At 35.1% G+C, this 72,089-nt stretch overlaps 1 long non-coding RNA gene across 1 annotated transcript; it reads right to left on the bottom strand.

The window, feature by feature from the left end:
• Positions 1 to 41,538: 41,538 nt before the first annotated feature.
• On the bottom strand, positions 41,539 to 59,545 carry LOC127873403 (uncharacterized). Its single transcript, XR_008046133.1, has 3 exons — positions 59,205 to 59,545; positions 45,426 to 45,533; positions 41,539 to 44,263 (listed from the first exon to the last, which is right to left on the bottom strand). It is a non-coding gene; the product is annotated as an uncharacterized LOC127873403 (long non-coding RNA).
• Between the last annotated feature and the right edge of the window lie 12,544 nt (positions 59,546 to 72,089).

Genomic DNA, 72,089 nt, shown 5'->3' with positions numbered 1-72,089 from the left:
GTATGCTATGGGATTGTATATCAAGACTCGTATGTTCAGATGAAAAAATTGCAATAATTTGTCTCTTTATATTTTATTCCTGCTAAATGTTTGATGCAATAAAGTTAAGTCTTTAATGACTAGTGTTTCTTGTAATATTATTTGTAAGAAAATTTAGCTGTAGTATTAGATGCATGCTGCACAAGATACTGTAAATCAACATTATATTGTTTGAGTATGAATAGATAATTTAAGTTGCACAGCCATTAATTTTGCATTCCACCATCTCCCATTTCGGGTAGAGAGTTGCAAGTTACTTGCATTAGTATGAACATCGGTCCATTAAAGCCAGGCTGTATTGATAAAAGAAAAAGATTATTGGTGTCATGGGGATTCAAACCAGGGTCTTCTAGAGTAAACTTCTTTACCACTGTGTCATTCTTTTAAATGAAATAATTACATACCAAATTTAAAGGTGCTATGGCAGTTTTTTTGGAACCGAAGTCTTAAAATAACTTAAAATAAGTATAATTGCTGTTGTGTTATTATTAACCTTTTCAGACAGCGCATTCAAATAATAAAATTTAAATCTGAATCTTTTATTTAGTTGCAATACCATTAAGCTTACTATGTTTGCAGTTTTAGTGAAAACACAAATTTGAATCAAAGTAGCCTATGCATGTGTATTACACATTAAATCAACTTCCACTTCATTCCATACACTTTCTTTCGACTCTGTGACATTATGTTGGAAAATTCTGTCAAAGCTTTTTTATATTGCAAATTCATCAAACATAAATTGATAACCTTGGATAACTCAAAGGAATCCAAATTTTACTAGCCATTTACTTTCCCAAATGCAATTGTTCCTGAGAAGAATTTTTTTCTAGAAGGTGGCAAAACTCCTAAGCAATACCTGCTTGGGCTAATGGTAGGGCTAACGCGTGTAAAATCCAGTGACAAATTATCAAATATACATAGAAATGTGATTGTTCACAAAACGGATTGATAGAACATGATACAGCATTTTGTACTATATCAAATAAAATGTTGCTGAAAGCAGTAGAATGTTCAAATTATGAACATTTTATTCTGTTAATATTGCTATCTTTGAAACAATACAAGTCAATAAAGCATGCTTAACAATAACAGAACTCTTCGACTTTTAATCATATTTTCCACTCTTTTTACCTTCACAAAATTCATAGTCCCACCAACACCACCAGGTTATGACTTCCAATTATTTATCAGCTATTAAGCATGGACACAGGCACAAATATCGCAGTAGGGAATTCATATCACTTGTTAACCCATCACAGTTCCAGGGCAATAGCACGCATCTTCTCCTCTGCTGCTCGGTGGGCCTGACCATTTCCAACTGCCTCGGAGGATATATGTCTATCTTATCAAATGTGTCAACTTCAGGTTCTGTGTCTGACTCTTGCAGCAGAACGAAGTTGTGAAGGACACAACAAGCAAAGATCACTAGCAACATCTCCAGCTCCACGAGCATGGTCAAGTATTTTAGCCGCCTGAATTTGCATTTCAAGAGACCAAATGCCCGTCACACATCAACTCTTAGATGAATGGCACTTGCTGATTTTCTCTCGCAAATGGTACAAATGTTCATGGCCTCGATACAGAACAAGAGATTTCTTGTCAGGTGGATTGCTAAATCCTCGAGAACTTGGTACTCATTCCGAAGATTTTCAATTTAATGCGCTACTGGGCTGTTCATATATACAAGGGCATCATGCACAGAATTTGGCCATCCAGGGCATATGTCCAAACATTTCAAGTTACTGTCACAGACTGCTTAAAGAACAGAACTAAACTGTTGATAAACAAAGACCTATGCTCGAATGTTGGAGCAGGACATACACTGTGGGATCCATCAACAGCCCCTACAACGCCAGGCATTCCACATAGTTGATGAAATTCATCGGCAATGATCTTCAGCTCATGACGAGATTCTGGAAATCTGATGTACTGATCCATCATTGTCGACAAGACTCTACATGCTGAAATGACTGTGAGATGTAAAGTCCCTGAAATAAAAACAATATATGTGTAATTTATGCTAGAATTTAGCAATTTTATTTAAGCTTGATTGAATTGAAATCCTTAGGCTAATTAAGACATGCTAGAGTCCGTTTTTTTGGGATAATCAGTACTTAGAATATATGAAGATAGAGCGTTGAGGGTTTCTCATAAACAGGGTTGAAACAAAAACGTTCCCATCACTAGGTGGACACCATATCCACCACGCCAGCCAGACAAAGTATTGAGTAAATGAAGTGAAGCTTCTAAGTTTTGTTTCATTTGATTGTTTATAATGTAACAGATTGCACACTTAATTACAGTTTTTTCATAAATACTCCTTCAGATTTTTATGACCCCGGTAGGGTGGCATACAGCAGTTGAACTGTCCGTCAGTTAGTATGTCAGTCAGTCTGTCCGTCCGTCCGAAAACAACTTAAACATTGGTCATAACTTTTTCACTATTGAAGATATCAACTTGACATTTGGCATGCATGTGTATCTCATAGAGTTGAACATTTTGAGTGGTAAAAGGTGAAGATCAAGGCCATCCTTCAAGGTCAAATGTCTAATATATGGCGTCTGTCCGTCCGTCCAAAAACTTTAACATTGGCCATAACTTTTTCACTATTGAAGATAGCAACTTGATATTTGGCATGTATGTGTATCTCATGGAGCTGAACATTTTAAATGGTGAAAGATGAAGGTCATCCTTCAAAGTCAAATGTCAAATATATGGCGTCTGTCCATCCGATAACTTCAACATTGGCCATAACTTTTTCAATATTGAAGATAGCAACTTGATATTTGTCATGCATGTGTATCTCATTGAGCTGCACATTCTGAGTGGTGGAAGTTCAAGGTGAAGGTCATCCTTCAAGGTAAAAAAAATCAAAGCGGCATTCTCATGAAGCTGCACATTTTAAGTGGTGGAAGTTCAAGGTCAAGGTCTGCCTTCAAGGTCAAAGGCGGCGCAATAGGGGGCATTGTGTTTCTGACGAACACATCTCTTGTTGTTTATATATGAAGGTTAGAGCCACTTCCTGCGAGCCTAACAAAAAACTAACCATATTCGCAATAGTCATGACTTTTTCACATAAAAGTTACCTTTGTGTATTACAAGTTATGTTTAATAAAAGAATGTGCAGGTACCTCAATTCCCTATACATAACTTTTATATTATAATATAAATAACAAAATATTTAACAGATATTTAACAAAAATAAACTTGCGGACGGCGGACGACGAGCAGGCTATCCCAATAGCTCGGGTTTTCTCCGAAAACAGCTTCGCTAAAAATTGAATACAAACAAGTATTTTAATCAAGAAAATGTATTTCATATATTGGCACTTTAAATGGAAAATATCTATTAAGTAATTAACGGCTATTCCTGACAAAGTCAACTTGTGTTGGCAATATCATTAAGTCGCCGAATGATCAAAAGCAGAGCGATATTGCGATGCACTATTAGAAATCTCTATAAGTTAAGCCTCATTCTGGAATTCTGCGAGTCATTTGACTACGCACTATTGGCTTATTGTGAAAAGGGTCTATTCACTTATAAATACTTTAAAGAAGTAGACTTTCCATTACTCTACAGCGGCTGCGCTTTCTTAAAGGAAGTTTGGGAGTAAAATAGATCTACTCCAAGTGTTTGTCACAAAAATCTTCCAACATACAACACTGTCAAGTGGAGAATTAGCCGCATTCAGTAAATGATTTAGACACATGATTAATTTAAATCACATGTAATAGCTATTGAAAAGTAAAGTTATCCAGTTATTCTTGCTGCAGTGTGGATAAGAATAATACAAACCAATAGCTGACAAACCTGATATCAGTGATATGTTGACCTTTGAAGTCGAAATTGAGACCTGAAATCTTTCTGTATAGAGTGGCACAATTTGTTTGGCATATCTTCAACCATTATTATTATACCTCACTTTTATTCACAATGCTAAACTCCCATAGGCCATCGTGACATAGAAATTCTGTCAGACCCAGCGGGAAAAAATTTACTGTCCATAAGTACTGTCGCCCGCTGCCTTGGCAATCACGTGCCACCAGCGGGAAAAAAAATACTGTACAAAAATACTGTATCCGCTGCCTTTGTAACCACGTGCGGAATGTTCGAAAATTATACTGTCCCATTCGCGCATGCGCAATACGCAGTTTTGCCTTTCCGCTGTAAACAGACGACAAAATGGCAATTAAACGTTTTTCAACGATGAGCGAGGAGGATTTGAAGGCATTGGATCGTGACAAGGACTCTAAAAACACTAAACGTGTAGTTAAACATGGTATGAACTTGTACAACGCATTTCTTCGTTCCAAATACATGGATCTAGGTGATCTCGTGGAAAATCCAACTTACCAACCAGCTATTGAGTTACGCTTTTTGTTTTTCTATGGCTATGCATCTGTACGTAAGAAAAACGGCGATGGACTAAAAAAAGTCTTTGGACAGTCTGAAGTATGGAATTTCCAATCATCTCTTAAGCACGTATAACATTAATTTGAAATACCAGCAATTTTCATCAAGTAATGAAAGCTACAAGTCAAAAGTTAAGCAGCCTAAGCGAAGTGGACATGGGAGTGTCGACCACAAACCTGTAATATCCGACAGCGATCTTGAAAAATTAAGTGGCAACAGTGTACCGTTTAATATTAACATATTAACACTCCATGTGGTTTTCAAAACAGGGTGTGGTTTAACTTAATGTACTACAGTCTGAGGAGAGGTCAAGAGAATTAAGGGTCAATGACGAAGTCAACATAACAATAGCAACTGATTCAACCGGGAGAAAGTTCATTAGCCAGGCCATCGCAGAATCAACAACAAATCACGGGTAGGTTCAATTAAAAAATATTATAATGTCAACCTTTCAAATCGTAGTAATTGTACTAAAAGCTGGCAGTTGATTCAAAGAATTTAACTATACAAGGTGGCTGTTAATTTGTTTGACAGAGGAAAAAAAACATACATTACATGGAATTTTTTAGTGGTGAAACCGCATAATCTTTTAGCAAACATATTTATTTTTGGTTTCAGGCAATTTTAAATGTCAGACCAGTGTCTAATTAAATGAATTCATCTTTTTAGGATTGACGATACGCCTGATGATACCACAGAAGAAGGAAAGATCTACGAGCAGCCTGTCAGTACGTTTTGTCCAGTTCGATGCTTTGAGAAGTACCTATCTAAACTGAACCCTAAACTCGAAGCATTATGGCAAAGACCGTTAGAATCATTTCAAGAGACCAGTGACATTTGGTATTGTGCTGCACCATTAGGAAAGAATACTTTGACTGTGTTAACCAGTGTACTTTTATTTTCGTTATCAAAATATAAATGGTTATTCATTGCTGAATTTAACTTCAATTATTGAATCTTAAAATTATTCATGTTTCTTATAAATTGTTCACGTTTGAAAAGTTTGTTCGGTATTATAAAATAAATATTACATGTCTGACAGAGTGACCCCTGTCAGACATGTAATATTTATTTTATTATACCGAACAAGTGATAAGAAATTGACTGTGTTAACCTTCAAATCCTCCTCGCTTATCGTTGAAAAACGTTTGCTGGCAATATTGCTTGCCATTTTGTCGTCTGTTTACAACGTCATAAATTGCGTAATCAAGTGATAGGAAATTGACTGTGTTAACCAGTGTACTTTTATTTTTGTTATCAAATATAAATGGTTATTCATTGCTGTATTTAAATACAATTATTGAATATTAAAATTGTTCATGCTTCTTATTAATTGTTCATGTTTGAAAAGTTTGTTCGGTATAATAAAATAAATATTACATGTCTGACAGGGTGACAGTAAATTTGTCAACTTTCGGAAAAATACTGTCAACATCGGCTTCGCATTTGTTGACAGCATGCCCTCAAGTTGACAAATTTACTGTCACCCTGTCAGCCATATAATATTTATATACTGGCAACATACACCGACAAAATTTATATATAAAAGATTTAAAAAATAATAATTAATAATTTTATTTATAAACTTATGACGAAATGTTTTAATCTACGTCAGCAATAACAAAATTAAAAACGGAATCGAAACAATACCTTATTTGAATTAATAGGTTGAAAACAAAAATAAATTCATTAATATATTGACGTTCAATTGAACGAATACAAGACACAAGTACATAACATTACAATAAGTTATTATTTGAGTCGGGTTCTGAGAAAACTGGGCTTAATACATGTGCGTAAAGTGTCATCCCAAATTTAGGCGGAAAATGGCGTCCCTGATTAGCCTGTGCGGACTGCAAAGGCTAATCATGAACGACACTTTCCGCCTTAACTTGATTTTATGGTAATGAGGAACTTCCATAAAACTAAAAATACCATAAAAGCGATAATTGGCATCCCTGATTAGCCTGTGCAGACTGCACAGGCTAATCTGGGATGACACTTTAGTCCTTACGCACATGCATTAAGCCCAGTTTTCTCAGAACGCGGCTCATTTAATTAACAATTGTCAACATTATGCATATTATCGGATCGTTTTACACAATATTAAAAAAGTACAAATACAAACCTGGTAATACATGTAAATGATCGTATGCAATAAAGTTATTGGTCCCAATCTGATCTATTTCCGAATTATCTGCGAATTCATCGAGTAGAAACAATAACCACGCAATTCGCTCCGCCATCTTGAAGGTCACAATATACCAAAAGATTTCCTACACAAATTCAATGTGAAAGCAATAACTTCAACACAAAACAAACTTTTGCGCATAGACACCCTCATACCCATGCCTTTTCTTAAAGTGCACTCCAAGCCGAGTTGATTTAAACAATAAAAAAGATAGGTCATGTGTTTTGCAAGAGAGAACTGGACACGAATCAGCGGTCACTGTTTTACAGTCATCTATTTACCGGCTTCGTACCAGTGGATGAGGGTTTCCCGCCATCTGTCAAAGTCTCATGTAGTCTCCAACCTTCAAGCAAAAGAGTGAATTTCTGTTAAACATCAATGTTCTCCCCACCACATGCACAAAAAAACATTCTAAAATAAAGTCATGGCAAGTGCCCCTACAGAGCATTGTGTCTTCTTATAAATGATGTTCATGTTTTTAGAGAGTATGGCATTGCACTCCAAAATGATTTAGTATATTGTAACCTAAAGGAGAAATATGTTCTAATTAAAATGTGTTTTTCTTGCATATTATTATTTTCCTATTCATATTGCACCAATATCTTAAGTTTGGCTTGATTATCTGTCCATTTGGCCATTTTATATAATATTTTCACACGCGGGTGTTTTCGGTCCGAAGAAGGCGTTTTTAGGCCTGTTAAAGCTTAAATGTCCCTTTAAGATTTAAAGCTGTTGTGTTCAATATCTGCGACAAAATACCAAAACAAACCAAATGGACAGGCACGTGGGGCTTATGCGGGGTGGGGAAAGAATGAATTTGTTACATATTTTCTTTCTAAGCAATTTTGATAATGTCTTTTTTTTTCTTTTTTTTTAAATCACCCCAAAAATGTCAATTTCAAAGTAAAAAAACAAACAATTATTTCATCCAAGACAGTAAACAAATTAGCAAAAATGAGAGAGCAAAGATACTTTGAAGTGTAGAAATCAATAAGCTTCCAATAAGTTGTTGTTTTGCACCAATAAAAGTGTGAAATCTTGAAAGCGCCTTGTCGCTCGAAGCCTATGTATTTACCAGCAGCCAATGATATATTTTAGCATATAATGTCATTGGTGCCTTTAAACTGCAGCACACGGTCAATATGCACCGCCAGCTCTCATTTAGAGGTTCAAGAGAATACAAAATTTCATAATTTGGGCACAAAATAAGTCCTTTTGACTATTTTTATGGTGGCAATCTGGTCAAAATGGGGGTTCATAACCGAGCGAAAGAAAAAAAGCTCATTTTGGGGTTTTAGACTGGAAGGAAAGGTTAAAATTAATAAGAAACATATATGTGGGCAAGCTTTATAAGCTAAGAAATGAGGTTCCATGTAGTAACAGGGGCAGAAAGGCAGCTCAGATCAATGCAGGCTTCCTGCAAGGGGTTTCTAGTACTTCTTCTGTGGACACAGCTTCCCGCAGAATTCTCAACACAACAAATATCATTGCTCCATGGCACCTTTGTATGCAAAGACAAGCGAATAAGGTCAATACTTCCCTTACATCACTGAATAAGAGAAGTATGAACCAAATAAAAAACAAAACTGGTTGCTGAAAGTGCCAAATTTTGGCAAAATGATCCCTCTAAGGTTAATGATGAAGGGGACACTTGCTACAACAGTCCGATGTTTAAGTCGGACGCGACATCCTTTCAAGCCAGAACCAGGACTGTAAGCATATTGTGAGAAAACAATAACAAACACAAGCTAATTGTAGGGTTACAAGTAGCAAATCAATTCAGCTGTACTGCATACATGCTCAGGAACAAGGATAAACCTGTTAAGTGCCAACTTCCGCTGCCAACAAAGCATGAGCTTTACGCGTCAGGACGCGAACCTATCGATTCAAACTGCACGGGGAATTGCACGACGGCAAGGGTTTAAGTGACCACAAACCTGATTATGACAGTATTTCACATCTTAAGCATCTGAAATATGCTTATTTGCTTGTGTACATGATAATAATTTAGTATTATTACCTATTTTGCCATCAACAACCCATATCCAGTGGCCCTCGGCTTAGTCGCAGACATTCCTCTACCTGAAAAAGTCCAAATACCTAATATAAATAGATTTTAAATGAAAAAAAAACACATGCTTTTATGTTTTTTAAGTGTATTTCTATGAATAATATGAAGTTATAAAGCTTGTTATATTCATGATTGTACTAAATATGAAGGCTGGCTTAGTTAAGCGTCTCCTGCACTGTCCAAACTGTAAAAATGTACGCCATTTCATGTCGGTGAAATGGGGCTCTGTTTGAATGGTCATGCTTTACGCACAAGCTATTGTTGCGTTACTGGATCATGAAATCCCTGGCGTTGAATTCTGACTTCATGTAGCACATTAACGCTACACGGTCAACCAATATGACTTTGAATTTAAGTCGGAAAGCAATTTAGCCCTTATTCGGCTATATAAGGGTAGGGGGTCAACTTGAAAATCAACTATTCCAGGTCAAATGATCTGAATTCATGCACTTATTTTCTTCTCTTTTGCAAAGAAATGACCAAAAATCAGCTTTCCCAGTCATATTTTGCACTTGCAGATGATATTTCATTTTTACCTAAAGTAAGTTTAGGTCACAATATACCAAAAGATTTCCTACAAAAATTCAATGTGAAAGCAATAACTTTAACACGAAATAAAGTCAAACGTTTGCGCATAGACACCCTCATACCCATACCTTTTCTTAAAGAGCACTCCAAGCCGAGTTAATTTAAACAATAAAAAGATAGGTCATGTGTTTTGCAAGAGAGAACTCGACACGAATCAGCGGTCACTGTTTTACAGCCATCTATTTGCCGGCTTCGTACCAGTGGATGAGGGTTTCCCGCCATCTGTCAAAGTCTCGTGTAGTCTCCAACCTTCCAAAAGAGTGAATTTCTGTTAAACATCAATGTTTTTCCTACCACATGCACAAAGAAACATTCTAGAATAAAGTTATGGCAAGTGCCCCTACAGAGCATTGTGTCTTCTTATAAATGATGTTCATGTTTTTAGAGAGTATGGCATTGCACTCCAAAATGATTAAGTATATTGTAACCTGAAACGTTACACTTAATGAACGCACTGATTGTGTTGCATGTGTTATAAAGCTTCTGATCGGTTATTTCTAAGTATCGGATCCAATCAAATTACATCGGGTAACTAGGGATTCTAACACTTAGCAACCCGCCTTTTGTACAATCATTCAATGCTCAATTTTCGAGGACGATATTTGTGGTCCGCGCTTTTTGGATCCGGTATTTTACTGGATTTTCTCTCTTTAATAGATTTCTTCAAATAGCATTCTACAATCTCCGCGCGATTTTATACACTACTTTTTGTACAGAATATGTTCCGCGCGATTAATTGAGACCGCTTTTTCTACATGGTTGAAAGATAATTGTTCCGTCGGAAAATAAAGATCTATATGAAAGATCCGCGCGTTTTAGATTTCGATTTTTATCTAATGTTTGATGGCCATGCTGGCATTGTTTTTTCGCGGAAAGTGAAAGTTCCGCGAAAATTGACAATTCCGATAGTTACTATATAAGTACATGTATTTTAGCGGGGGTCCACTTTGGCTTTCAATACAAAGGTGCTCGTTGTGCAGTCGCCAGCATTTTTTGGCGCAGTGTCTATGCATAGAATGCCATGTTACCGTGACTTTTTCAACCTTATGTCAAATACATCGAATATGGCTCCTGCACGAGGCACTAAAAAGAGCGCGTTGGAAACGCCGTAGCAACACATCATTGGCATATCTTCATCTCTGCAAGCGCTGCTTAGACGCGTTATAAAAGCTACAGGGTAGGAGCCATCCGCGTGCGTGTTGTGTTGGCGTCATTCAAACCCACTTATACGCCATAAAGATGGCTGAAAGCAGCCACCAAATCAACACACACAATGAAATATTCAGTGCCTGTTAGTAGCTAGCTTATCAACTTCGCACATGTAAATGTATATTTCCAGTAAGGACATTTTAAATAGATATGTCGACCTTTCAAACGCTGTCTTCATTGACAGGTCACACTGTCCTCAGTGGTGGTTTACACTGTCCTTTGTATGTGTCACACTGTCCTCAGTGGACGGTTGCCAAAAAATAAAAACCTTTCCACAATTATTACGAGTCTGAATCCGAGACTTAACTACGAATTACTAAAATTCAAGACAACTTCAACTAAAAAAATGTTTTACTCTACTACGTCATGTTAGTGTTGTAAAACTTATGACGGACGTTATATTTTATGATAACACTTTAATGGCCTATACGCTATATTGTTCCTTTGAGTCTAAAATACAAACTCAGAATAAGTATGCACACAGTTCGTGATGTTAAATCATAATGCCTTCAGATAGTGCAATGTATGCGGAAAAGATACGGCGCCTGTGCAAGGCGGCCCAAAATGGTATTCGTCACTGCTGTTTGTTTAAAATAACTCCTAACAAGGGTATTACATGAAAGCTCTTGTTAATCTTTGTATGCAGTTAATAGCGGTGAAGAAATCATTAAGGGCATGTTACAGTATTCCGTTAGTGCCTCTTAGACAATTTGCATTGTCGACCGCTGCATGCAGGTTCGAACACGCGAAAACACGATTCAAAGGCGCAAACTAACGACGCGATTACGCGAGATCGCGATTCAAAAGAATAATATTTTAAGATCTCAATCTCCCATCATGTTCTCAAAGTTTTTACCTTTGTGTTTATAAGGTCTAAAACGCAAGATTATGCATTATTGCACCGTAATCTCGCGTAATCGCTCCGTCTTCTTATATCATCGAATCGTTCTTTCGCGATTCCGCCATCATAATACGTGGAGATAGTGAGGGCGGCGTTGGGGAGAGAGAAAGAGCGAGGTAGATATGTGGAGACTTTGGCAATTCTAAACAAATGGTCCAAGTTGTGCACTGAAGAATATTTATTTTTAGTTCGCGCGTGAGTATCTCAAAATATTGTTAAGTAGCCACATACAGTTCAATGTTATTAAGCTAAATGAAGCTACGGAGTCCGACTTAAATGAATGTAGTTAAGGGTGACAACATATCGATGTAGTTAAGTGTGCTATATTATTCGGACTATATACGAATGCAACGAATTATTTCTTTATATATTTCATTTGTAATAATTGATGGTGTTTTTTCGTCATCTGTTATCAAAAACACAATTTTCATCGAATGCGCACATTGAAGTAGACGAATAGTATTCTCTTTTTCGATGTAGATTCGATAGATGGCGATGTACGTAAACGTTTTTGCAAGAACAGAGTTATTTATGCATTTTTAGTTAGGGATGGACTGAGCGTTATTCGCGTTCACTTTAAACCATTTACAGCGAGGTGATTTGAATCGTAATGATACGAATGCAACTTATTTATTATTAAATAAAAACCTTATAAATCACACAATGAAAAAGTACACTTTTACGTTACGAGCATCATTTTTGTTGTTTGCGAGCGAACAATTAAGGTTAATACCACGCGTTTCAGACCAGTTTTCTTAGCTGCAATAAACCTGATAACTGCCGCATCTGCCGAATCCGCGCCGAAAAAGAGTTGTATATTTTATGCCAGAGGTTGAGTTATTCAACTATATTCATTCACAAATGGACACATTATTTGAATATCGCGTTGTAGTCCGTCAGAAAATGACATATACCCGACGTTGAGGTGTATAGTAAATGTTTAAGTCTGTTTTTGTAAGTGGGCATGCTACTGATGAAGAATCCAAATAATGCCGGGTTGGTATCTTTGGGGTTTTTGAGAAATCAAAGATGGCGTCAAAGATGGCCGCCGTTTTCAGTAGTCTAACGTTTTTGGTTATATAATAATGACTTTATCCATTATTTTGGATCTTTTCAGCCTAAAATAGAATAATGTTATGATGGTTAATGTTTTGGAAGTGAACTAATCGAAATCAAATTCCAGATTATACGCAAGATGGCTGCCAAAATGGACGCTTATGCAAATAATTGCAGTTAAAATTCCCATTCCACTACTGTAACATTTAATCGGAATTTCATGCTATACAAACTGAACAAACGGTATTTCTTAATTGCATTCTGTAAAGACTATTCAATATTATTCACTTCAATCCCTAAAATGTATTATTTTACCTATACATGAAAAGATAACAGACAAGGAAACTAAGAAATCTTAATTAACATACTAATGTACTTCAAAATACACTAGGTGCGCACATCAAGTACACATACTCGTTAAGCACAAATGACTTATACCCGTTTGATTTACATCGAGTTAGATTGGACTACACAAACAAAATTAATTATGATTCTTAATTATGTTCCTAATGCATTAAATAATAGTTTACACAAGTTACATCCCTTTGATAAGTGAAGCGTGTTTAAAGATTAGTTACTTCCGTTGTTGTTGCGTTCACCATTACTATTTCCGTCGAAATATGTTTCTGTCGAAAAAACATATGGAAGAATGTTTCTTCAGATCATTAAAAAAATGCAGTGTCAAAGGTAAGTAGGAATTGCGCGAATTCAAGGACGGAGAAAGCACAGATTCCGGTAGAAATGGCACAAAAAAGGTTTTGCCACTGAAACTTCTAGCCAAAATTGTTGGGTCCGCGAATCATGTAAAGCAAACTTGGTTTCTTTAAGATACACTAACCACATAGTCATGTCCTGAATACAATTGAAAACGCGGTTCTGCCAAGAGCAGGGGCATACAGTCAGACCAAAGACAAAGATAGAGTATTTGCCATTTATAGATATGAAACCTGCAGACCCAGACACGATAATGACATCTCTTAAAAATGCAAAAGTATTATCATCACAGTTTGGTCAGAACTTCAATGTCCTTACAGGTGGTCTACAACTATAAAGAGTTGCAGTCAATATTATCTGAGCTTTCCCATATTGGTTTAAGGATGTAATACGACGTCTCGGTGGTATTCACTTCCTGATGAGTTTTGTGGGGTCAGGGGGGGGGATTTTCATAGAAACGATTTTTATGAGATATGACAATGGCAAGAAGGGAATTATAGTTTCAACACTTACACCTTAAACTCTCAAGGTTTGGAATTTTAGCCTGCATATTTGCAGCGTTATGGAAGAAGATCTGAGAGAAACGAGCAGTGCCAATTTAGTGGACACTGATAAACAAAACAAAGAAGAAAAGCGGGGGAGGATTAATGCAGCTGCTAAGGATAAAGCAAGTATGCAGAGGAAATTGACATCTAAGCCAGTATCCATCCCAGTCTACTAAACATCATGACTGGAACGATAGTTCCAACGTTTGATATGGTTGATCAAGCAATGGATATAGGTTAAAGCCAAATTATTGAATTTTAAAACTCATTGCCGGGCATTTGTTTGGGTCACTATCTAAATAGGTTGAAACACAGTTTGTGTCCAGAAAGCACATTAGGGTTTTAGGCAACTTATACGTGTATGGCATCAATCTGATTTATTCAAGAGTGATTGATTAATTCAAGAGTGATTGGAATACACGGTAGTTCTATGGAAATTGACATTAACCATATATTAAACCATGAAAATGCTCCAGCGCATACTGCTATGCTTACTGAAACAGGGGAAATCAGAAATGGACAACCCAAATCGGTGATAAAGAATCAATTGAAAGTTGACATGTCTAACGGCACATTGAAAGCCAGATCACATGTTCAGTAACCGATGGGTGTGCTATCCTGTATGTCATTAACTGGCCCTAAGACGGAAAGATACATGACTATATTGACAACTCTAAGTCTTTCATAATACATCAGCAGATCTGAATAAATATGATGTTTACTTAGTGTTTGACCAATACAAGGAGTTCAGCACCAATAATATGGCAAGGTCAGGAAGACAATCCAATGTCTCAAGGGTGTACAAACTAACGGGTGACATGGCATCACCACCACATAATGTTATACTAGCTGTCACTGAGCACAAACAACAACTGATCGCTCTGATGTGTAATGCTTTATGCACGGACAAAGACTTTCACCTCATTTGCACGCAAACACACACGTTGGTGGTGTCAGGAGATCATGATACGCCCAATGAAATATATAAAGGTGTCAAAATCAAATCAAGCTGATTTAAAAACACGAACCAGCTGGCGTTATTCTGATAATGAAAATGGTTGCTGTCTGTGTCAGCTGATGATACAGACGTGTTTGTTTTGTTGATCTATTACTATGTTTTCCTGGAACTTTCATTAGTGGTCATCATGAAACCAACAGTGAGAGAAGGAGGAGTTATAGACAATCGCAAAACTGCCTAAAATCAACGAAATGTCGCGACCGGCTTGCTGTCTTCTTACGCTATCTCTGGATGCGACACTGTAGCTTGGTATTTTGGTATCCATAAGGGTACAGCTATTAAAAAGCTGTAACTCCATCAGACTGTTAGGCGGTATGACAGCTTGTATGAAAGAAGTTGTGAAGGAAGCGACCAGATTTGTCTCAGCATGCTATGGAAATACTGATACAGAGGAAATGTCTTTTACAAGACAAACCCTGTGGGAGGCCAGCGTAGGTATGTCGGGTAAGGCTATGCGATCGCTTAAAAGCTTGCCGCCAACCACGGAAAGCACTCTATGAAAATGTGAAACGTATTAACATGCAGGCGTGTATATGCAAACACGCATTAGGTGCAGACCCATCCCCAGATCTGAATCCATGTTATAATGGTTGGCGAAAGGACGAGGCGTCAAACATCCTTTTACCGATTACAGAAGCATCAAATGTTGCTTCAGCTACGCTCAATGTGCTTGAACTAATAAAATGTGGGTATACAAGCTATGTTCAACACTTTGGTGTTCATGTAATAAAGTGCGACTACCATGTACTATCTATTGCGCTTGTTAGGTTGACATAATGCAATATAACAATAATCAGACAAAACATACCCGATATATAACTTTCTTTGTCGATGAGAAAGGAAAGATAAAGAATTATAGCTTATTAAGTTATATAATTGTTGGTATCAAAGACAATCAAGGAAACTAAACTAATATATACATAAGAAATCTCTATATGCTAGACAACTACTCACAACATGAGCTAAACTAGTAAACATACTACTTTATACCATGATGTTTTAAAAAATGTGACCTGATCATGACCTTGATAAAAATGCATTTTTTTGAACACTTATTAAACACTTAATTGCTACGTAATATTTTTCCATATTCATTATTCTTATGAGAAAATTTGGATATGCCCTTTGTTTTAGGCGCAATCTTTGAGCAGCCATCTTGATTCTGGCATCCATTTTGGACGCCATCTTCATTTTATATACTTTACACGTTTGCGCTCCTTTATGTTTATTGAACATGTATAACAATCTGAAAATTACATTATAATACATATAATAATGCATATCTATATGGTTTAACAAATAAGACTGAACACGGCCGCCATCTTCAACGCCATCTTAAATTTCTGAAAAAAAATCCCAAAGATACCAGCCCAGCATCACTTGGATTCTTCATCGATAGCATGTCCCCTAACAAAAAACACTTCAACATTTACTATACACCCCCATGTAGGGTTTCGTGAAAAATTGCCACTTTAGAATATTTTTTTACGGAGCGTATATAGAAAAGAATCATTTAACAATGTTTGAATTATACATATCGTGGAAGAGAAAGTTTATAAATGATAATAATAGTACACTATCTGCTGCGTCTTATTAACGTGTTATTTTCGTTAAGAAAAGGTCATTCATACTGTGAGGCTAATAATAGATGCGGGATAATTTAGCTACTGCTGATCAACAAGTATAGTGGGATATCGAGAGTCCAATACACTATAAGCGTCTATTGCGTAACCTCGTTGATAGTGCTTGCTACTACAGCGGGGTTGAATTTGATATGTCTGGGAAACATTCTTTAATTCTCAACAGGTAACGGCAATATCTCATGTTTTCTCAATTGCACGTGTGATAACAACGCAATAGTATAAGATTAAGCTTGTTTATATTTACAGTCTCCATTTATAAAACGTTGAACACGAGTTGCGAAAATGCTGACTTTGACATAAAGTTTGATATTTACCTTTCTAGATAATTGAAAACAAAAGTTCAATTATTGTGTTAGTGTTTTCACTTGTTAATCGCATATTCACCACATGAAATGTGTCTCATTATAGCTAAACCACACATTACTGTTAGTAGATACAATTTATACTACGGGAGTCCACATCATATGTGTCCTCACATGGCTTATTATGAGTTTATTTCTCCACCATAAAAATATATCGTATGTTAATATTAGACACGCAGTTTTCTTTCAAAACATTCAAATCACACATTCATAGCCCCAACATGCGAAAATGGGTCTTATGGCGTTCCGGCAAGCATAGCTCAATCCTTGCATGTGCATTTGGTCAGAGGTGATGCTGTCCGCTATAAAATCACTCACGGTTTTATTGTCTCATCATGTATCTCCTGACCAGACTGAGGGATGCGCAGGCTGGGTTTGCTATAGCTATGATGAGCTAATATGGCATAAAACCCATTTCGCATGACCCGGGTCTTTTTAAATCACATTGCGAGTTGTAAATGGCATATTTAAGCACAATTTATTTCGATATAAAATTGATTAAAAAATAGCAGATATTGCAAACTGGCAAATAAGGGTAGCCTATTCAGGCGTTCAGGAACGATTTCCATACGTGTTAAGCGAGTACGGCAAACATTTGTGGTTAGATAATTAAACGATTTTCTCTTAACGTGACGCTATACTATTTTGGTAGTGTTTTTTCTCATCTTGAAAGCAAAACTAGGTGTATCGATAGTTAATTATGTCTTTCCCTGACGATTTAGTGGCCGAGTAGAGACCCTGACATTCTGCGAGATATATTTCAACGCGTAATTGTAACTGGGCCACAAATTGAGTCTATGTGTCGTTTGAACATGCAGAGAGTAGTCCGGAATTTAGTACAGTACATTAATCAGTGATATGTCCTTTACGCTGCGCGCAGATACAGTGATGCAGCCAATTTTCAGGGGATTTCTCTCGAATCAGCATATAACATATTCGGATGTATTCATTCGTGTTGGCGTTATGTAGATATCATATAAGGTGAAAAGCTGGGTAAAACAGCTACGCCAAAGCGCACAAGTGTTCTATACTGATGTTAAGGTAAGAGACTGGTTGACGAGGATAACAATTAATGCATCAACAACAAAGAACGGGTAAACAGCGCTGTCTGTATGACTACCTAAATCATGCGTAAAAAGTACTGCTCGCAGATTAATTGATTTTATTTATTTGCACCAATTATCTTATTGTATATTTTGAATTGTATATTGTGTCAAAAAACTTTTGTAAAGGGAATTTTCGTCATGAAATTATAATCTTAGTGCGATAGGTATCCGATATTCAAACAATATTCATATAATATGATGGTGTTTGCAAATTTTATTTTATATTAACTGTTTCTCGTTATAACATTTTCATCATATTTTTAATGCTTTCAAATGTCAAAAAAGGAAATATGGTGGTGCTATTTTGTCTTAGTTATCTCTATAACATAATATAAGGATAAACGGTGCACACATATCTCGACCTGTGCGTTAAGACAGACTCTTTATAGATTTGAATGGGCTGTGTGCATGTCAAAACTGGCGATTTAAAAAGCTATAACATTCATTTGAAAAATGAGTTGCGTCTTAGATTATGGAACAGCAAACAACTTCAGAGTCTTCAGCTATCCAATCTGCTTTGAATGCGAGCGTCGCCAGAAAAATATTTTTACAGGTTTCGTTGACCAGGGGCGTAGCAGGCGATAAGCACTTACGCACGTGCGTAACATCATTTAGAAAAAATATAATGTCAACATGACAAAAACAGGCTTAAAAGTGTAAGGCTATGGCCTTAGGAGGTTAACCTTAATGTCCGTGATAATTTAAGATCTCCCCAAGTCTGACAAATCAGAGCAATAATTTACGAGCCTTATTTGAGTCATTTGAATCTGAAGTTTGGTAAAATTACAGTAAGATTACACTATTTTAAATCAAGAAAGGTAAGTTGACATTAATAACTATTATCTAGTTCATAATGCGAGAGTTGTCCTTCCTGGAAAGTAATTTTTAGCGGCCATTCCGATTGACATATTAAATGGCGTCGACCGCGCTAACCTTCAACCCACCTTATCCGGATGTGTTTGCTAAGGGAACTGCACCACTAACTGACTCGTCAAAGAAAGTTATCTTAACTTCAAAGTGGGAGGATGTTCATAAATTTGAATGTCCAAGCAGTTTACTAAAGTATCTAGATTCTATAAATTTTGATTTAAATCGTTAAAATAATTCAACCTACTGGTTTAAAACTTTTATTAATCACAGTGAAATGGTTGAACTATAAACATTTCTTTAATAACATGTAATTTTGAACGTATGTCGTTATTAAATTCTGTCTAGCTATTCCTGGTAAATTGTAATGTTAAATTATTTCTAATGAGCAGTGATACATTTACAAAAAAACAACATATAATATAACACTAATAATTAATTAGATGTAACACAGAGGAAGAGTATATGTCTCACAATAAAGAGATTCCGGATTGGAGCCCTGGTAATGACATATCTTTTTTTCTTAATAAATCAAGCTTTTTTTTAATTTTTAGAAACGTTGGTGGAAAATTCAGAAAGATACAGAGTCAGTGGTTCGTTAACAATAGCTGGCTCCGCTATTCACAGACAAAGGAAGGGGTGTGCTGTGCTCCGTGTTATCTTTTTGGAGGAAAAGATTCCGTTTCTAAGAAAAAGCCATTGACAGCCATTGCTGTGTCCGATTCAAGTAACATCGGAAACTTATAAAAATCTGCACGGTTTACACTTCCCATTTGGAGTCATGTGAAGCAGCCCCTAACTTTCTGGCTGTGTTGGACGGAAAACAGAAGGCTATAGCAAGCTGCCTGTCTGCCGTAATGAGCAACAGGTTAAAAAAATTGACAAATACTTGTTGCTATAGTGGAGACAATCATTCTGTGTGGAAAACAGAATATCCCTATCCGTGGCCATGAGAAGGACAATGGTAACTTAACCGCATTATTGCAACTGCAGGCGAAGCACAATTGAGTCCTAAGTCCGTAGTAATAAAGCGTGCCGCAGATCGCGGGACTCGCTCTAATTTGTCTTTGTCGCCTTGCTGGTATGAGTTCCACACTACACTCCGGTACTCCGATTATGAACGAATGAGCGCCCTGTGATTGTTTTGACCAAAAGTACAAACTCTTACAGGCTGTTACCCAATTGCAAAAACAAAGTAGAAAAAAAAATGTTTCCCAATGGCAAAAATATTGTATTTTCCCCAAACATCTGACCATAATTTCCCCAAAAATATGCCAAGATTTTCCAATAAACTCATTAATCCGTGTGTTGAGTTTATTATACAGCAAGTTAATTCCCTAGCACTTTATAATATAATTTTTTTAAAGCATACATTTATATGCAATTGATTAACTGTTATTTATAATCATATTAATAATGTTTAATTTTTTCCAATTGCATGGCCTTTCACACCTTTTTTCCCAATCCAAAAGGCACAGGCTGTAAAATATAAAGCGAAAAAAACATCACTGGCGCTTAGTATGCGGTTTGTCCGCAACTTTGGGGGAAGTATCTGAGGTTACGTCTCAGGAAGTCTAGTGTAGAGTTGGTCCGTTTTGTTATGTTCGAGATGTGGGTTTTCCATTTCAAGTCCTCGGAGAAAGTTATACCTAAGTATGGATTCTCATGGAAGTTTTTTAAAAATTGTGTTGTAAATGGTGTAGAATTAGGAAGATTTCGATTTTGAACAGAGCAGATAGCATGTGTTGAAGTTAAATCACATTCCCCAATCATGGGTCCATTTTTGTAGATTTGCACGGTCTTCTTGTAGAAGTCGGTGGTCTCTAATTGAGTTGCAAAAAGCCGGATATGGGATTTCACCCTATCTGGTAGATCATTTATATGACAGAGGAACAGCAGGGGCCATTAACACTGATGGCCGCAATTGCTGATGTTGCATCTACAGCACAGACTTGCAGTATTCTGTTTGGGAGTTTATTAGGACCAGCTGCTTTACGGACTTTGATTTTATTCAGCAGCTTGAGTACACCATCCTCACTAATGTGTAGTAGAGGGATCGTGTTGTCATTTACCCTGCTTGTTAGTTGCGGATATTGCTGGTTTATGTTGTCCTTGGTGAAAACAGACTTGAACTTATTTACTAATATTTAGGCCTTGCCTTCACTGTCTGTTATGATGTGTCCTTGCTCTCGTGGGGGGGGGGGGGAGGTTGTGCCTTTGTTCTTCTTTTTCCTAGACTTTATGTAGTTCCTGAAGGGTTTTGAGTTGTTGTTGAGGCCCTCTTCTATTATTGTTAGTATGAGTCAATTCAGCCTTGTGCGCAGCTGTCTTGGTTTCTTTCTGGCGCTTTCGATAATTTACCAAATTGTTAGATTTCCGATTTCCTTCCCTTTTTGTAAAATCTGGCTGAAGTTTTATGTTTCTGGAGATCCATGGAGCCGAATAATTTGAGGATTTTATTTTATATTGTATATTTGCCTGAATAGCTGATGCGGGTTTGGATTTAAATGCATCCCAGATATGATGAACGCTATTGTTGTTATTGAAGAGCTGTTCTGGATATGTCTGTGACGTCGGCCTTCAGTTGGTCCCAGTTTGCCTTAGAAAAAATGAAGCACCGTTTCGGTTTTTTGCTTTATATAATAGGGTTTCGTGTCCGAGTGAGCTACTACAATATCATGATCAGATATCCCAGGAGTGTTGGCAGTGGACTTTTGATGATGGGTTGGTGGTGAAATTGAGGTCAAGGAGGCTGTTTTTTTTTCTGATGGGCTTATCGTGCACTCGAGTCATATTGAAGTCGGTTGATAGGTCAAGTAAAGCTTGTTAGGGTTGTTAGATCTCTATCCTAGGCGCCCCTACGTACCGATAGGTTACTCCTGTCAATGTCAGGGCAATTGAAGTCACCAGCTATGATGTTTAGCCGTTTCTTGTCACTCATGGCCATATCGATTGATTTTCTTAGTTCATTAGCATCTGACATGTTCTTGTGAGGCATGTAGAATGATGATGCTAAGAGTTTTTTTATCGTCTTTCAGCGTGATTTGTACCCATTCAATCTCACAATTGGTGAATTGGTCGCTTTCTCTTCAGCAACCAGCTCTTCAATGACAAGAAAAAATGATCCACCCCAAGAGTTCCTCTGTCATTTCTGTACGCCTTATAGTTGGTAGGGAATATCTCGCCGGATTATATAGTGTTTGTTGCAGTTGCTTTCCATGGTTTGAAACCTTTTAGCCATGACTCTGTGCCACAGACTATATCAAGTTTGATGTATTTGAGAGCTGCCTTAAGTTCTGAGCTTTTGCCTCCGCAGCAAACACTGCGACAGTTAATGTTCATGATGCCAATGTTTCGTTTCTGAGAGACAAGGAACAATGATGAGCTGTAGGTTATGGACTGGGTGGTGGAAGAGGAGCGTTGTTGTGGTGATAAGCAGGGTCTTACTGTTGGGCTGCTGGAGTGCAGGGGGCTGAACGCGGTGCTTGATGTGAATGAGTCTAAAATATATTCAATATTTGACAAATTTTCATAAATGTTGGAGCTAAATTCAAATCTTCGAAATGTTAAGCTGAAACTATTAACACTTTCGCATTTGAAGCTCAATTACCCTGTCTTAAGAAACTTTGAATCTTATAGTTCTGACCAGATATGTTTGTGGAAAACACCGCAAGGATAGAAATCGGTGTTTTTCTCCCTTCGGGGGAAAATAGTTGCAAAAATTCAGCTTCATTTTTATAACCCAAATGGTTGCTGAATTTGTAATGCGCTATCTATTATCCTTAGGTACACAAGTTGATTGCCACTTCCAGGGCTAAGGAACACTGATACTGCAAAAACTTATCAACTTTTACCTGTCTAAAGCACAAACTCGTGCAAATGGTACTATTTAGCAAGAAACGTTGCTTTTGATTTATTTTTTATCCTTTCGTACACTATGCACCATATTGGAGAACTGTCGTAATGTTGCGGGATTAAAGTGTCGCTATTGGTAAGGTCGCAATACACCATTCTTTTGCACATGGTGATGTTTGGTGTTGTTAACGATGTCAAACTGATTTCGAATATTTCCCCTATTTCAAATTTAAACATAAAAATGTCAGCAAGAATAGTGTGTTAAAACACAACGATGAATGCAAAGGATAATGTCCGCAGATTGCCATTCAGGTAAATTTAATGTGTTTTTGAAGTGTATTCATCGCTATCCTTAATTGTTAATGAACAACGTCTGTTTAGTGATGCACACTGAATCACATTACTGCCGTTGTGTCTATGAAGGGGTGCATGGACTCCTAGAGCCGTCAAAGAAAAAATTAGCAAAGACAGTTTATATGGAATAGGGAAAAGGTGGTAAGGCCCTTTAATGATTATATTTTTATTATAAGCATGATAATAAAGTGATAAAATGTCAGCTCCCAATGTGGATAAAATTTGAACCAAGATCCCCCTAAACAGACACAAACCGCATCGCTTAAGAGCTAGCCCAACACTAAGGCTATTGGAAGTCATCTTAAGTGACACTTTCATGTAGAAATGTTATTTTGTCATAAATCATTAAACAAATGCTCTGCTTTAAATGAGTAATCAGATTATCTTCATACTTGGTTTGATGAAGATAGCTGGGAAAGGGACACAGATGCATCTTACTTTTTTCAATTTTTGTCTGTTTTAAATGATTTATTAGATTATCTTCAAACTTAGTTCGATGAAAATAGCTAGGAATAGTACACGAATGCCTCTTACTTGTTCAATTTTTGTCCAAATTTAGTCTTTTTCTCCAAAAAAAGCTTATCTATAGAGGGGAATAAAATGTCATTTAAGGGGAATAAATTTTAATAAAATAGTAATTTCAGGCAAATTTATAATGCCTTATGAGCAAGGTATGGACTGAATTTCGACAACAAATAAGCTCTAAACAAAACACTGGAAATAATTGGTTGCCCATTAGCCTGTTTCAATTAGATTAAGATCCGGACATGTACATATCCAAAGTTGGTAGTCCTGCTTGGCAACTATCTTTGACGAAATGTTTAAAAGAGATTCTTATATTGTTTAGCAGTAAATTTCTCAATTCCTCCTCTGGAATCGCAGTTCACAAATTGACGCGCCACCATCACTGCGGGGAATCACGTGATCACAAAAGTACATCGTACGCACAAAATGGCGGAAAAAGCTCTCGCTTTATGACGAAAATCAAGGTATTCTCATATTTTATAATATCAAAATAAATGATAACTATGCGCAAAGTACCCGCTTAGTCGCCTTATGTACTCTGATTATTGTCGTTGTTCTTAGATTTCTGTAGTTTTCTCAAAAATTCAGGAACATTCAGTTTTATTTGTGTCATGTTAAAACTGTGCTCTGATCGGTCAGATAAATTGAAACGACAGATTCCATTTGTTCCTTTTTTTGGCTTCCAATCTCAATTTGCTAAATAGCTGCAAAGACAGCAACACTGAAAAAAAAATAAAGTAACATTACGACTCAAAATCAACGAAAATGTACAATATTTCGTAAAATAAACCTAAACAATTAAAATTCATTGTTCCTTATGGCAATTGCCGAAATTTCAACACCAGATGTGGTCTGGTAAAATAGATGTTTGTGGATAAAAAATGCTCGTTTTTATTACGGTTTTAATATGGTGCCATTTTAGTGTTCGTGTGTCGTATCAATAGATATATTCGCAGGAAATTAGCATGGAATTTATTGTGGTCACAAATAAATTAAAACGAGCATTTTGTATCTACAAAAATCTATGTGATCATACCACATCTAGCGTTGAAATTGTGGCTATTGCTATAAGGAACACTGATTGTTTAGGTGTAAACATTATTTTACGAAATACTTTACGAAATTTTCGTTGATTTTGAACGTTATAGAGACTTTAAAAAGAACCTTCAATGAGATTTTATAAAGTATTACTACTTAATGGGCGGGGGGGGGGGGGGGGCATGTGTATACGTGAGCTGGCTGCATTTAAGACAGGTTAATTGGAACTGAATGAACAAAGACATTCATGTTTTTCGTAAAGGAGTAGGGTATTTTTTCACCTGTAAAGCCGCTTTGTATTTATATTTCTTTCAAAGTATTATGATCTAAGGTGCTTGTGCTTCCCAAGGTTTTTTGTTTCACGATAAAAGAGGTCGGAATAAAAAAGATATTGAAGAAAAACTGTCCACAAACCTTTTGTTTACTTTAAAGTATTATTTTCTCTTATAATACAAAATAAATTGGCATGTCCACAGTAAGCTATACAGACACTCATTGTTATTATATTTTCCATACGTTTTATCTCACTTTATTTAAATCTAAATATTTTTATCTCCTCAGGTAATGGGTATTTGGAGTCACTCTGGCCATTTTCTGTTGTTAGTGGTGCAAACGTCTTTCACATTTCTCATGCGATTAAATTTTAAAATGAAATATTTAATCACCATAAAGTTTGGATGTGAAAGAAATTGTAAAGTATTCGCCAGGGATTTGCACTTTGCTGAATTATTCGCTCTTCAAATGTCAGAGAAAATGGTAAGGGGTATTAGTCATGTTGGTGAGTTCAGTATATTGATGTGAAAAAATGTAAAAGGGATACTTAGTAAAATTAGTATTTTTAATCATTTGCTGGTGCAGCTGAAGTTTCACTGTGTTTGTATTTTTATGGTAAATATTATAATTTTAAGAAAATGCTTAGCTTATATATCAAATATCCAGACATGACATATAAATTAGTGGTTGCAATAATACATGTGATGACTACATTGCTTTATACCCTTATAGTAATTTTTGTTATTACCAATTAATGAATACCCCAATAGTAATATATATTATGCCCCAATTAATGAATACCCCAATCGTAATTGATGTTATATACCTAGTAAGTAGTCGAATGGGTATACTGCCATCACCACGGACGTATGTCCGTCTGTCTTACGTGGACTCAAATTAGTCCAGAGCAGTTCTCTTCACCTTACAACTTACAACATTCTAATGTGCATGCATCAGTTGTGCATATGTGATTTATAGCAGCCAATAGTTAAAAATTTACATAAGCCATACCGCTTTTTCTGTAATGTTCGTAACATTATGTTTATCATATGATTACAAAGACGCTGTTAGCAATAAGATTACATCTCTGAAACAACACATTATGATTATATATTGTTTTGTAAAGGCCATATACTACAGAACAGGGCTTCGATAAATCATGACCCTAAGGTCAAATCTGGCCACACCCAGGGATTCCTACAGTTAATATACTAAACTTATATCGCAAAATAACTTTGATCAGATCCTGCTTCTTGGGTCAAAACTGGCCATGTTCACGGGTCAAATGTGTAACTGTAAAAATCCAGTTGTAATTCGAGATTTTTACCAACAAAAATTGATTAAATTAGGGTCTCGACTTATAAGTTTGTTCATGAAAAAAAGAAGAAATTTGAGAAAGATCGATTCCCGCGGCATCACAGTTATTGATGTAGTTCTTGTAGAAAAACTTGTTGAGTTACTTCACACAACGTTGTCTTTAAACTGAGGCTAAATTATATAATAACAGCTTTTAACACACGCTATATAATATAATCAAAGCTTGCAACTTCCCTCTTATAATTTATTTTGAAAATTTAATCCAAAATTTCATGTAAGCGCTTTTTAAAATTGAAATTGTTAGCCAACAGTTTATAGTATTAATACATGTTGCACTCAGTGTCAAGTGCCAGCTTGACGACACATAAGGAAAGCCCCTTCCTGTCAAGAAGACATAAAGAATTACCTTTGGCTACCTTTGTAAAGCAATCAACAAGCTTAACCAGCTTTGCGTTTGTTACTTAATGGCAATGGTTCAATTATGTAACATGATGTGCATAGCTCGGCGTTTCGAATCTTTTACAGAGAACGAAGGCGGAGTATAACGATTTATTTAACACGTGATTTACACATTATGAGTCCCTATTGACTGTTGTTATTACTTGGCCTAAGCTTAGAAACGACTAATAAATTTATCTCGTTTTTTTTTTTTTGTAGTTCCGATTACCAACGTCCTGTAGGGTTTTTAACAATGGGGTACATTTGTGTTTATGATTTTTTTAACACATTTATCGTGCATAATGTAAACATAGTTATGTTGGATTAATATTTGTTATCAGCGTGCAAAATAATGAGGTTTTTAACTACCGGTACTAAAATTTCTGGATTATTTAATATTATTAAAATATTGAACAAGTTACATCATAGAATCGGCCATGAATCGAAGCGGTTGCAATTTTACTGACGCTGATTTACATTTGCTCACTGTCATTTCCACCCGACTTATGAAGTGCACATTCACACAATGGCAATTTGCGAACCTTTTGTTATACCCCCGACGATGAGTGGGTAGACGTATGACTGAGGTTTTCCTTATTAATTATACTTGTAACGAATTTCAACTTGCAGCGTTGGAAATTTCTTCATTTTTGCTCTAGTTACATTTTCATATACGTGTCATGGATTTGGGAGACTTGTTAGTATATTCTGATTCAAGCAGCATATACAGTTTATTCATTGTATATTTTATTGAATGCATTATCACAACATTAAATGCCAATTTACAAGCTGTTATAGCGCTCTGTTTCTGATTAAAAACAGGTAAAATTGACAAAAAAGTATATTTTACTCTAACAAAAACATGTGGCAGTAAAGCCCCAGTTTTACACACACATGAAATGCTCTGATGATCAAGCAAACCTTTAATGATTCAATCCAGACCTGCTTATGCTGTTCTACCCTGCAGGGTAACATTTATAATTATACTATAAAAAAGGATTTCGCAATCAATAACCATTTGGTTTTGCTTTTGTTACTCTAGAGTATTGTTTGTATGCTATTTTAAGACTCATATATAGTTTGTGTTTGAGCTGACAAGACAAAAATGTGCTAATAGTGAGCTTTTGTGATCACATTCGAGCACCACTTATTGTAAGTCATACATTGTGACCCCTCCACATTAAACGTGTGATTACTCTTTATGCTACATTTATTGCCAAATCTTTATGAAACATGTTCCGAACATTTGTCCCAATAACATATTGGGACATTAAATTTATGAACACGCTAAAGGCCACATGTGTTGCCCAATCCTCATGGGTCGCCAGACAACTCGCCCCGTTGCCAACTCGCCCCAAGTCAACTTGCTTCAAAAAAGAGACAAGTCGCCCAAAATGTATTGGACAACTCGCCCCAACCGAAAGACAACTCGTCCCAAATGTATTAACAACTCGCCATGAATTATCTTGACATGTAAACAATACATTTTTATAGAAGATGCTATTATATAACAATTTTAGTACAAAACGAAAGTCGATTTTACGGTGTTCCCGATAATTTTACATCTTTGGACCATTTATTCAAAATAGACCCAAACGACCAATACAGTAAAGACAAACGTTCAAAGTTCAAATTCATAATTTATAACATTGTTTACAGCAAATACAAATAATTATTTGTGAAGACATACAAAGCATCAACGATTGCATTTTAATTTTCTTGCCATATAAAGAAGAGATTATATTTATAATACGGAGAAAAACAAAACAATAATAGGTCCAAACATTCAAAGTTCATATTCATATTTTAAAACATTTGTATAAATATTTACCTTTCTTTAGAAATCATATTAAAACATCAATCATTTGCGAACACTATGCAAATAATCAGCAATAATTATGACAGACAATTGCATGACCTTACTTATTTTTACATTTGATTATATAAATCGCTGCAAGGCTTATAATGAAAGAAGATAACAAATAGCTTATGTAATAATGTCTTCCCTTTTTAATCAACAAATTATGTGATATGTTAATTCTATGCTTTTGTATTGTCAAAAACAAATACAGGTTTAAGTTCTTTGTAAAGTAGTAATGAAGTTGATGAAGCAACATTAAACTTTTACTAATAACTGACTCAGAAAACAACCATATAACTGAAAATCCGGATTGATTTGGCGACTTTTGGAGTACCAATTAACAGCGTGATGTTACGTTATCTTATCTTGACAATCTTATCTACACAGGTTCAGACATTTGGTGTCACATGCATAACAATTAACGCTTTTAATCTCCACTGGTGACAACGTCTAATATAGATAGAATGCGATCGCACCTCTATCACATATATTTATGCAAAACCATAATCTTGCTTAAAACTGATTATCCGTAATAAGTGAAGGTGAAATCAATAATTATGTTTATTTTACTTTAAACAAAATTGCAAAAAAATAAGATAGAAATACTCGCAGGAACTAAAGTTTATAAGCACAGAGTTGTTTCAGGCTATATTTTTATATTACATTTTAAAATTATGTGAAGGTAAAAAGTATGCCTCGTTTTGGATATAGTTTTATATTCAATTTTAAAAAGTGCAATTACCTCATTGATCTCGTTTACTTTGAAGTGATTCTTAAATCAAACCAAACTACCAAAACACGTCTACTTAATACATATGTGAACAGACAATGAAAGCATGCCGGCAAATATGAATGTTTTACAATTCCCACATTTTCAAAACAGGTTTGGCAAAAAGGCACTCCTTTAATCTTCAATCACACCAAACTAGGAAGAAGTGATTATTTAATCACACCAAACTACCAAAATACGTCTCATTAACAAATATGTGAACAGACAATGAACGCATGCCGGCAAAATTACTGGTTGACTATTCACACAGTTTCAAAACAGGGCTGACACAAAGGAATTACTTTATTGATAATTTAATTAAACGCACGTAAATGAAAGCTAATTACAATTATGATTATAAGCAATCAAATAAGTTCGTATGTGAACAATGAATATGTGTTAGAACATTTTCACAAATGGTATTCCGGCAAATTATGTAACTGGTTTTATGTGGGGTCAAAATGTAGTTCACTCGCTATAAGTAAAGAAAAACTTGTGAACACTCAAGAAGCCATATGTATTTCCCAATCTTCATGAATAACATAGCAAAAAAGACAATAGATTCACTAGAAACATAAAATCTGATGGACATTGTTTTTAGGAATATGCTGGACTCTTCTTCAAGTATTTGATGTAATCGTGTGGTCCAACTTGGAGCAAAGAAATTTACAATGTGTCAACCTCTTTTAAGTGTCACTGGCTTGTTTCCAAAATGCATTTTAGTCCATCGAACCACAGGAGATGTTTAAAGCGAGAATATACGATTTGGTCAAGTATAAATACATTTATATAAAATGTGTAAAAAAAATTGTTATATACATATATCAATATAAAATAAAATAAAAGTTCAGATGAACATGTGTCGAAAAATGCTAAATAAGTCAGATATTTAATTCTGAAATCGAAAACGGCTGTACAGTCGAATTCTCCAGCATGTATATAATGCATTTACGGTGTGAACCTAAACTTAGTTTAACGGTTCATTTTAAATTCCTGCAACGATATATATTCATACGACACACGAACACTAAAGCTGGTCCTAATAAAAAGGCGAATACTTCGGTTATTGTAGGAAAATATGTTCGTGACAATCGCCTCGGGCGCTAATTTGTCTTGGCTGCATTTGACTATGTTGTGTTATTGTAACATATTTTATCAATATATTACAATTTAACACATATAAAAACCGTATAATCTCGCTTTAAGGTATATCTTTACTCATAAGTAGTTTACCTTGTTTTAAGACTGTGAGGATCAAAGTAAGTAATGTGACGATTTTTTCCGGTACTTTATCCTTTAGGTTCATTATTCTTTGAGTTCTTTCCTATTATTTACACCAAAACGAAAGAACATTTCCCGCGGACAAGCATTCGACTATTCGGTAAGTTCCACGCAAATAGCATGTGTATTTTGGATTGATCATTGTATTTTTATGTACATAATTTGATGATATAATTATACAAGTCGGTTATTAAGATGCACAATATGTATTTCATAATATAGCCACAGTATTATACAATTACTGTTTGAAACGGTAGGGTTGTGTTTACACGAAATAGTAGAGTGATGTCTTTAGCAAGCGCGTCACGTGGTATATATATATCAGTATATAAAGCGCTGCTCTTATGGGGAGCGAGCAGTCTGCGTTCGATCGTCGAACAGAACACAACGTTTAAGACGTTATAGAAATTAGAGACCAAATACCATTGGAAGTATCTGTGACTTTGGATGCCTATTGAGTGGGGATGACCCATGAAACTTTGCGCATAACATACCATAGCTTGCTGGGTAAGCTTGAGACTCATATATTAGTCCGGGCACAGGTCTCCTTTGGTAATATAAGACAGTGCACGTTTCTGGTCTCTTAGGTCAGCCTGAGCAAGGGACATCTCTGTGACTTTTGATGCTTATTGAGTGGGGGTGACCCAAGCAACTTTGCGCATAACATACCACAGCTTGCTGGGTAACTTGAGACTCATATATAAGTCCGGATCACAGGTTTCCATTCCAGTTAGTACACGTGTCAGGTCTCGTAGGTCAGCCTGAGTCTGTCAAGCTACTTATTGTCGCTTGTACTACACTGACCGATTGTCTTCCTTGCGAAACGCAGAGCGGAGACACTGCAGACTCGTTGCTATATATGTGTAAGGCACCTTAGGTGAACTAAGTCACCCAGGACACCCGAGGTGACCCAAGTCACCCAAGAGACCCGAGGTGACCCAAGTTACTCAAGACAACTGAGGTGACCCAAGTCGACCAAGCCAACCCAAGACACCTAAGTCAACCCAAGTTGACCCAAGTCAACCCAAGTCGACCCAAGTCAACCCGAGTCGACCCAAGTCGTCCCAAGTCAACCCAAGTTGACCCAAGTCAACCCGAGTCGACCCAAGTCGACCTAAGTCAACCCAAGTGACCAAAGCAATCCAAGTCACACATGGCATATGAAACCGGCTTGTAAAGTGATAAGACGTTCATTATTCCAATTATACAATAATTATAAATCATTAATAGTGTAAATATTCATTGATTCCGGTCTAAATTGAGGCAGTTGATTATCTAATCAAACGGCAAAGGAAAGCCCCAGGAAAAGCTGTGTGTTGAAAGATACCACTGGTGTTTCGAGCCAACGTATATATCCCGAAGGAACAGTAGACACTTTACAGTAAACACATTTTACATAATTCTTAAATAAGTTAGACAGATATGTTATAGCTGCTATATAACTGATTTTAAATATTGGAAACAACACTCTTTGTTCAATGAAATCTGTGTATGTTTGTATAGTCTGCTTCTTGTGTGGTGCATAACTCTGCAAGTATTGAAGTTATTCAAATGAACCTTCCTGTATATTTATCATAGTTTGATTAAAGAGGAAATGCCAAACTCAAGGGCTACAACTCCTTTCAACTCCTTTCAGTATTTACATGATATAGAGTTATTTCCATTGGTTTATTTTTCATGTGAAGAGCATACATTCTTTTAAGTGATACACATACAACTTTTTTATAATTTTATGCACCGCCTATTAAAAGGAGATTAATTTGTTCTTAACAAATCCATAAACAAAGCATCAATTCAACAAATGTGCTTGTTATTTTTCTGTTTAACAGTAGATAAATGTATGTTTTCCCTTACTGTGAAGACCAATAACACACTTTTTTTTGTCTAAGAGTACTTCTTGTGTATTTTACACTTACAGTGACAGCACTTGTTAAAGCTTATGAATTACACAAAATAATTTTCTATTCTGCTTACCAAAATTGTATTAACTTAGTGGATCTTCACAGGCCACTTTACAGGGGAGGCAACTAGTACCAGCTGTATTCAGTCTGGTTCATAATATATGACAAGTTTTCTGATTCGGAAATGTTGTTATCCCAGCTGTCTATCGCTAACCTCTCAAATGGAAATTGCGTCTGCCTAATCAAGAAAAATCCAATCGAGTTATCAAAGTACGGATTTGAAATTAATTGTTGCAGAATAAAAGCGCTGAAGAAATTCACGTTAATTGGAAAGAAGTTCTGAAAGTTATATAAGTTTGAAACTAGTAATGCCCACTTTAAAGGGTTCATAATACTAGTGTGTATGTTTAAATTGATTAAAGAGGCAACGCTCAAAATCAACGAAAATTTCGTTAAGTATTTCGTAAAATAAAGTAAACACCTTAACAATCACCTAAACAATCAGTGTTCCTTATAGCAATAGTCACAATTTTGACGCTAGATGTGGTATGATTACATAGATTTGTGTAGTTACAAAATGCTCGTTTTTATTTATTTGTGACACAATTAATTCCATTTTAATTTCCCGCGAATATATCTATTCATACGACACACGAACACCATGTTAGTGTTCATGTGTCGTATGAATAGATATCGTTGAGGAAAATGAGAATGTAATTAGATATGCAAAACAATAATAAAAACGAGTATTTTGTATCAACAAACATCTATTTTACCAGACCACATCTGGCATTGAAATTTCGACCATTGCCAAAAGGACCACTCATTTTTAATTGGTTAAATTTATATTACGAAACAGTGTACGATATTTTCGTTGATTTTGAGTAGTAATGTAACTTTAAAGTTTGGGATATGCTGAATATATAGTACTCTTACATATTTAAAAGCAAATTATATTTATTAATAAATCAGTTTAATAAAAAAATAGGAGCGATTATGCAATCTTTAAATTAATAAAATCATTGTCTGCGCAATTAGTAATTATACTCCTTTAAATGATTTTGTTAACTCTCTGAACCCTTGTTTGAAGAGTACTTGTTTTTTTCCATTCCTGACCAAGGGCTCTGCATTTGTAGAATTAATGGCAGTATGTATATAGTGCACCATATCGTCATTGGACAAGAATCACTGGTAGGGGACGCAAGTATTGCATTACTTTTTGCTCTGACTAGTTAACGTCTTCCCCATAAGTTATTGAACATTAAAATGTGTTTGGTCTTCAAACAAAAAAAAAACATTAAACTTTAGGAATTTATTTGCACCTCTGATGCTTTAGATAAAGTTGTGAATAAGCTGTTATTTTGGTGCAGAGATAGAAGGTTTTGTATCGTGCTATTTCCTTTTGAATTATTCTGGTTTCAGTTTCAGATCACCTATCATGTGCAACATTGCAATAGATGCATTCAAAACTACCTGTTTTTGTGTTTGTTTAATCACGATAACGATAAATAACTTCCCTGCATTTGCATTTTGTTTATTAATTTTAAAGAAAAACAACCAACTCTGAATGGGTGTTAACTGAATGCCGTGCAATAATGTTTATAAAGGCTATTAGAATAAAGAAGATCATGGAAGAACTAGCTTTTGAGGTGATTTGGTCAATGATACACTTCTTCAATAACAGAATCTTGGTCGAAACCGAGACTAAGTTAGTGCAGACTTAAACAGTCATATCTTATGAAACTATTTTCAAAAGAGCTGCTTGATATTAGCCCAACCAATACACTCTTAAGACGGAAACATTTTTGTCTTTAGCACTAACCGGGGTATCAATTCTGTAAACTAATAAAAAATTCCGTAATCACATTGACATGCCATCTCAACATGAAAGGTTTGATTTTTTAATTCCACATGTTGATATTCAAGGTCAAGGTCAAATTATTGGTAATAAAAAGTCAGATAAAGCGCAGGTCTGGTCCATTATATAACATGCACTTAAGATTAATGAAAAGTGTAAGTATGAAAGGATACGGTGCAAAAGAAATCAAATGGCTTTCTTAAAGGTCAATGTCATAATAAGAGGTCAAAGAAATTGGGCTAGACCACTATTTAAGTATACATTGCATATCGATATTTTGAAACATGGCAAGATTGTTGCGCACAGGAACCACATTATTCACTGTCTTAAAAGGCATATTTGATCATCCAAAGTCAAAATACAGCACATTGTTTAAGTCTAGGCATTGTGTATACTGCACTGTCAGTGATATGTTTAGTTCATATTGTACGCATTAGTCGGATAGCAATTAGTTCTGTGGCACTTTTAGTGCTATATGTGATTGATAATTTGGCTGACATTGTAAAAGCTAAAACTAATAACTGCTAACACATTTGTATTAAACATAAATGTAAATTTGTTCCTCCCATACGAAATGTATTGTTTAAACTAATGGCTTATTACCAAAAGGCCTCATTTCGCTTTTCATCGTTATAATTGGATGGTGCACCTAAGTGTAGCGGTCTATATTCCATGATATCTTTTTTTGCCAAGAATGGGATGGGCTATCATTAAAAATGTCTGGTTATTGTATGTTGTTATATTGTTTGATAATGTGTAAAACTTTGAAAGTTCAACTCTTAAAAAGCATATATTTCTTATTATGACTTTGGAACGTGTTTTTTAAATACAATTAACTAAAGGTTTTAACTAAAAGTTTATCATCCGTGTTTTTGTTTGCAGATCTGATGTATATTAAATATCATCCATCGTCTGTTCTGGGATAATTTTCAAACACCACTGCAACTAACCACTGCAATTATTGGTGTATCCTATCCTTTAAAATAATTTATATCAGTATTCTTTAAAGGGTTTTTGTGACATTGCCGGTAACACACTTGATTTGTGAGGGCCTAGATGAATCAGAAATGTCAGTTTTTGATTTGTATTTTTAAACTACTCACAAATGAAAATTATTTTTAACTCTAATAGAATAATTTTGCAATGAAAATCTTTACTTTCAAATTTGTTATCATAATAGATGTTTGGTATTTTAAATGAATATTTATACTTTTACGGAAGACAATGTGAGCCCTTCTTTGGCTGAAAACATACACTATGAAATCATTTACTATAAAAAACTGACTGATTTAGTTTTGAAGTTTGTGTTGTCCACTCTAAAGTCATTGTATAGCTACAGTAAAGCCAGGTCTTGAAACTCACTGACAGCATACTGCCAGTAAAATCCAGTGTGCATACATTGTTATGTCAGCATATAATATATAATGCCGTCTGTAGGTACCGAATGTCAATGTATGTCTTGTGTAATGACTGTATGTCCCGTATGTCATTGTATGTCTAGTGTGATAACTGTATACCCAGTACGGAAATGTATGTCTAGTGCAATGACTGTATGTCCAGTATGTCATTGTATGTCTAGTGTAATGACTGTATGTCCAGTATGTCATTGTATGTGTAACAGGGTAATATTTCAAGCCATTCAAATGCAAAGTTGAGGTTTGTCTTCTCAACGGTGAACGACCATTTGAATGAATATCGAATATCGAATTAATGTTTACAGTGTTTTAAATTCATGTATCTGATGTGTTTGTACTGTTACTGTTACTGGTATTCAATTGTGTGTTGTTTTTTTATTCAACAATTGGTTCTTTTATTTTAAAGGAAGGAAAAATTGGTTTCTTTTTTTCTTGCTCTTTAACATTTTGTTCGCAAGGAGGGGGGATGTAACAGGGTGATATAACATCCCTATATGTTGAGTGAATTTCCTCACTTTAAAATGTTCTTTCACAGATTAATTATACTTATTTTTTATATATATAACATTGATGTCAACAATGTCATACTTTTTTTTAATTGTGTAACTATTTGAAGTATATAGTTTTAGTTTGATAAAGTTTGTATATTTTCTTATATGAACTTTATTTAATAACGTATGTTAAGGTCGGCCTTCTCACAAGTTGGGCAAGGTAATCAGGTTAATCCTGATGACAAGTTCAATGTACTCATTGTACAGCTATATATTACAGGGTTACATGCTCTGATATTTAGTACAGTCAAAAGAGATACAAATAAATGAGTTTAAACGACCATTTGCAAGTTATTATTTATTACAACCTTCTTCGAGGTGAATAGTTAAGGAACCCGGGCACGAAACGATCCTATTAAATATGTCTAGTGTGATGACTGTATTTCCAGTATGTCATTGTATGTCTAGTGTTATGACTGTATGTCCAGTATGTCATTGTATGTCTAGTGTCATGACTTTATGTCCAGTATGTCTAGTGTGATGACTGTATGCCCAGTATATCATTGTATTTCTAGTGTGATGACTGTATTTCCAGTATGTCACTGTATGTCAAGTGTGATGACTGTATGTCCAGTATGTAATTGTATGTCCAGTGTGATGACTGCATGTCCAGTATGTCATTGTATGCCAAGTGTGATTACTGCATGTCCAATATGCCATTGTATATTTAGTGTGATAACTGTGTGTCCAGTTTGTCAATGTATGTCCAGTGTAATGACATTATGTCCAGTACGTCATTGTATGTCTAGGGCGATGACTGTATGTCATTGTATGTGCAGTGCAATTACTATATGTCAGTGTGTCATTGTATGTCTCGTGTGATGACTGTATGTCCCGTATATCACTGTATGTCTAGTGTGATGACTGTATGTCCAGTATATTATTGTATGTCCAGTGTGATTACTGCATGTCCAGTATGTAATTTTATATCCAGTGTGATGACTGCATATCCAGAATGTCATTGTTAAAAAAGGTAAAGGTCTTTTTTATTATAGTGTCCCCCCTAATGAAAGGGCCAGCCAATTTGGCTTATGAGACACCTTTGCGTGTATACCATGTACCTCCCAACTCCTATCACTATGCCAGGCGCCAGGCGGATAGAAGTCGGTAACCATTTATGTTTAACGCTCGCGGCTCACGAGCCAGCCATATCGGAACAAGTCCCATGACAAACATCCTTCCTTCGACAAACGCTCCCCATGGGGCTCGAACCTTCGACCATCCGATCACTAGGCGGACGCCTTATCCACTAGGCCACGGCGATCGGTAAAAAGGTTTGTATGTCCATTGTGATGACTGCATGACCAGTATATCATTGTATGTCTAGTGTGATGATTGTTTGTCCATTATGTCATTGTATGTCTTGTGTGATGACTCCAGTATGTCTTTGTCCAGTGTGATGATTGTACGTCCAGTGTTTCATTGTATTTCTAGTGGGATGACTGAGTGCCAAGTATGTCATTGTATGTCTAGCGTGCTGATTGTATGTCCAGTATGAAATTACAAGTCATTGTATGCATTGTGTGAAGACTGTATATCCAGTATGTAATTGTATGTCTAGTATGATGACTGTATGTCCAATTTGTCATTGTATGTCTGGTGTGATGACTGTATGTCCAGTATGTCATTGTATGTCCAGTGTAATGACAGTATGCCATTGTTTGTCTAGTATGATGACTGTATGTTTAGTATGCCATTGTATGTCTAGTGTGATGACCGTATGTCCAGTATGTCATTGAATGTCTAGTGTGATGACTGTATGTCCAGTATGTCATTGTATGTCTAGTGTGATGACCGTATGTCCAGTATGGCATTGTATGTCCAGTGTAATGACTGTGTGTCCAGTATGTCATTGTATGTCTAGTGTGATGACCGAATGTCCAGTATGTCATTGTATGTCTAGTGTGATGACTGTATGTCCAGTATGTCATTGGATGTCTAGTGTGATGACTGTATGTCCAGTATGTCATTGTATGTCTAGTGTGATGAATGTATGTCAAGTATGTCATTTTATGTCCAGTGTGATATCAGTTTACTGTTAGCAATACACATGTGATAAGGACATTAAAATCAAATGCTATATCGGATAATTGCACTTACAATTTCATGAACACTTTATGAACTAATGTAAACGAAGGGTAAAATGCAAGACTGTTGTATCTCAATGTAAAAATATTAAGTGAAAACTATGGTTCACGCTCAACTATCAAAATCCATTTATTTTTAGTGTTTTAGTTTATGTGTACACAATTGTCAATGAACCCGAGTCTTTACACTTAAAGGCTGTTTTTTCCTAAACAACGTTAAACAACAGTTTCTTTTTTTCTTTTTGTTGTACTTTATAGATTAAACTACTTATACTTTCAATTAATATGTGTTGAGTATTGGTTTCAACTGTCTTGTACTTATGACAATTCTGTATATATACAGAATTGTCATAAGTACAAGACAGTTGAAACCAATACTCAACACATATTAATTGAGAAGTATTAGTAGTTTAATATGATATTCTGTAACAAGGCACATTACAATGACACCTCAGAATTACAAAACGCAAACACGGATCATACATATAGCTAAGGTGATACCTTAAGTGTTTAGATAGTTTTAAATAACGAGCTCGTTTTGGAAGTTTAAACATTCACACATTTTTATGAGGCTTCCTTATAGTGGGACAGTCTGGATTTCAATGATTCATATAATGTCCAATTCTTTACACAGTAACACATTTATTTTCTTTGAATAAACCCCGTAAAAGTAAATACTCGTTTTTGTATTATGTATTTTTTCGCATGTTATAATAATAAGTTATTTGGACAGATATTCAGGTTTTAAAGTATCTACCCAACCGCACATTTCTAAAAATGTGCGTTTCTCAATTATAAATATAATAATATTTTAAAGTAATGGCCGATAAAGCAGAAAAGTGCCCGCTGGATCCGGGCATTATTTTGATTAAGTGTCTCCTCGGCTCCAGATGTTTCTTACTTTTGCAACAAAGTGAACAAGGAAAACATTTTCCGAGTTGACCCAATGTCTACTGGTCGATTTGTGAGACGAATAATTGTTCTCAGGTAAAACGATTGTTAATATTTGTCAGTTATATATTATAATTTTACTTTAAAATGCACGTGCTAAAATGTGAAGGATAAGAGACAAAAATATTTAAGACCAATGAGGGCCTCTTCGAATTTGTATAATGACATTACAGTGGGCCGGCAATCTTAAACGGACATCAGCTTTCAACATTCAACATTGCGATCAACATTTTTGTGCAGCCTGGTATTTGACTTTAATGCGATGAACCTTCCATGGTCTATACTATGTCTTCGATACACATGTTGCTATGGTATTTAAACTTGACGTTTTTAAGCTGTTCGGTATGTAGCCAACTAGCCTTTAGAGAGTGCAATATAAGACACTCGTATCGACAGGAACTTTTTTATGTTGTGCTCAGGTAAATTTTCGTATGCAGATTGTTTTTATGCGTTTGATTTAGTTTGCAGAAAAATACAGATAGGCCCGTAGTTTGTGTAATGAAAACATACAGTAAATACTTCTAATATATGTTTTATACACTGATTTAAACGTAAGTTTTCATTATGAAAAGTCGGTAAGTATCAAAATTATTAATATGACCTTTTCGCGAATGCTGACATTCACCTACAGTTTAGCCATATAATAAACATTAGATAAAGGAGAGGTTTTTGTATCCAAACAAATAACTTCAATTGTAAGTATTAATGTATTTTTTATTGCGCATGCAAGTTAAATGTATAATATGTAGCGAACATATTTACCCATTTCATTTCATATGTGATTTATCGATATACAAACGGTCAATCGTTCATATATTTCATATATTAAATTGCGTATGTGTTCCTAAGTTTATATGTTTGATAAACACTATATTTTTGCAGATTATGTTTTATGGACATAAGAACGAAACCTCAAAGTATAAACGGTCTAGCACTTATAAAAGAACCCGCATACAATTTATTGCTTTGACGAGATGGAGGTGGACCTGTTGTATCTGTTAAAAGATGCTATAACGATAAACGAAAAGGTTCTTGCTGAACATTTGGTTCAATAGATCGTTTCAAAACCCGCGGGGAATTCCTTCAATATTGGCTATTGATAAAAGTCAATAAAGGTCAATAGATGGATTAAACAGCTACATTGAACAAGAGAAAGTGTATGCTTTCGAAGAAACACCGTAAAATATTTCCCAATCAAGTAATATAATTTACACATTTATTCGTGCAAGCGCTTGTGAAAATATTATCCACTTAGAAACTTAATTTATGGTATTACCCCGAAAGCAAACAAATATGCTTGGTGAACTGTTAAAAAACACTGATCTGCATCCTCAGTTAGGAGACCACAAGAACATATTGGTGAATAGATAACGTTATTTCAAAAGAGATTTTCTTTCAGTTTCTTTCGTAAGTCGAGCTTGCATTACAAGATACATTCTTTTGTTCCCTCATGGAAAATTCTGACATAAATGTTGTTTTTTTCAATCGGTGAGGAATTAGTGTTTCCTTCTTATGGTTTATTTGTTCTGTATGTCCGTCCTGACGCGAGTGCGTAACACTCTTTGCAAAGCCAAATCATCCCTTGTACCCAAAGCGTTTTATATAATTATACAATATATACAATATATAATAATTTCATATATGCATTTAACAAATAAAATAAATTACATGCAGATAGCTTTTTTTCTCAAATAATATTCCCATAATAGCTTTTAAACGTAATAATTGTTGAATATAGTTTACTGACTAGCTCTTAGTCATCAATCCAAAGACATCTTCCACTGTTTTATCACACGCGTATGTTTCACATCTTCGCTCGATCAGATAACACCATTGTTGTTCATAGCGAAACCGTTTTTCCCGCACTAGATCCTTTGGTGTACATGATCTCCGTAAATATCCGACCGATATTCGATTGATAAGGAAGATAAACGAGATGTTTCGATAATAAGCCAGAGGCTAATCAACACCATTCATCAGTGCCCATACTACAATGGAGAAAAGAATGTGTCGATAAGTGCAATCTACGTGGTTGGAAAAATTTAAACCGTACTTGACAATATTATAAGAAACAAAAGTCTATAACTAGAATGCGCTCTAAAGAAACAAAAAAGACTCAATTATCTTTAAGAGGTTCGTTTATTCATGGGGTTTGTTAAAGTGATCGATTTTTGTTGACATTTTGAAAGGAATAGTTTATCTCTAGGTCATGTAGACCAAGATGCATACTGATAATTCTGTCTAAAAATTGAAATGGAAAAACGACTTAAGCAATCAGTGAGTATAAAAGATTGAATTTAATATATTAATCAAAGCGCCGTGGGCGCTGAAGCCCTGGGTCTAGATTAAGTGTGCTTGGGAAGAAGTTTAGTTCTATAAAAAAAGATAGTTCGATTATGCATATAGATGTCAATATATATATATACATAGTCGAACTATCTTATTTTTAAGAAGACGTTTTGACGGAAGATTTTTATTGATTTAGTATGTGTACGCATTATTATAGACAGGTTTAAAAAAATCACGGCTACAGCTGCATTTTTCAAAAAGTCACAATGGAAAGTCGATCATCCAACCATTGCCATCGAGCGCCTATGCTCTACAGTAGTGCGTTCAGTAACAGCGAACGTTTGCCACTGATCGTTCGTTTCCGATTCGGTCTTATTGAACGATAAGTTCGGCGCGAACTTTTCAAGATGGCGGCTCCCAGAGAATTGATTGCGATTTTGATACAGGAAATAGCTAATAACACATACAGTACTTAACCAACACAATACACTATGTTTATAATTCCATTAACTTTATATACTACAAACACAAAATGAAAAATATCGAAGTTACACTAAAATTACGCTGAACAACAACAACAACTTACTTATCCGCCATCTTTGTTTCGCTAGCGAACTATAGCGAACTACCTCCCGAGACGGGTCGCTTTTGTTCGCGAACGTTCGCGGCGGACCGAGCGTTCAATAGCGAACGTTCGCGATAGTTCGCGAACTATTGCGAACGTTCGCTGTAACTGAACGCACTACATATCTTATAGAGGTTCGTCTACATATGAAGATATGTGGCTGGGAACGAGATTTTGACACAACTGGTCAAAAAGTCTTTAAGTTAAGCATGTATTGTGGAGAAGCTTCATCAAACAAATCAAAATCTGAAATTTGAGCGTCCAATTCCTAAAATTGACGAAGTTATGTCACTGTTTGTGTGTCATGTCATAAATGCTTAATAGGGCTGTTGTGGATAAAATGACGTTTCAATTCAAGCATATTAGTATCAGTACATGTTATGCTGATCAGTTTGTGTTGATAATATTCCATTGATCGCGTATCTGGATGAACATTATTAATTTCAAAGAACGGAATTAATTGTACTAATATTAATCCGTAAATACTCATGGTTGCCATCAGAACTTTTAAAGAATTTAAGCCAAAACATCTCAGAAAAAATCAACAAAATATGTTCTGGACATATATACACCATCATTTACATGTTTATAATATACATAAATGTATGCACATTTTCTTGAAAAAGGTGTGTATTCAGAAATCGAACATTTTGTACAGCTATGAACTTAAAACTGAAACAAATAACTCCTCGTGACACAATTTGTGTTGTGCGTCTGTACTGCCAGACATTCTTTTGTTTATTTAGCAATTCAATTTTGTTCCATGATTGATAACATTAAGTAGACAAAATACATAAACTTAACAGTTGCTATGGAAACAGTAATTTGTGGATTGCATATACATGCTGTTTGTGATCAAAAATGTATATTAAGTTAAAATATTATAAATCTTCGCATAAGTGTAGATAGAAAACAAAATTTACTAGTGCATTTCATACATAGAGATTCAAAAACATAATTTTCAACTAAAACAAAAATAAAGCAATAAGCACTACATATTTAATGGCACACCTCACCATAAATTGAACTTTAAACACCAAAATATTCATTTACCGGTAAAAATAAATCAATTGAACACATTAGTTTACATCACATATCTTGATATTTAAATGAATTACAACAGTATTAGTAATATTATTTTAAGACCACAATATTAGCAGGCATACAATATAATGTATTTCTTATAGTGTACAGAATATTTTATAGTGAGATCACTATGAATGAGTTGTTTATCATTAATCAAAAAATGTATCCACACGACACGGATGCCCCCAACTGTAACATTGTCACTACATAAAAACATAAGTGTGTAAATGTTTTTGAGATATACATCGCCTTTATTTTATTAGAACATTAGTTGGCTGCATAACAGGTGTCCAATATATAAATTTTATTTTGTTACATATGCCATCAACTGCAGTTTGTAGATGTGTTTTTTCTGCCAATTCTTCGCATGCATGTTTGAACTTGGCCTAGCGATCATCTAGATAAAACATGTGACCATCGGTGAAGATCGGATAAAAACTATTTGAATAAGAGAGCGGACACCATGCCGAATATTTAAAACGCACTAATGGACCCCGTGTCCTATTTTTTTGCCCGGCAGGGCCCATGTTCGAACTTGGCGTAGACATTATGTATATACAACTTCGAACCATGTTTGGGAAAGATCGGATGAAAACTACTTGAATAAGTGAGCGGACACGAAAAGTGTGACAAACGGACAGACAGACAGACTGACCGACATACAGTGCGAAAACTACATGCTGCCCGTTGGGGGAAATAACATATATTTTCATGTATCTGACATGGTGTGCAGAAACAACAAAAATGTAAAAAATGTATTCCCTTAACATACTTAATGTATTACCTGGATGACAGACCAATTAGAAAATCAACACAAGATACACAGTGATTATATTGTGTACTACAAATTCATGCATATCAATCAAAATGTATTGTTTTTATTCCTGGAAGAAAAATCACCTGTTAAGTCTGGACTAAAACATCGTATCTGTTAAAGAAAGTCAATCACAACACAATATGAACAAAATATATTGTCCATATTATCATCCACACAGAGTCCAAACTATCAGTAAACTTGGTAAGCTCAGGTTGCACCAGGATTTGTCAAATTCATGTGTAAAGATCTGCAATAATAAAAATGACTGATAAGAAACCTTTAACAAACACATAAAAAATACATAGCACCAGTAGAAACCATAGGCTTGTCAGCATTTTATTGAAATTGAAACCCATGTTATGCTTTAGTTTTGCCTTAATGCTTAGTGAAAATAACAGGAGAAATATTATTAAAATTATATTATCAAGATGAAAAAAGATTATTGCTTGGTACATTATACAATCTGAACCCTCAAGATATGCATAGTGAATAGTATATTGTCAATGTTTGATATTAAAAAATAGTATCCATAGTTAACACCATAAAGGTTAACAATGCAAGGTATATGTCTTTTTTTTCCTCAATTGATTGCTGCACTGACAACCATCTTTAGAATTTTGTTTCCTTGCTAAGAAATAACAAGCCTATAATCATGTACATGTTGTGTTATATGTATATAATACTGTATTCATTTTCTTTAAATAATTGAGCAACAACGTTTTCGACATGACAGATTTTTCATGCATCATTAAGCCCCGTTTTCCCTGAAAGCAGCCACTATGTACAGATTTCAATGATAAACTGGCAAATGTCATCGCACAAGCTATTATAAACACTATACTGGCCAATATCGTTGAACAAGCTCTTAAACCTTATACATGCTATCTGCTATAGTGTAAACAGGCAGTGGTTATCTTTACTAGCTGCAGTTGTCGTCCCTAGCGTAGTTAAGGCATAGTGAATTTCAAAACTGACTCTCTACTTTATCGTGAGCTAACGATAAAGTAGAAAACTAAGCTTAAGTTTAAACCAAATAATAGTATCGTATTGGTTCCGTACATTTTCGATGCCATCTTTAAGATGATCTTTAAAATAAATAACAATTCCATCGCTGCATCGACGTGCATTCCTGTGTTTAAACTTTCTAAAGAAATTAAAAGAATTATAGCTATTGATTTTAATGTTACTCGAAGCTTTGGTACATGATTCAAACAACAAACATATATCAGAAGAACCAAAATATTTTCTATGATGACATAAAATGTATCAGAACTATAATTCAAATTAATTTGACATTTTAAAAAGAAGTCCTAATGCAAGCTACTGAAAATAATATTTGGATTTATTTCCACAATAGTTTTTATATCTTATAACTAAGAGAAAATATAATTGTAAGTTAAACTGCCTACCATGAACTCTGACAGAAGTCCAAACGGTTGCTAGAAGCAACACACACAGCCAGCTTGTCACGGACATGATGCGGTATGCCATGGTCCTCTCCTACTGACGAGTGGTGGCTAATGTGAGATAAGATCAAATTATATAGGTAAATAACAAGATGAATAACGGGAATAAGGATGGTATTTAACCTAAAAAAGGCCTGGAGGATATTGAGTTAACAGCAATACACCCAAATGTAAGATAACATTATTAAAATATAATGTTTCTATTAATGAACACTTAAATATCATTGTATAAGCTTTGCTATCATCACTTTTAAATAACATACCACGTTCAGTTTAAATGAATTGTTAGGATATTGCAATGCAGGTTACAAATGATGAGAGATCTTAGTTGAAGCATACGTGACATACGCTGAAAAATAACACAATGTGTAATAGATCTTGTTTATTTGACTTATGAAATATTTCCTCTTTCTTAATAACAGACTGTTACCGATCATACAAAGCCAGATGGGTGTGTTTTTCGCTCATTATTCGATGAGAACAAATGTCTGTTTTGTACCTTCATTTATAGTCAGCAATATGTCGATTACTTGAGGGGCTTTAATCACAGCTAGGCAAACTGAGTTCTTTCAAAAGCAGCAAAAATCACAAAGCGAAATACCGGCACCACTTCTGACTAAGAAAAACTTTTAAAATGTCCGCTCATTGATGGCGAAGTATCAATCCAATTAGGTAAAATTATAAAGCGTTTGAAACACTTTACATCGATAATTAAAAAAAAATCAAAGTATTGACAGTACTGGTGTGACGATGCTTTTGAAGAGGATGGATATAAAAGCGTCAATTTAAGTTTATCTACATCACCACAAGTGTGTTTGTGGGTTCGAAAAGTTTGGGTGCGAAAACAAATGGGTACGAAAATTTTGGGTACGAAAAAATGATGCCCCAAAAAAAATTGGGAACGAAATGAAAAAATTGGGTACGAAGAAAAATTTGGGTACGAAAAAAAATTGGGTACGAGAAAAAATTGGATACGAAAATTTTGGGTACGAAACAATTATGCCAACAAAAAATTGTGGGTACAAAAAAAAATTAGGGTACGTTAAAAAAAATTGGGTTACGAAAGAAAAGTGGGCACGAAACAAAATTGGGTACGAAAAAAATATTGGGTACGTAAAAAAAATGGGTACGAATTTTTTGTGACTAGGCTAGTCTAATTTGTCTGACACAGGCTACTCTTTCTTGTCTGACGCAGGCTAACCTAACGTGTCTGACACAGGCTAGTCTAACTTGTCTGACACAGGCTAGTCTAACTTGTCTGATACAGGCTAGTCTAAATTGTCTGACACAGGCTAGTCTAACTTGCTTGACACAGGCTAGTCCAACTTGTCTGATACAGGCTAGTCTAATTTTCTGACACAGGCTAGTCTTACTTGTCTGACACAGGTTAGTCTAACTTGTCTGACAATGCTAGTCCAAGTTGTCTTACACTGGCTAGTCCGATTTGTCTGACACAGGCTAGTCCAACTTGTCTGACACAGGCTTGTCTAACTTGTGTGACACAGGCTAGTCTTAATTGTCTGGCACAGGATAGTCCAACATGTCTGACACATGCTAGTCCAACGTGTCTGACACAGGCTAATCCAACTTGTCTGACACAGGCTAGTCCAACTTGTCTGACACAGGCTACTCTTTCTTGTCTGACACAGGCTACCCTAACTTGTCTGACACAGGCTAGTCTAACTTGTCTGACACAGGCTAGTCTAACTTGTCTGACACAGGCTAGTCTAACTTGTCTGACACAGGCTACTCTTTCTTGTCTGACACAGGCTACCCTTACTTGTCTGACACAGGCTAGTATAACTTGTCTGACACAGGCTAGTCTAACTTGTCTGATACAGGCTACTCTAAATTGTCTGACACAGGCTAGTCTAACTTGTCTGACAAATGCTAGTATAACTTGTCTGACACAGGCTTGTCCAACTTGTCTGACAAAGGCTAGTCCAACTTGTCTGACACAGGCTAGTCCAACTTGTCTGACACAGGCTAGTCCAACTTGTCTGACACAGGCTAGTCTAACTTGTCTGACACAGGCTAGTCTAACTTGTCTGACACAGGCTAATCCAACTTGTCTGACACAAGCTAGTCTTACTTGTCTGACACAGGCTAGTCTTACTTGTCTGACGCAGGCTAGTCCAATAGTCTGACAGAGGCTAGTTCAACTTGTCTGACACAGGCTAGTCTAACTTGTCTGACACAGGCTAGTCCAACTTGTCTGATGCTGGCTAGTCTCATTTTTCTGACACAGGCTAGTCTAACTTGTCTGACACAGGCTAGTCCAACGTGTCAGCGTGTAAATATTTATATTTTGGGTTTTCCCAGCGTCACAGCGTTTGAAGTGCCACCAGGCAGTTTCGTGTCTGGTTCCTGTTTTGAACCTCTCGATAAATTTAAAAGAGGACTGGAACCAAGCTGCCTTTACCTTTATCAATGATAATCAGCGAGGTATGCCGATTGAAAAAGTTCGGTCTTTTAGGTAGGTCGCAATTGTAAAGAAATTTTTTCATGGTATAATAACAAAGACGAGCTGCTGAAGCAGCATCGTCAAAAAACGTCGATTACTATTACGTTGTTAATTTGGTCCAATGGGGATTAACGTATCAAAGTAGCGAAAAGGATCTTAAATCATATATACATATGTATTTCCTTTTTCGAATAAGTTGTATTGCTCACTTCGTTTATTATTTGATACGTTTTGTAATTCTTGCTGTCATGCCAAGTTAAAGTCGGCGAGCAAGTTGATGAAAAGGTATTATTGGTTGTTCGTTGTGTTGTTTTTTTCTTAACTAAAAATACAGTTTGCTTTTAAATACACGTGTGTTTTAAGACACTCAACTGCCTTTTCTTTGTTCTCATGTTTAATGCCTCATCAACCATACTTGCATTTGTACTGCACTTACTTCAATACATAGTTTGTGATATCATCTAAATTATAAAACAAAGGTAAATGATTGAAATACAAATCTCTTGTAGAATCGAATGATTCATGCCAAAACAAGTTGGTAAGTATGTTAACATCAACAAACAAACGGTAAACCCTATTTTCGGTCTGCGGATAAACTAAGAGAATTCAAGCACAACGAAACCAAAAAAGCAAAAACTTGTTAAATAAGGAATCTTATGACGAACGAAATAATTTAATTGGCTGCTCAATATTTATGGCATGGATATAACAATAGAAAATAGAAAAAAAAACATGAGTACATACGAGGTCAAAATATAATAAAACAAAAAAAGCTCACGGTACATTTTATACAAAGGACGGTGTGAACATTAACGATCTCACTAAAACTAATCCGCGCTCCTTCTGGAAATCAAATAGAAATTGTACAACAAAAAAGGTGTATTCGGCTAAATCGCTTACAACTGTGTAAATGTAAATGTGTTCGTTAAAACCTAAACAGATCTTTCCAAGATTGTTGGACAAGATATTTCATGAAAGCATAAGAATAAAACAATATTCTTATTAATTTTAGTGTTATTTGCTTACATGTTTTTCTTTTTGCATTAAGGTGTAGATCTTCTAGTATGATCTCTTTTGTCAAATTCATTCTAATTGTTGTCTTAACCGTTCTTATATCTTACTTCCTATCGCACTTCTTTTCTCTCTATTTCTCAAGTACCTTTGGCAATGTGGTGTTGCTCTTTTGTGCATATACTTGAGTCATTTGTGGCCACCCTTGCCAACATGGTTGTTTCTCCTTTTTGTCCAGAGTGATATGTTAATTCCTGTTGTAGTGTCATTTCAGGCTTTGATCAGCCTCCACAGCTTGATGGTGTCTTTCTCCATGTTTTGCTGTCTTTCCTCTCAAGCTCTCTCTTGTACTTCCAGCTTGGTATTCAAGTATCGGGCCTTGCTTTCTCTGAGTCAACTTGGCTTGTTATAGCCAAAGTTTCATCAAATTCGAGCACTGCAAACTATTGACCAGAAACAAACTGTTGGCCATTTTGCAGTGACGTTGACCTTGACATGATCGGCTGTAAATAATTTATTTCCAATCTAGGTCTCCATATAAGCTACCTTCACACATAATTTCAGTGCATTTATCTACATCCAATTTCAAGTTATTGAGCGGAAACTGTTTTCTACTTTTAGTTACAGTGTCCTTGACAATATAAAGAAGTGAAACTCCAGCTGCTGGAGCAGTATTGAATTTTCATTAAAAACAATTAGTTGGTCCTTTATTTAAGGCAAGTGACCGATTGCCCAAACAGTACAAAACAGCACAATACAGCACAATACAAACCAACATAAACACAAAATATGAATAAAACTGGGGTCACCGCCTTGGAACGGTAATGCAAAGCATTGGGGGTTTAAACCTGGTTATAGAGCGCTCAACCTCACACTTGGCCCAGCAATATTCATAATACATTTAAGTGTAAATAAAATTTAACGTCATAGCATTGTAACTCAAATTAAACAATAATAAAAGGGAATTTAAACGCATTCAATTTAATTACTATTTAATTACTCAATTGCATTGAAGATACAAGAGTAACAGAATTACAACTTTTTGACGAACGATCAAATAAAACTATTAATAATTGTCAACTACATTCCTTCTTTATAGAAAAGATTTGAGAATATAGAATCATAGAGTTAATATCTCAGATAATCATCGCGCAAATACAGGAAGAAGCAGCAATAATGGGTGTAAAAATTCCATATTACATAGCTTGGTTGTTTATGTGACTGCTAAACAAATTAAAAATAATTTAATCAAACAAGAAACGCCTATCAGAGAGAAAATATAAATAAAATGGAACGTTATAAACCCAATGACCTATGCATGTTGATTACAACTGGGAAAGTCGGTCGTATGACGTCACAAAAATCCATAATGACGTGAACAAATTCCAAGGGCAGTACTAAATAAAAATATTAATGGGGCTGTGCTACTAATAAAACAAGTTTAGGTGATTTAATATTAAGAAGCAAATGAATAAAAATGGTAATTCCATTAAAGCGACATTATTGGAATCAAACAGTATATAGGTGTTTAGACAACTGAAGACAGAAATGATTTGATGTACAATTTGAGTCAAAATGTAGTTTACATGCAGATTCGACAACAATTGTAATCATTGGTGAAATGCGTCTTACATAGTTATTCTTTTGAGTATTTATGAGGTCTGATCGTGCAGTTTGCAAATATCAACGGAAAGAATACAATCCAATGCATTTGTCATAGTCAACCGTTTGGAATGTCAATTAGGCGATGAGTGAGTTTTTAGCATGTTTCTTTCTATTTTATCAATTTAAAAATGGCTGCCCCCATGGTGATGAAATGACATGTGTTCGAGTTTTGATATTTCTAGATATGTAAACTTTTTTACTATTTAAGCGTAACTTGTCCTCGTCAATGTCGGTATTATTCACTAGTTATATAATTTTCCGCCGAAATACGTGTAATAAACATGATTCAGATTTTTGAAAATAATGTATATATAAGTGTTAAAATCGCGTTGTATTTTGATTGATTTTGTGGATGGTATGATACGTTGATGTACAAAATTGGTAGCAGTTTGAAGGAAAAACATCCTTTAAAGCATATATGTATACATTTTCAATGTGGCACTCTTCCTTTAGTCAATTGAGTTCAATGCTAGGGGTCCCACATATTTCAAAATGAAGACTCTACATCAACCTTAAGATTGGTTCACGCAAACATAAGTTATGGACTGGAAACCACCTGTTTAAGGCCGCCTCAAAACCCCAATCTAATAACCTCACATCTTATTGAAAACATGGTTTAAAATGGCATCACCATGGAGTATAGATATGCTATACATATTTTTCATGCCCAATCATCGACAGGTTCCTGAATTTTAAGCCCTTGAACTTTGCATGTGTATGACAGTAGTATTAACAGTTTTAAGTGTGTTGAGTCAAGCTTTTCCACATTTCTAAAGCGATTAAATTGAAACGTAAAATATGTTAAATTTCATTGACGTGGGTTTATGGAAGATCTTTTTTCAACAACAGTAAGGCACACATTCCTGAGTTAACTGCCCTTGAACATAGCTTAGAAAGTGTGTATTTATGTTTGTTACAAAGCTCAAGTTTCACATAATATGTCTAGATGTTCAATCAACTGAACACTTATACGAGTCTTAATAAACAAGAAACGTTCAATACACCCTGATGCCCCCAGTAGGGGCAGTAATGTCAGTATTAATTTATTGGCCAATTTGAATAAGTCTTGGTCCAAAATTAAGTAAATTTCAAGGTCAATATAAGGTCCGGTTTCGTGAGGGGGCTGAGTGTTTAATGGACGTATCAAAGCTTTTAAGTACGGAAAATATTGATGTTAAGTGAACAGTCAATTTATGTTAAATAGAAATTCGACCTTCTCAAGTCTAAGAAAAAACAAGAGATGTGTTTGTCCGAAACACAATGCCCCCTACTGCGCCGCTTTGAAACAAAATTTTCATATATCACTTGGCAGGTTTAGAAATTATCTCGCTTTTTAAGCTTATTACTTCCCTTGGATTGTATTTTTTTGACCTTCGACCTTGAAGGATGACCTTGACCTTTCACCATTCAAAATATGCAGCTCCATGAGATACACATGCAGCCTCATATATCAAGTTGCTATCTTCAATATTGCAAAAGTTACGGCCAACGTTAAAGTTTTCGGATGTACGGACGGACAGACGGACAGACAGTTCAACAGCTATATGCCACCCTACCGAGGGCATAACAACACACTCAAAGTAAAGGTAAAAATGAGGTAAGATAATGCGAGTATGATGATAGCATTCATCTTTAACATGCTTGCAAGTATCAAAGCTTTTGAAGCAAACAGTATTGATGTTAGACATAAGGCATCATTTTGGGTTAAGACAGAATTGGACCTACTGAATTAGTCCAATCCTAAATGGCAAGATCAAAATGAGGTAAGGTGAAGTGGATGTGTTGATGGTGTTTAAAGACATTCAAGTATTAAAACTTTGCAGGAAGCGTTATTGATGTAAGACCAAATGAGTCTTTTGAGTTCACGAATAATTTGAAACTTACGAATTTGTACAAAAGTAGGTCGAGTTTAGGCCAGAATGAGGTCAGGTGATGAGGGCGTGTTGGGATTTTCATAGATAGCATCCATGCAAGTATCAAAGATTTGTATGAAGATGTATTCATAACATAGGAAAGAATTTAATTTAGGGTAAACCTTGTAAAGATGGGTGGATGGAAAAACAACAGGCCAGTCGATATATTCAACCCATATCAGTAGATGCTGTGGGCCATAACTCTGCTGATGTAACAGAAACTCTTAAATTGTCCAGATGCTTAAATTGCTAATTTAAAGATGGACCCCCCCCCCCCCTCCCCCCGCTGGTCATGTTTTTCAACAACCCACAGAAGAATTTTTGAACTCAACAGATAATTCATAAGAACAAAACAGTGTTCTGACTAAGTTTTATTTAGATTGCACTAAAACTGTGCCTTCTAGTGTAAACAAGGTTCTAAAGCCATATAAGGAAAATTGCCCTTCCCCCTTGCGGCCATTTTCTTTCGACGAACCATAACCATTTTTGAAGTCATCTGAGATTGTATTAGAACAAATGTTCTAACCAAGTTTCATAAAGATTGGACTACAAATGTGACTTCTAGAGTGTTAACAGGGTTTTACAATAGCCATGTAAGGAAAAATAACCCGCCCTCCTGGCGGCTATTTTTGTCATCAGAACCATTTTTAACTAATCCCAGATATCATTAGAACTAATGTTCTAACTAAGTTTCATGAAGATTGGACAATAAATCTGACTTCAAGAGTGTTAACAAGGTTTTACTATAGCCATATAAAGAAACTGCCATGCACCCTGGCAGCCATTATTTTCAAATTGTACAAGATATCATTGGGACACATGTTCTGACCAAGTTTCATGAAGATTGAACAATAAATGTTGCCTCTAGAGCGTTAACAAAGTAACACAGCCATATAATGAAAAATGCCCCGCACCCAGGCGGTCATGTTTTTCAACCTACCGGCACCATTTTAGAACTCAGCCCAGATATATTTCGAACAAATGTTTTGACTAACTTTCATGAAGATAAATGTGACTTCTAGAGTGTTAACTCGGTTTTACAATAGCCATATACGGAAAAATGCCCTGCCCCCTTGGTTATTTTTTCAAAAGACCTGAACTATTTTTCGAACTCATCCAAGATATCATAAAAACCAATGTTCTTACTAAGTTTCATGCAGATTGGACAATAAATCTGACTTTTAGAGTGTTAACAAGGCTTTACAATAGCTTAGGTGTAAAATGAATAAATGCATTCTAAACATAACAGGAGCCAAGAAATACATAAAGTAAGAATTAGAGAAAGTTTGAGAAAAATATCAGTTTCCAAAAATAATTTAGAATCCTTTAATATTGAATGGGGATTGTTTAATGCTTTTGTCTCTCAAACTTGGTTGCAACTTTTTTCTTTTTAACTTTGAATAGTGTACCGTTACTTAAATAAAATAAAATGTTAGACCTACCGGTATGTGTCATCAAACATAATTACATGCACCTACATGTATTCATGTTTTTCTATGACTTGTTCATCAGTTATTACAATAGATAATACTTGTTTTTTTCTAAACGCATTGGAAGATGTTTTATTCTCTTTTCTTATTTATATATAATATATATATATATATATAACATAATTATATGCACCTTATCATGCTTGTCTATGCCTTGTTCATCAGTTATTACAATTGATAATACTTGTTTTGTATATACGCAATGGAAAATGTCTTCTTTTTTTTCTTTTCCTTTGTAAATATATATATATATATATATATATATATATATATATATTACATTTTTCCAACACAAAACTAGAGCTTTGTCACTAAGGTGACGAATACTCCCACATGCCGCATTGACACAGAACATGCTCAATGTTTAAAATGCACTAAGTAACCCCGTGACCTAGTTTTTGACCCGGCATGACCTATATTCGAACATAACCTAGACATCATCTAGATACAACTTCTGACCAAGTTTGGTGAAGATTAGATGAAAACTACTTGAGTTAGAGAGCAGACAACCAATACGGACCGACAGACAGACAGACAGACCGACCGACCGACAAACAAGCTCACTCCTATATCCCCCCCCCTAAACTTCGTTTGTGGGGGTATAATAACATGAATTGTATTATACTTAAAGTGTTCAATGATGTATTTGTTTCTGTACTTTAAAAAGTGAAGCCTTCATTTCACTTTACACTACGTAAGTAATCATTAAAGGTCTGTTGACATAAAGCATCTCTTTTCTTGTGTTATGTACAAAAAAATTGAAACGTTAGTCAGTGAAATGATTTAAAAATAAATAAACTTATGCAATAATTTTGTTACATGCATTAGGGTGTAATTTTATGTTTAAACAAGATGTGTTGTTTGTGAAACACTATATGTCCCCTTTTGAGCGATTTTGACCCATATATTTGACCTTTGACCTTCAAAGTTGGAGGATGACCAAAACCTTTCACCACTCAAAATGTGCAGATCCATGAGATACACATGCATGCCAAATATGAAGTTGCTATCTTCAATATTGTAAAAGTTATGGCCAATGTTAAAGTTTGACGCAAACAAACCAACAAAGAGACAGGGCAAAAACAATATGTCCCTCCGTATAGACTGGGGGACATAAAAAGTTCCATTCTTATTGCAGATGAAAGTAACATATAACAACAAGTGATGTGTTTGAAAATCAATGTGCCCCCTTTTGAGTGATTTTGACCCATATATTTGACCTTTAACCTTAAAGGATGACCTTGACCTGTCACCACTCAAAATGTGCAGGTCCATGAGATACACATGCATTCCAAATATCAAGTTGCTATCTTCAATATTGCAAAAGTTATGACCAAGGTTAAAGTTTTTGGACAGAATGACAGACAAACAGACAGGCCAAAAACAATATACCCCGTCTTCAACGAAAGGGGGCATAAAAGTATGTATTATTTTGATAGACTAAAAGAGATCGTATCATTGACGCCGTCGTTCGTCTTGTTTTGTTACGTCTTCACTGCTGTCTTCATCCAATAACACTAGCGCATTAGCCGTATATACATTTTTTTCAAGTAACGTCATTCTTAGCTGATCGGGACTTGTTAGTCATCAACATATTCAGAAACATGTTGTTTGGCGAGAAACGTGACAGTAACTTTGATGCACCTTTACAAAATGTATGTTTATCATATAAATGCACATACAAATCAACTTAGCATCCACATTGAAAGGGTCACTGAAAATGGTGGGTCACCAAAACGGGTACCTTGACGATAAATTATTTGATACACTTGCATTTTTCTCCCTTATTTGGGGAAATGACTGATACCTGTGAAATATGTAATTTTAGCGTTAATTTATTTAAAATAAGAAAACATTATTATAGCTTTGCTTTGAAACTTTTACACGTTTATGAAATACTGGCTATTTAAGTTAATTTTTAATATTATACACAAATATAGTATTGTGTATAGCTAATTTAATAGGAGAATCGAAATAGAACTAATTGCTTATTCTAGTTCACAATATACTTAATATTTTCCTTATATAATTCAATGTAAACGCGACATGTTTAAGTAAATATAAATGCACCATTTTGCGCATTGAGATCCCCATTACCATACGTTTTCTTAAAAGGGCATTCTAAGCAGAATCGGATTCAGCAATAAAAAAAAAGATATATAGCATGTTCAAACCAAGAAAGAACTCGACACAAATCAAAATCGACTGTTTTTGCACCTTCTTTTTTTGCCGTTTTATAGTGGAATGTAACCTTTTCATTCCATTTTTTTGTACAATAGTCTCTAACTTTATCATATTTAAGTGATTAAGTAGTAAACACATTTTCTTACCCTATCAATGTCTCTAATTGATAAAACCAGAACACCAGTCTTAATTGTAAAACATGCCTACAACCCCTACATGACTGCATTATTAAGTATAATGTTACCTCCGCTCTGTACTGAAAATGGCGTTATTTGTCAAATGGAACTTACTGTCGCTATACTTGTTATAACTGCAGTATAGGCTCAATCTCCGTAAGAATGTGAAGGTAAATTACTTAACCTTGTGAAATGAATGTATTGTCTATTGTTAGTCAAGAAGCTCTTTAATTTTCCTCATAATTATACAATCAGATAAATCAATAATATTCTGATATGAAATAATTATTATTGACTAAGTTTATTGATAAGGCTAAAATGAATGATCATAAAGAAATGTTACCTGTCATTAAATCTTGCAAGATTATATAAGATCAGATATCAACTAATTACTTATATATAGTTCAATATAAAGCACACCAATAGGCGCAGTGCGCTAGTTACACAATGGCTGACATTTAAACAAGTTTTTATGTCAATAATTGCTTGCGCACGCGCTACATTATAGGATACATGTTATTATTGGTCAGCTGTGATGTACGCATGTCATAGCTACGGCATGCACACGTACTAGTGACTGCTTGATAAAATATTTCCTATGCCTTCTTTATGACACCGTAACGCCCCCATTTCTTCACAGTGGAATCAAAGAATAACATGCTTACATCAAATATTATTAAAGGGAAAGAAAAAGCATTGACTTGTCTACTTTGTTGATGCAATGTATAGATTAGCAATGCTGTGTGGAAATTACGATTTTAGTGTTGGAAACCTCGGGTAAGTAGTGGTGTGAATTTAGTGTATGCCATTATGTTACACGGCGCGCATGAATACACTATGAGACGTATAGCCATAGCAATTTCCTGCATACTAAAGATAAAATAAAAAAGTCATCCGGCCACCCCTTTATCATATCAATGTTACAAGTACAATGAGAAACCATAGGACCTATTTTTCATCAGAAATTCTAAAAACATATAACAGATCTACTTATAATTTATACCAGTTGAACTAAGTTGAAACCACCAGGCAAATGCTCAAATTCAATGGATGATTGATATTTGAGTCTGAAGCTTTTTAAAGAAACACTTTTGATCAATTTAAGTTGTTATTTTCGCACGATATAGTAATGTCACTATTGTTGGCGATATGTGTTGCATAAAAGACCGCGCTGGTTTACAAGATTTTCCGATAATGTATCCGGAGTTTTATTACTATTATAGTTATCATTAACGTAAAACAATTTCCACTTGAAAAGAATTGTCCAATAGAGACTGCAATATTGCACCATTGGCAAAAAAGGTGCAATGTGCCATTTAATTTTAATGCCACACGGTACCTTTTTGCACCGATGTGGCGATATAAAAACCAAAATTTCAGACTTAGTTTCATTTCTCTCTCCAGTACGTGCACGATACCTTGCATAGATATGTTAACAAGAAAATGAACACACGGGTGTTCGTGTTATTTATTCGAATAACATCGCAGCTAGTCTTGCTAATGGCCGCGTCAAGCTCTTCAAGCAACTTGTTGAAAAACACAGAGTTTCGGAAAATACCTACAAATGGGACATCTTCACGTGTGTGCCGGAATGCGATAATTACAACTGTCGCATCTAGCAAATTATCCTGTCTTAAGAGATGCAATACAAATTGTACGGCCGTCACATTCAAACAGGACTCCGGTGCATGTTCGCTCTGCAATTTACATGGACTTGTTACTGTCTCTACGTTCGAAGACCTGCTAGTGTATGAAAAGGTATGCAATTTATATAGTATGGTGATATTATTCTTCAGGATGCTTGGTTTGCGTTTAGTAAATTTCGTTCTCATGACGGATAGCTAAGTTGGTAGAGGGCCGGACTACCAATGCGAGGATGACTTTTAACATAATTTATTGTATTTATTATTTAAATATATATGTGATAAATATATATGTGATTTCAAGTTTAAGGATGTGTGATAAACCTTAAGCTCCGTATTTTGAAATTGCTTTCAGGCAAATAGATGTCTTTTGATTTCAATAACATCAAGAAACTAAGTACGACAGGTACATTGGATAAATTGTATTGTCGTATTGTTTTAAGATTTCTAGTCAATTAAACAAATATTCAATGCCATCCACATCTGCAAAATCTCTGTTTCACTTTTTTTTTATAGTTAAATTTATTGAATGTTAAATAATTATTAAATAAAAGAATATTTTTTAATGTAGCAAAATCTAGTGCAATCTTAATTGTTACTTCTGTGATTCAAGCTAAATATTTTGAAATTGAAACCTACAAAACCGAAACAAACGTTTTGGATCGACACACACAAATGGGTAGGTCGGGGAAGTGGAAACAAACAACGTTGGCGAAAACGAACAACGTTTGTTACGTCAATCAACGTCTGTCACGCCTCATAACAAAAAAGACGTTAAGTAACGACAAACTTGAATAAAATTGCAGATGAAGCCGTTTCAAAAAATAAACGAAAAAAGAGTATTATTTAATTGCAAATAATAAACTATGTAATGTACGCACGACATGAATACTGTGTGGAAAGGACACTTAGTCCTTGCAGATTCTTGAAAATGTTCTAAATAGACGTATTTATATTTTTCATATTAATTTCAGAATGCATTCGGCTTTAAGCCCACCCATGAGTACACATACATATAATACACAATATAGTCAACAGTGGTCAATGGCATGCAGGCATATATATTTACAATTTTAAGCAATATCACTTTAAATAAATTTATAATACAAAAAATGGCAACTCTAAGGAAATGAATAACGACAATGGGCTGATGATTTATATAGACATATATCTCACCTCCTACAAAAATAACCTAATCCGATTGGCTTAGAGCGGTAACGTGCCCATGGTGTATTGTCCGTACACCCCGAGTAATTTCCATACACGTATCAATCGAAAGTTATTTTAAACGACACTATTTTTAATAGCATTCTATCGAATTCTTACCAGTCCGACCGAAACACGATTTACAAAAACCTGTCGGAGCGAGTAATTTTATTCCCATCGAAGTTTACAACTATGCATGACAAACACACAATCCGAAATAGGTTTTAGATTCGTTAGATAATTTTAAAGATTTTACTGTTGAATAAAATTCCACGTCTGACGTGTTGTTCTTAAAATCAAGAGAATCTAACTTGAACTAGTGAGTGTCGTCACATAAATAGGTCACACGAGATACGGCATAAATTGCGTAATCAATTAAATGAAAAATAAAAGTACGGAAAGCCGGTTCTGATATAAATAACACAACAATGAAAAGGTAGTTGGTGAGATATAATCGTTACACTGTTAGTAACTGATGGTGTATGGGATATAAACCCTCGCTCTCGTATGGTATAACATTACTGAGTGTGTATATCCCAATTACGATCAGTTACTTACGGTGTAACTTATAATCTACCAATATGTCAATATACACGTCATTAATAACAACATTGTATTGCTGTATCTGAAGTATATATCTAATAACTCTGCGAATCAAGGCTTATAGTGCAAACACATCTTATACATAAAAGCAAATACAATTATCAAGTTAAAAACATCAAAGGTTCAATTTTTATAAAACACTGTTACAGGAATACAGCAAAGAATTCATTGCCAGCAACTTTACCGCCACCTGGCAATTCGCAAGGGATCACTGCAACCAGTACTTCGACGGTCTGGCAATAGTTCTGGATCAGCAAGAAAACGACCGATTGCAAGAAGCTATTACAGTTGGCTCGCATCCCACAAACTATCACTGGATCGGGGCTTCAAAGGTGAACAACTCTTGGTACTGGAACACCAATGAAGGGAATCTTGTAGATATCATTTGGTTCAAGTGGGAGCCCGGCCAACCTAATGAATCATTGGCTCAATGCATTTTGGTCTGGAATGGTTTCGGTTGGTTTGATTATGGTTGCCAGAATAATATATACTTTGTGTGCCAGCAATACACATACCAATGAGAGAACAAAGATACCACTTCGACGTCAACATATAAAGTTGTGGATAAAATTAACAATTTGCATTATTATAATTATCATGTTTATGTTTTATTATTATAAGTAGAAGAACACGCTATTTAAAACGTTGTTTTGAGCATATTGCTTCGTGTAGGAATGAAAACGAGTGCAATATATGTGTAATAAATGTTGCATGTATTTTCGCAAAACCACACAAACGTCGCCATCCATTTACAACATGCGATAACTTCCGAATTTTGCGATAAACGACAGTCTCTGACAAATATGAATCATTTTAAAAACAACCTTAATATAGTACTAATGAAACCCAATCAATATTATTTGGAAATAAATTATTGTCAATACTCGCAAATTTGTTAACGGCAACTGACCACATATCAATACAATACAGGGCGAAACACACAACACAACATCGAACTTATAATTCGAATCATTACCTGAGAAAGGTAATTGGAAAGAATGTTGGGTTGAAATAATGCAGACTGAAGATGAAGACATCAGAAATTACAATTATCGGTTGATGATGGCTAAGCCGGACTTATTTGTGTCGTGTTCTTAGAAAACTGGGCAAAATGCTTGTGCGTAAATTGTCATTCCAGATTAGCCTGTGCTGTTCGCACAGGCAAATTAGGGACGACAATATCCGCTTTTATGGAATTTTTCGTTTAAATGATGTCTCTTCTTAGCGAAAATTTAGTTAAGGCGAAAAGTGTCGTCCCGGATTAGCCTGTGCGGACTGCACTTAATGCATCGTTACGGTCAATAAGATTCATTGCATGATTTTGGACAATAAGCATACCGTGTCCGTATGCATAAAGTCCCAAAACAAATTGTAAGCATATAAATGTCCTGAAGTGAACATCGGTACCTTGAGTACGCGGGTTATACTGATCATTGTAACAGTCCCGAGGTGCACGTGCGCACGGCTGGGTAAAACCTCCTATTCGTATGCGATATTGTGTTATATCCACTCCCATTGTAACGCAATCACGAGTGTTTACAATGTGTTGAAGATTATTGAAGATTAGATTGGTCGTTTCGCTCTGCTGACCACACTGACCGATACCCACTAGCGATAAAACCAAATCGTCACGGTATGTGAGCGCTAGTTATATTCATTGATTGTTATGTACATGAAGCTATGAAAAGATATTTTAACAAATACCTCCTTTCCAAAGTCATAAATCCGATATTCAACTTGAGACTGCACTTAACACATCACACTTTAACTTTCACTCAAATTTGTATTAAAGTCCAATGATACAAACTTCCGTTTAAATCACTTAAGGTTCATGGGGGGGATAAAATTAATTAAAACTTCGCTTTGGTTTTTCTTCATTCAATGTGGTACAATATGGTCAAACTATATATCATTTTAAAGCTTAAGACGGATAGAATAACATAAACACATTTTTGACATTCAATATTTGTGTGCTTTATTCATTTTTTGGTTTAAAACCAAATACATTTTTACACTAATTTACAAAATATCAATCTCAAGTTAGGAAGGATATGCACTACATTAAGTTGAATAAATACAAAGCTATATACATATACAAAGTCAAGTTAGCAACATTTCACAGAACATTATTGTCATAAAACAACAAATGAGTTTTTATTCAACTGCCTTTTTTGGATAAATTTCCTTAACAAAGTTCTAAAAATAACTAAAACGTAACTACTTTTTAAAAATACAGGTATGGTGGATAATAAGTGTCACAATTCTATTGCAAAGGCTTAACGATTTTGTTATTTACCTCTCAACAAAATTGCAAATTTTAAACCATCTCAAATTGAAATAGATTGCAGACGACATATAAAATTGTAAAGGAATATAAAGAAATTGGCAAACCGATTGATTTTATATTTCGATTCCTTCTACCCATTTTGAAAGCGTGGCACTCGCTGTGCTCCGTAGAAAAACGTGCAAAACAAATCGGTCAAAACCACGTGCAGTGGTGAGAAAACCGGGTATGTGTATACACATACCTGAGAAAACACATACTTTTTTGACAGTTGGGTGTTTACTAGTAAAACAACTATTAACATTAATCAGCAAGAGATTGCACTAAATAACAGAAATGACCACGTAGAGATATCATCACTTACCCTATTTCAAATATTTTCCAGCTAAACATTGTCCCCCACACGTCTTTTTTAGTTTATTTGTATTGTTTTTCTGGAGCCGAAGTGCATATCACAGAATATCCATCCAACTTCCGTTGTTTTCACTTTCGTTATTAAAAAACTCCGTTTAAAAGAATTATTTTTACTTTTAGATTGTTAAAGCGATGTATTATTATATATTATCAATAGAATAGTATACCGTGATGAATTGAACGGAGTTACGTATCGATCTAACTGTCAGTCTGTAAGCGTACTATTTATGCGCAATAATATAAGTACATGTGATTCGACAACAATTGTAAACATTGGTGAAATGCTTCTTACATAGTTATAATTTTGAGTGATATGAGGTCTGATCGTGCAGTTTGCAAACATCAACGGAAAGATTACAATCCAATGCATTTGTATTCGTCAACCGTTTGGAATGTCAATTAGGCGATGAGTGAGTTTTTAGCATGTTTCTTTCTATTTTATTTATTTAAAAATGGCTGCCCCCAATTTGATGAAATGACATGTGCTCGAGTTTTGATATTTCTAAATATGTAAACTTTTTTTTACTATTTAAGCGTAACTTGCCCTCGTCAATGTCGATATTATTCACTAGTTATATAATTTTCCGCCGAAATACGTGGAATAAACATGATTCAGATTTTGAAAATAATGTATATTTTAGTGTTAAAATCGTTTTGCATTTTGATTGATTTTGTGGATGGTATGATACGTTGATGTACAAAATTGGTAGCAGTTTGAAGGAAAAACATCCTTTAAAGCATATATGTATACATTTTCAATGTGGCACTCTTTCTTTAGTCATAATTGAGTTCAATGCTAGGGGTCCCACATTTTTCAAAATGAAGCCTCTACATGAACCTTAAATCACTTTTAAACTCCCACTGGTAAAAAACACGTCTTGCTGTACCGACTGACCACGTTATAAAATCAATGATATACAATTGAAACCCGATGACTCGAACTTGCCGGGACCGACAACAATAGTTCGAGCCATCGGGAATTCGAGCCATTATTTCTAATATACTTTTTTACTAACATAAGTCTGCAATAAATTGGCACCTCCATTAAAAGAGTATTAATACTGCCTATCTCCGAACTACTTTCTGCTTTTGAATTAATAAGAACCAAATATAAACTTATTATTTTTATCAACCAATATATTAAAAAAATACACAGTCAAACAAATATCATATAGTAAATTATATCAGCACGTTTTTACGTAGCAAATATACGGGTACATGTAACAGTGCACTAAGAAACAAAACATGCATCAGTACTACTGTAAAACATATAGCAAAACTACAGTCGAAAAAACGCCAGATTTTAAACAAAATGTCGTCTTTACTCAAATCAATTGACGATTTAGTCGATGACATGGAGTAACATCAATTACACAGGAGGAAAGCCCATATTTTAGTTTTCATATATACTATAATAGAGACAAGGAGTTCAATTGCGTTTGCCGTAAAACTAGACCATCTTTACTGTAATATAAAGAAGTGAAACTCCAGCTGCTGGAGCAGTATTAAAATTTTCATTAAAAACAATAAGTTGGTCCTTTATTTAAGGCAAGTGACCGATTGCCCAAACAGTACAAAACAGCACAATACAGCACAATACTTGGAACGGTCAATGTAAAGCATTGGGGGTTTAACCCGGTTATAGAGCGCTCAACCTCACACTTGGCCCAACAATATTCATAGTACATTTAAGTGTAAATAAACTTTAACGTCATAGCATTGTAACTCAAATCAAACAATAATAAAAGGGAATTAAAACGCATTCAATTTAATTACAATTTAATTACTCAATGGTATTGAAGATACCAGAGCAACAGAGTTACAACTTTTTGACGAACGATAAAATGAAACTACAAACAAGTGGTAACTACATTCCTTCTTTATAGAAAAAGATTTAAAAATATAGCGTCATTTAGTTAATATTTCAGATAATCATCGCGCAAATACAGGAAGAAGCAGCAATAATAGGTGTAAAAATTCCATATTACATTGCTTGGTTGTTTATGTGACTGCTAAAAATTAAATTAATAATAATTAAATCAAAAAAGAAACGCCTATCAGAGAGAAAATATAAATAAAATTGAACGTTATAAACCCAATGACCTATGCATGTAGCTTACATATACCCAGGAACAGAGATAGAGTTATGACGTAATTGACAGGCGAAGACACAATGACGTGTAAAAAATCCAGGGGCGGTACTGTAAAGTAATAATAAAACTATGTTACTCGAACAATTTTTAACGAATCAACTACACATCGGTTGTTTTCAAAAGCTAATACAATAATTTATCAGGAAAAATTAACATCAGTACCATTGATCCAGCATTATTTCTATACCAGCCCATCCGATATTTTGAGCCAAGCTATTACCAGCCGACAAAATTTCTAATGAATAGATCTATATAGCAATACATAATCAGTGCTTCGAGGACAGTTCGAGCCAACCGGAAATTCGAGCCTAGAGAGTTTGAGCCATAGGGTTTCAACTGTAGTAGAAAAACAAACAGAGCTAATAGGTAGAGCATGTGTTCTTTTGATAGACTAAAATCACTTGATCACATCATGACGGCTCCGTTCGTTTTTTTTTTGTTTCGTCTTCATTGCTGTCTTCATCCAATTTAGTCCAACTTGTTGACGCTCTCAAATATTAAGCTACTTTTGATATGGGTAATATTTGGAGCGTACAACGAGGGAAAGACCAAAACAATGGTGGAAAGTTTACTTTCTTTGTCTATATTGTTGCGCACGTATTTTATGCGCAACATTCAAGCCCCGATATCAGACAGTTAATACCAACGGATTGCAATAATATTTACATACCTGTGTAGATAATTCATTTCTCGATAATGTTCCGTATGAATTGTGTAATGACACTTTGAATTTTGCACGCCTGAGCAATTTAAATCAAACCACTATTCAAATTTTCAATATCTCTCGATTCACCCGCTGTGTACAACAGGTAGATTTTTATCGATAACGCAGCCTATTACACCGTTATGCCTTCTTCTGATTTGTTGATATTTAAATCTGCTTGATACCATGGCGAGAGGTTAGTGATTGTATTGCGATTTAAGCAGAAGTTTCAATGAAAAAATATGCCTTTTAACTTCAATTCGACGATATTTGAGGTGAAAATAGACTTCTTAACTAAAACTTTATGAGTTGTTAATGTTATTTTGCGATTTTACTCAATTTGATGAACATTCAAACATTCTGGTTTCCACTACGTAATTGGTTCTTGACCGATACGAAGTTTCAAAGAATTTAGCCCATGTAAAAAGTATCTCTAAATTATTTGCACGTCTTATAAATAAGACTACATCCAATGACGTTAGTGCATTGGTCGGAAATGATACTCCGAGGTTACGTTATTCTTTGCTGATCGGAACGTGTGGCGACAGTGCTTCGTCTGCATTCAGAATATTAAAATGCAAGCAATACACCTTTACAATATCTATGCGCTTAAAATGTGATACCCTAGTATGTTTAAGAAAAACAACTGGGACATTTTGGCATACACCTTTTTCTTTCTCTTACCTTTGCTTCGGCTAACTACATAGAAACCGTGCATTGATAAATCCCTATTTAGACACACCATGCACGTTGTTCATACGGGATATAAAGCGATGCCTCTATAGAATAATCATATGTTTGTATACAACCAACTCAAAACCATGATTGATTTGTTGGTTTCATGTTTATTTTATTTTATTTGCTTGTTATTTTTCTGTAATAATCTAAACTTTTGTATGTGCCCTTGCAATTCTGTCATACTAATGCATGCACGAACAAAGACACCAATATAAAGAAGTGAAACTCGAGCAGCTGGAGCAGTATTGAATTTTCATTAAAAACAATTAGTTGGTCCTGTATTTAAGGCAAGTGACCGATTGCCCAAACAGTACCAAAGAGCACAATACAGCACAATACAAACCAACATAAACACAAAATATGAATAAAGCTGGGGTCACCGCCTTGGAACGGTCAATGCAAAGCATTGGGGGTTTAAACCTGGTTATAGAGCGCTCAACCTCACACTTGGCCCAGCAATATTCATAATACATTTAAGTGTAAATAAAATTTAACGTCATAGCATTGTAACTCAAATTAAACAGTAATAAAAGGGAATTAAAACGCATTCAATTTAATTACTATGTAATTACTCAATTGCATTGAAGATACAAGAGTAACAGAATTACAACTTTTTACGAACGATCAAATAAAACTATTAACAATTGTCAACTACATTCCTTCTTTATAGAAAAGATTTGAGAATGTAGAATCATAGAGTTAATATCTCAGATAATCATCGCGCAAATACAGGAAGAAGCAACAATAATGGGTGTAAAAATTCCATATTGCATAGCTTAGTTGTTTATGTGACTGCTAAACAAATTAAAAATAATTAAATCAAACAAGAAACGCCTATCAGAGAGAAAATATAAATAAAATGAAACCGCTGTAGCAGGCTGAGTAAAATGGTTGTTTGCTACAACGCAACCACAACTAGCAGCAAATGCACACAGTTATTGTTTTTAGTGTCGATACAAATTTATAATAGCATGTATTCCGCTGGGATGGAGAGTAAGTTGGTTCCTTTTTCCAATTTCGTTATTTGAAAAAAGATACAAGGAACAGTTCTTTCCCTATTACTTATTCAATCTGAATATATTTCATGTAAGCTTAAAAAAAATAATACCTACAATTCTTAAGTAAATCAAAACAAAATACCGGTAACTAGAAAACATAAACCTTATGTATTACGATACATATTTAAGTTTCCTTTTCGCACCTGAATATGATTTCTTGTTTAAACCGAACTGGCATTTTCTACTTCAAATATTAACTTCTCATCAACCAAACCTAAAACATATATATGTATATATATAATATATATGTTTGTTGTACATCTTATTGCTTCATCAAAGCATTCACGAACAACACTGATTAAAATGCTAACGAACCTAGGCTTCTGAAATACTAGTCTGTTCTGGGAAAATGTACAATGCATGTTGAGCAATATAAACATCTTTATCACCACACAAGCTCTAGTAAGATAATGTGCAGACAGGAAGAATGAATCAACAACAACTGTTGAGAAAGAATCTAGGTAACATAATCACAAGTTTTGTCGGTGAGGTAATATTGGCATGTGTTTCCTAAATATTGGCAAGTGTTTCCCAAAAGTTTCATTAGCCCTGTGAGATTTTCAAAGGTAAGACCAGATGGTGTTAATATAATTATTGAATTTTATTAAAAATAGAATTAAAGAGTTCTTTTGAAAATAAATGTGAACTATACTATTTTAAAAGTCAGGTTGGATGCATACAATGTGCAGTATTATTATAGAAAAAATAATTATGCGTTTGATTTATAAAAAAACGCGAAATTTATGTAATGGATTATAGTGTTGTCAATGCGTTTTTAGCTAAACTCATGTTCAGGTTCTGTTTTAGGTGTGTTGAGTTTGTGGAATAATTCGTAACTTTAGCCGTAAGATTAATTTAAAACATTTAATGCCAATACAGTGTATTCCATGTCAACATAATTACATTTCCATTTATGATTTATTATCTTGGTATTGTTGATGCACAACCATAGTATGAATACATTAAATAGGAAAGTATTAAAAGGAACAGTTTAAAGTGGAACTATATTTTACGTGACACAATCGGTAGTTATTCTGTCGTCTGGAATTTTGTGTACATGAAGGAGGCTCGACGAGAATATTTATATTGTTATGTCAATTTATCATTTGTCTTTGATAAAATGTGTCAACGGCATGAAGCAGGATAAATAGAATACATGGTTGATGCCGAGAATGAGAAAGTTTATCCGGTTCGGCCCGAAAAAGAAAAATAGGGCTCGCTAAAGCTCGCCCTATTTTCTTTTTCTAAGGCACACCGGATAAACTTTCTCCATCTCGTCACCAACCATGTATTCTCTATATTTCATGCATACGGTAATTCAATCTTAATTTTGTTTAAACATTGGACATTATTATTAGTTAGAAACGAAAATTAATATTTGACGAATAATAATAAGCACTATCGCATGAAAGTGTATTGCAATCTCGACATCCCATTGGTGATTTTCCGTGTATTAGCACTATCGCATTTTTCCCCAGAAAATTTATTCTTCGTTTAATTTCTTTCCATTTCATCTTTATTCATTTTCATGTATTGACATTAACGTGTAGCTCCTCACCCCCCCCCCCCACACCGTCACCAATATTTTTTACGAACCTACTATGTAAGTCAACCGCTAATCCTTACTATTCTACCGAAACGAAGTCAGAAGTTTTCGATACAGCTTTATGCACTAGCGTTTTACAGGCAATGTCACGTGTCAGTTAAGTACACGTTACTATAAAACTCCCCTTTGTGTCATAACACAGTCCTTCCAAAAATAATCATTTATTGCCGGCCATGAGGTCCTATAATCATGCAGCCATTTCTGGCCCGGAATGATCATTTCAGGCCCAAAAAGGAAAAATGACGACGAAAAACAAAGATGAGATTTAACAATATTTTAATATTCTCATATTAATATACATAAAATGCATTTATTAATAATGCATTGCCAAGACTTCTTTAGCATGTGTCCCGAATGTCTGAATCCTTGTCTGAAGACACATCCTCTGACTTATCTTCTTCTTTCGTTGGATAACCATCAGACGCCTTGGGCGGACGCTGATAATTATTAAGTCAATGAAGACCATCACACCGTATCATGAGCCTAAATACAAATCATTTTGCTAAGCTGTTGTAGGCAAGCATACCTTATAATATTATACCAGTCTTAAAGTCAATCCCAATGCTTTTGGGAAAATAATCGGATGATATTTTAAATTAAGGGATAAAACTTTGTTGGTCCTGTATGTAGGTTTGAGTTTGTTACTTAACAACCTCATTCAATATTTCATTTTACATAAAACCATCGAATGTTACCAGCCACATGTCTACAGCTGCTGAAGCTGTAACATCTGCAGTGCTGAGTTTGATCATCATGAGAGAGTTTATTTTGGCTCTTTCACCAAATTTTAATGGAAACATTTAAAGCTATTAAAAAAATAAAATGAAAACGAAATCACCAGTTATATATCTGGATACTCTGTTTTCCTTCGTACCCCATTATAGATATTGACAGATCGCTTCGAACTCCCGTGTAGCTGTTTACAGATCGCGGGAAGATCACAATTACCTGTGTTAATACCCGGCTTGCTTACAAATTAATCGGACATAACGAGAACCAAATTTAAATTGTATCGATTGTCTTCCTTTGCGAATGTACTCGTACAGTGATGAAGTAGTGTGTAATTTGCATTGGCGGCCCAGCAATAATCTTCGGATATCGTATATGCTACAAGAAATGCAACCAATGAAAAAATGTTCTACATGATTGGAGTATTCATAAATAACTCAGTAAATTCCGACTTTTGCCTTGAAACTTTTCTGAAAATAGCTTATGGAATCAATTCCAAAATTCGCCATAATTTTATTACCGGACACAAGGTCCGGCAATATAAGAATCATTTCCGGATTTTCCAAATTATTATCGGAAAAATCCGAGGACAGACGGTATTTCGGAAAGACTGCATAACAGCATATTTATCTTGATTTCGAAACAGCCGAAATATGTATGCGTGGATTGCGTTGGATATTAATGTTTTTCACGAATTCGGTAATTCAAACTTAATTTTGTTTAAACATTGGACATTATTTTAAGTTAGGAACGAAAATTAATATTTGACGAATAATAATTAGCACTATCGCATGATAGTGTATTGCAATCTCGACATCCCATTGATGAAGTTCCTTGTAAGCACTATCGCATGATAGTGTATTGCAATCTCGACATCCCATTGGTGAATTTCATGTTCTCTGATCTATTAATAGCCTTAGATTATGAATGACCTGTGCGTAAGAATATTCTACGTGGCACGTAGTGGACTATTTTACCATTCATAATATAAACATACTTTGCGACATGTATAGTGAACAAATGTAGTGTTTTACTTTTACTATATGCGATCCGTTCAAAACTCGTCCATTTAACACGATAATCATAGTATGTGTCAATTTGTAAATAAATATAGTTCAAGAACTGAAACCGTGCCGCAAACTCCTTTTTGCGCGTATGCTTACAGGTTCGTTGATTAATGATAGCTAAGACACTTCGAATCGGAATTCTCGGTCAGGTAACCTTAGTCGTTCGCAAACGAACAATTAAAATCACAGGGCCATTGTTGGCCTTTTGTGAACATTGTCCTCTGAATTATTGATGAGAATAACATGTGTAGACCAGTTGGTGACTTAACATATACTGATGCGCAAGATCAAAATAAATAAGAACGACATTGTTATAGCATAAAAAAGAACCATGTTTATTTGCTTCATTACGAACACATATAACTGTCTAAATATTATTCGGTGATTCTTGTATACAAAAAAAAAAATTCTTGTTGCTTCTGAGAGCATTATTTACTAAAAGTGTATCATGTCTTATACAAGTAGATAAATAGATAGATAGATTTATTTCGGTATCATGGTGCAAACACAATTAACAAACATGTTGTATTCATAAACGAATACATAAAAATACAAACATGAGAATTAACCATGTCATGCAACACAGTACCAAGGAAAGCACAAAAGAGAGAGTGATCTCTTATTTCCAGTGTGGTCCTTGTTACTGGTGGCATGACATAGAGAGACATGAGTTGTTGCTTAATAATATATCACAGATTGAAACTGAGCATTAATAATACTTGAATTGGTGGACATTATTGTAGGAATATCACAGTTAAAAATGAGCACACACAACATGAAGTTAATAAATAACCTAAGTAATTAAAATAGTTATAGGAAGGTTATATCTCAAGGGACATAGCAGTTACGAGCATTTTTCGAAACCTAAACGCAAAGTGTGACGGAATTTCAGAAGGACAGACGGACATACGGACAGTGCGATCACTATATGCCACCTTACCGGGGGCATAATTAAAATCCAAACATGGCACAATTACATTTTAATACTATTATTTTAAACAGGGGCTGTTTGTAAGACATGCATGCCCCCTATATGGGCTATAAGTTGTAGTAGCAGCCATTGTGTGAATACGTTTTTTGTCATTGTGAACAACGGTGGTGGTGGTGGTGGTGGTGGTTGTGGTGGTGGTGGTGGTGATTGTGGTGGTGGTGGTGGTGGTGGTGGTGGTGGTGGGGGTTGTGGAGGTTGTGGTGGGGGGTGGTGGGGGTGGTGACCTTGACCTTTGACCTAGTGACCTGAAAATCAATAGGGGTCATCTGCAGGTAATGACCAATGTGCTTATGAAGTTTCATGATCCCAGGCGTAAGCGTTCTTGAGAAATCATCCGGAAACCATTTTCCTACTTCCAGTCACTGTGACCTTGACCTTTTGCCTAGTGACCTCAAAATCAATAGGGGACTTTTGCTAGTCATGACCGATGTCCCTATGAAGTTTAGTGTTCCCAGGCGTAAGTGTTTTTAAGTTATCATCTGGAAACCATTTTCCTTCTTCCAGTCACT

This window comes from Dreissena polymorpha, chromosome 3 (genome assembly GCF_020536995.1).
Source record: "Dreissena polymorpha isolate Duluth1 chromosome 3, UMN_Dpol_1.0, whole genome shotgun sequence".
Taxonomy (NCBI): Eukaryota; Metazoa; Mollusca; class Bivalvia; order Myida; family Dreissenidae; genus Dreissena; species Dreissena polymorpha.
The sequence above is the reverse complement of the archived record's forward strand: the minus strand, read 5'-3'. Positions and strand labels throughout refer to the sequence as shown.